The 72089-nt window shown below is 36.0% G+C and overlaps 5 protein-coding genes across 5 annotated transcripts; 4 read left to right on the plus strand and 1 right to left on the minus strand.

The window, feature by feature from the left end:
* Positions 1-466: 466 nt before the first annotated feature.
* LOC125669117 (uncharacterized) lies at positions 467-25078 on the minus strand. The gene is made up of 5 exons (XM_048903564.2): positions 24994-25078; positions 23065-24566; positions 12349-12595; positions 3507-5008; positions 467-777 (listed from the first exon to the last, which is right to left on the minus strand). The coding sequence occupies exons 1-5, from the start codon at positions 25042-25044 to the stop codon at positions 522-524; spliced, it is 3558 nt and encodes a 1185-aa protein (XP_048759521.2). The 5' UTR covers positions 25045-25078; the 3' UTR covers positions 467-521.
* A 6929-nt stretch (positions 25079-32007) lies between these two features.
* Positions 32008-34220, plus strand: LOC125669118 (bile salt-activated lipase-like). The gene is made up of 2 exons (XM_048903566.2): positions 32008-33005; positions 34022-34220. Exons 1-2 carry the CDS (start codon positions 32008-32010, stop codon positions 34218-34220), a joined length of 1197 nt encoding a protein of 398 aa, XP_048759523.2.
* Positions 34221-38146: 3926 nt separating this feature from the next.
* On the plus strand, positions 38147-42605 carry LOC130054288 (carboxylesterase 1D-like). The gene is made up of 2 exons (XM_056163596.1): positions 38147-41930; positions 42299-42605. The coding sequence occupies exons 1-2, from the start codon at positions 40390-40392 to the stop codon at positions 42498-42500; spliced, it is 1743 nt and encodes a 580-aa protein (XP_056019571.1). The 5' UTR covers positions 38147-40389; the 3' UTR covers positions 42501-42605.
* Positions 42606-54386: 11781 nt separating this feature from the next.
* On the plus strand, positions 54387-58455 carry LOC130054287 (uncharacterized). Its single transcript, XM_056163595.1, has 4 exons — positions 54387-55663; positions 55888-56067; positions 56692-56877; positions 58010-58455. Exons 1-4 carry the CDS (start codon positions 54482-54484, stop codon positions 58349-58351), a joined length of 1890 nt encoding a protein of 629 aa, XP_056019570.1. The 5' UTR covers positions 54387-54481; the 3' UTR covers positions 58352-58455.
* A 2769-nt stretch (positions 58456-61224) lies between these two features.
* LOC125670373 (carboxylesterase 1D-like) lies at positions 61225-64384 on the plus strand. Its single transcript, XM_048905490.2, has 2 exons — positions 61225-62756; positions 64158-64384. The coding sequence occupies exons 1-2, from the start codon at positions 61264-61266 to the stop codon at positions 64357-64359; spliced, it is 1695 nt and encodes a 564-aa protein (XP_048761447.2). The 5' UTR covers positions 61225-61263; the 3' UTR covers positions 64360-64384.
* Positions 64385-72089: the final 7705 nt, after the last annotated feature.

Consider the following 72089-nt stretch of genomic DNA (forward strand, 5'->3'; position numbering starts at 1 on the left):
GACACAAGTAAACTTTATTCTATTCAAAACAAAGTAAACAAATCGTGTAACATTGTAATGAAACGCCAAGACGAAGTGATTATTTTACGAATACGCATCGGACATTTAAAATTGACCCATTCGTACCTACTAAACAGAGAACCTCAGCCTGAATGCATATCTTGTGACTTTTATAATACAACTGTTTTTATACACGAATTGTTTTTAGTTTTTTAACCTTTTTATATATTTTTAACTTTTATGTCCGTCGGATGGGACGTCAAAGGGTGTCCCGTGTCAAGGATCACAACCCCCTTGGCACGCAAAAGATCGTTTCCCTTATGTTCGAAAAAGAGTAAGCTCACTGGGGGCCGTCAGGGAAACTCAAACACTCACAACCAAACATCATTCAATTAGTTAACCGCCGTGGAATGGCTGAAATATTGCCAAAACGGCGTAAAACCTCAATCAATCAATTTCTCCCAGGGACAATTGATGGACGCTTTACTTCATAATAAAACTTTTAACAACTACCTCAGTAGCTACACAGGAAATCTTAAGATTAACGAAGACGTTTTCATAGCGACAACAAGCATGATAACAAATATGTGGAGTACAGATTGCTTATTTACAGCTGCTGAGGTTAAGGAATCAAAAGCATTAATAGATTCCCAAAATTTCACATAGTCCTGTCTATAATGGTTTCCATTTGTCATATTCGAAATGCTGAGTTGCTTGTATGATCCTGTATCACTATGGTAGGGCAGCCATTTCGTCAAACCAGGCCCATTGGGATTTCTGCGAAAGAAATGATCAAAATTTACTTCAACAATCTTAGTATACATCACAAAACATTGTTTTTAAAATAGTTTATTTATAATTACAATCATAGAATGCTTTTTAGACAAACCCATATAGATGTAAAACTTATACGGTACCAATTTTGATACACCAGATGCGCATTTCGACAAATAATGTCTCTTCAGTGACGCTCAACCGAAATGTTTGAAATCCGAAAAAACAGCGTGCCAAAAAAGTGGAGCCAAATTCGTCCAAGGATAAGAGCTATGCATGAGGGAGATAATCCTTAATTTTGAAATGAATTTCTAAATTTTATAACAGCAGTTAAATATACATCCGTATTTTCAAGCTATTAACGAAGTACTTAGCTATAGATATATAATTGTTATAGTTACATTCTTATAGTTACCTTCCATAGTTGAGCTATTGTACAATGTACAGTTCAACTTCACAACTTAATTTCATTGATTATTATATATACCCTGAAGAAATAAGTATAGAAATATATATATAAGCAGTAATATTATAATACATGTAAATATATCACAAAGTCGATTGAGTATACTCAACTAGTTTCTGTAATTCTTCAACCGACTTTGTGATGTATCTATCTGTCTATCTATCTGTAATGTACTACACTACTGAACACATTCGGTACTTATTCCTCCTTGTCATCTCATTCCACCTCGGATTTGTCCTGGGAAACATGTTTGCCCTTCTCGTTAATTTGTATTCCTTATAAGAATTACGTAAGTGATTACTGTTTTTCATCTTCGCGCTTTCATTTATGTACATGTAACTGTTATCAAAAAACGGTCACCTGAGTATTACACCATAAAATTTTAATTTCAAAATAGATTTCTAACATATTCATGTCAGGTGCATAAAATTATAACCCAGGCATATACATAAATTTGTAATACAAATATTTTATTAATGACCTTGATCTTGTTAAATCTCTGTTGTTCAGGACGTTTAAGTATTGTTTAGTCTCAATGAAATTTTAATAAAAATATGATCTTCCAATATCATCATTATGAATATGGCATTAGATATCTTTCTTTCAACCAGTGGCCGTGGAACTTTAACATTAGTCCACTGGGAGTTATAACACACCCTCTTATCAAAGGGTAAATATTTGAAAGGTGACATTCTTGCATGATTATTGCGCGAGTGAATTAGATGACCTATTAATTTATGGATATTTATGCCCCCCTTCAAAGAAGAGGGGCATATTGGTTTGCACCTGTCGGTCGGTTGGTAGACCACATGTTGTCCGCTCAATATCTTGAGAACCATTCACTTGATGATAATGATATTTCATATGTGTGTTGGTTATGAGTAGATGACCCCTATTGTTTTTCAGGTCAAAAGGTCAAGGGTCAATCTACTCTGGACATAGGAATATAATGTCCGCTCAATATCTTGAGAACCCTTTGCTTGAAAGATATCAAACTTGGCACACTGGTACATCCTAAGGAGTAGATGACCCCTATTGATTTTGAGGTCATATGGTCAAAGGTCAAACTGGGCATAGGAATATACTGACCATTCAATGTCTAGAGAACCCTTTGCTTGACAGACATCAAACGTGGTACACCAGTAAATCTTCAGAAGAAGATTACCCCTATTGATTTTGAGGTCACATGGTCAAAGGTCAAGGGTCAAACTGGACATAAGAATATACTGTCCGTTCAATATCTTGAGAACCCTTTGCTTGAAAGGCATCAAACTTGGTACACTGGTATCTTTTCAGGAGAAGATTACCCCAATTGATTTTGATTTCACATGGTCAAAGGTCAAACTAGAGATTGGAATATACTGTCCGCTCAATATCTTGAGAACCCTTTGCTTGACAAACATCAAACTTGGTACACTGGTATATCTTCAGGAAAAGATGACTCTTATTGATTTTGAGGTCACATGGTCAAAGATCAAACTAGACATGGGAATATACTGTCCGCTCAATATCTTGAGAACCCTTTGTTTGACAGACATCAAACTTGGTACATTGGTACATCTTCAGAAGAAGATGATCCCTATTGATTTTGAGGTCACATGTTTAAAGATCAAGGGTCAACCTGGACATAGGAATATACTGTCCGCTCAATATCTTGAGAACCCTTTGCTTGACAGACATCAAACTTAATACACTGGTGTATATTCAGGAGAAAATGACTCCTATTGATTTTGAGGTCACATGGTCAAAGGTCAAGCTGGACATAGTAATATACTGTCCACTCAATATCTTGATAAACCTTTTGCTTGATAGACATCAAACTAAGTACACTGGTACATGTATATCTTCAGGAGAAGATGACCCATATTGATTTTGAGTTGAAAAGTCAATAGTTGAACTGGACATAGTAATATATTGTCTCCTACATATGTATATTTTAAGAATTATTTGCTTGATTTACACCAAACTTGGTACACTGGTACAGCATAAGGAGTAGATGACCCCTATTGATTTTTTAGGTCACATGGTCAATTCACTCTTGACATAGGAAGATATTGTCTGCGCAATATTTTGAATTGATGATACTACTATCATTTAAATGATGTGTGTGTATAACCCTACTCAATTTTGCACCCGGGGGGGGGGGGGGGTATGTGCTATACAAACATCTCTTGTTTCGTTTGTCTGTCATGTTAGAAAAACAAATTTATAGAATTTACAACGATGTGGACCCTTTTAACTTGAAAATAAAACAGTGTGTGCTCACCCAGTTTTGGCAAAATTTGTCCAGTATTTGATAAGCTGCAAGGCGAAGGCCGTCTGATTTGTGGATAGAGAAAAATTCGTAGCCATCAAATTTCTAGCATCAAACAAAAATGCTAATTCATTTGCATGTCCTGCACCGTGAAACCAATCCGGAAAATTTGGATAAAAGACTCGTATGTCCTCCGAAAATATAAACTGGTAGGTGCTGGATTTTCTGTTGGAAGCATGGACCTGTAATGAGATTGCAGCTGGAGCAATGAAAACAGAGTCCGTCAGGAAATGAACAACGTTCAAACTTTGAGTTGTTTTGTCTTCACTTGAGTACTGTTGACATATCAAATCGGAAATAGAGGAACTATTCTTAAAGTAAATCCGAACTAAGTTTGGTATTATTCCATTGCAAAGAAATCGTTTTGGAATTCCATCAGTCATGTTGAAATGAAATTGGTTTTGGAACATGCTACCAAGAGGGACAACGTATGCCCCTTCCATGTCACAGTTACCCACTATCATGTCGATCGACTCAAAGAAGTGAAATTCTTCCGAGGACTTATCTTGAATTAATTCTATAGGCGTTCTTTTGAATAAGTCACCATCAAGTACAGGCGTTAAAACGATTTCAGAGAAAACATCAATACCAGTAGTGGCAGAATATTCGACGGTTTTGTTTACGATGACATCGGCATTCAAACTGCGCAAGCATTGCAGGAATTTTGTTTGATCTAGTTGCTTACATCCTGCGTTTTCTCCTATTGTACGTCCTACGGTAGAGAAGTTTTTGAAGGCCGGTAAGGAGTTTGCTGTGCCACTTTCAATAATTGCGCGGTGGAACAGACCTTTGTTACGCGGTATCAGCATGAGTAAATTCACGGAAAATCCGCCTGCTGATTGTCCAAATATTGTGACATCGGAAGAATTTCCACCATAGTCCTCGATATTTTCTTTGATCCAATTCAAAGCTAACATCTGATCCCATATTTCAACATTTTCATCTGCATCGTAGTTTTGCAAAGATGGGAACCCAAACATTCCCAGTCGGTAATTAATTGTGACCACGATAACGTTTCCATTGAAGGCTATTTTTGAACCATCGTAAGAAATACCTGAACCTGTCATGTATCCACCACCGTGAATATACACCATAACTGTCCGCAGTGCTTCCTGTGACACATTATAGGGAACATATATATTCAACTGAAGGCAGTCCTCAGATAAGTCATTATCGTAGATGGGATATGATTGCATGCACGCAGGTCCAAATTTGGTCGCATCAAGGGATTCGTTCCAAACACCGTAAGGTAGCGGTTTTCGGAAACGTTGGCTTCCGACCGGCGCTTTGCCGAAAGGAATTCCCGTAAATCTATAGATTTCTCCATTGGGTGTAGATTTGATAAGACCGGTTACATTGCCAAGTTGTGTATGGATTGTGACATTTTGGTCCGCAGCGCCGAGAGAAATTGCAATAAGTATCATGACAATGATGGAATGCCGTAGAGCCATGATCTTGAATATGAAAGTAAAGCATTGTGTGTAATAGATAAATGAGAAATCATCCAAGCATATCAAGGAAAATTACATACAATGAAATGGAGACCTAAATATCACGAGATCTATACTATACTGATATCTTTTTATGAGGATTTCTATACACGTGCGGATACAGAAAGTGAGTTAGAATGAACGTTTTACATGTCATCGGAAAGTGCATTCGTATATTATTTTTTCTGAATTTTGTTATAGCCCTTGAATTCATATTGTTTATAAACATATATGTCTCATGGAATCCATATTTGATGAATCATGCATCTTGTACGACTCAAATAAAGATCAGTAAAATGTTTGACATATTTCCAATGGAAATAATTCAATTAAGTCAGATGAGGAATAAACTGAATATCGATAATTTTAATTCATACTTACAAAAGTTGATGTAGATTTGTGGGTGCAGATGTGATAGCTGTTTCGTTATTCGTTATCTGCGATGAGGTGTAAATCCAAACTTGACTAATGGTGTTTATCTTGTGAAATGACCTGACAATTACAAACTACCGGTATGTTATCATTCAGCGTGAAGCAGAGTTACCTGTAAAGGAGGGCGGCCTGCCTTACTTAATGCAAGGGGTAGCTAAATGGGAGATTATTGCACGTACATGTGCCCCTTTACAAACTGATTTTCTTCTTCAAATGTTAACATTAGAAAGAACACGTTATAACGAAAAATGATATGTATGCAAAATTTCTTGAAAATTCCAGGGAATTTTTCTCTCCATTCTCTGTGGGCCTCGGGTGTCTAAAATCTTTACAGAACTACATATATTGATGTGAAACTTGCATCAAGTTATAGGAGAGTACAAATTTCCTTAGGTTTCTTACGCGCGTTCTAAGTGCATACATTAGGTGTGCTCCCCGAACGTCTACTCGCAAAAAAAAAAAAAAAACCCATCTGATTTTGTAAGGGAATTAAGGTGCCATCTAAGGAGAATACAGGTAAAATCTACCTGTATTTTAAACCTGGATAATGAAGAATTAATAATAATAAATTAACAAAACAAAAAAGACCATAATTTTTCAGATTCCATATTTTAGAGCGATTTTTAAACATTTGATAAACACCAAGAGAACTTCAGTATGAATTAGATATGTTTCATAAATATTAAAAAAACATGAGACTTAAAGGTCAACAGTAATAAGTCTAAAATTATCATTTTCTGAAAATGTATTCCCATTAACAACACAGTGTTTAGGTATAAGAATGAAATTTTTAAAATTGCTGGTAATAATACATTGTTTAAAACTTTATTTTTGATGAAAAAATACAACAGTCCTTGATTTAAATACATAAAAACAGAATTTTAAGTAGTAATAATTGTTTTAGAACACTAAAACTGATGTCCCCTTTCCATTTTCTATAATTTTTAAAAAGCATTTAAAGATCACCTTTAAAAGTGGAAAATTAAGATTTATGGTAATGTACACGTATGTATGTAAAACTTATACGGTTCCAATATTGATGCACCAGATGCGCATTTCGACAAATAATGTCTCTTCAGTGATGCTCAACCGAAATGTTTGAAATCCGAAAAAAAAAAACCAACAACAATAAACTTGATAGAGCTATTTTAAGAAAAAACAGAGTGTCAAAAAGTGGAGTCAAATTCGACTAAGGATAAGAGCTTTGAATGAGGGAGATAATCTTTAATTTTGAAATGAATTTCTAAATTTAATCACAGCAATTAAATATACATCCGTATTTTCAAGCTAGTAAGGAAGTACTAATCTACTGGGCTGTAGAAACCCTCGGGGACTAACAGTCCACCAGCAGAGTCCTCGACCCAGGTATATGTGCTTCAAATCTCAGTACCCCCTTGCTGGTCGTACGAGGCGACTAAATGGGCGGTCCTTCGGATGAGACCGCAAAAACTGAGGTCCCGTGTCACAGCAAGTGTGGTACGATAAAGACCCCTCCCTTCTCAAAGAGGATAAACGCTGAGCATAGGCCGAAATTTTGCAGCCCTTCACCAGCAGTGGTGACGTCTCCATATGAGTGAAATATTCTCGAGAGGGACGTTAAAGAATATTCAATTAATCAAATAAGGAAAAGTGTTGTGTGTGTGAACTTGATTCCACCTCTGGTATATCCAGAGGTCCGTCTTTGCCCAACTCTTTATTTTGTATTGCTTATAGGAGTTACGAGATTGATCACTGTTTGTTATCTTCGCTTTTCATGGTAGTAAATTACAGTTACCTATATACCAAATGAAAAGCGTTTGTCAAAAGACAACAAAATTATGGTTAAAAAAACAACAGTGCTCCAAAAATATATCTATTGACCTTTACATAAAAGGTCATAAAAATTGCACGTGACACTCTGTCTTATCATGGTATACCAAACATCAAAGACCTAATCCAAATTTCTATTATTTTGACCTTTAAAAATGTAATGAACTACATATTGTGTTTAATGTAACTAACAGAAACACATTAATTAGATTATGTAAATTTATTAGAATTATCATGGAGAGAGTTAGTTCTCCAGTTTAAATTAAGACTATCCTTGATTTTCTTTTGTAATATTTGTATTAATATTCTTATCAATGCTTTACTTCTTTGTATTGCAAGAAAATAAAACATTGATTGCATGATATTTTATCCCAACTAACATTGTCTGCTTTCAATACAAACGATGAAAATTAAAAATAAGTCCAGACTGATTACTGAATGGACGTAATCAAACAATTCACGTGACTGAATTGCATAAATATCATACACTATATAAATATTGCATGTAGTTGAGGGTAACATTAAAAATGTTCATCCGGAGAAAACCATCGTCAACCGAGGTGTAGGCGAGGTTGACAATGGTTTCTCGAGAGGTGAAAATTTTCAATGTTATCCTCAACTACATGCAATGTTTGTTTTATTATACTGAAAGTTAATATAAACAACAATGTCAACAAAGGAAAAAGACATTTGATCAATCACTGTCATGAGATATTTCGTATATCAATGCGGGTAAAACGCTCAAACGACGTCGTCTAACAATCTACGGCGAACCGTATGCGCATAAATTTGACGCATGTGATATTTTATATATAATATCACCCGTTGTCAAGTACTGTTACCCGTTGCCAGATACTATGACCCTGGAGCGCGTGCTTTCTGTTCTCAGAGGGTACCAATATGTTTTTTTCAAATGTCTCTCGACCAATCAGATTCGAGTATTTTACATGAAAGTATAATAATAGCAATTAGTATATTCTAGACATTGAGATGGGAGGTATGTGTTTTTTGTTGTTGAATATAAACCTATGGACAATGTAAACGATGTTGATATTGAGAGAATGATGACCAAATACGACTGCAACTGCAGGGTAAGTTTCTGAAGAAGATCACGAAATTCTATTTTCGTGGTAAACAAATTTTTTTCCCCATTTGGTGGAGGCGTAAATTGGTGGAATTGTTATGCAATGAATATTCAAAGGAAATCTGTAGCAACGGACGAGAATACACGAATATGTTTATTGAAACATAACATGTAAAAATAATTTATTTTGAATTATTCCGTAGTGTTGGCATTAAGGAATAGCTTATATATTTCTTTGGTTCCACGCGTTCTCTTCCTATGCACAAACTGATATTTTATGTAACTCTAATTTGGTATTATAAATCGTGAACACGGACATATATGACAGACACAGTAAAATGGTTCTAGATAAACGTCAGTAATGATATAATGATATGTACATAGGAAGTGTGACAAACAATGACTGCAAACAATGTTTAAATACAATGATTGGTTTTTTATATAGCGCTTTTCCAGCGTATGGTGCTCAAAAGCGCTTTACAATACATTATTACCCCGGTATCCTTATATCAATATAGAACTTTCTCAGCTTCCTGGGAAGCATACAGTGCAAGCTGCCGTTATAGGCGCTAGAGCACTAACATTCTAACAATATCTTTCACTGTCGAATCTGTAGCGAGGTACACATTTTACACTTGGATAAAGTGAGGAAATCTGTGTAAAATGCCTTTCCCAAGGACACAACCTCGGTCCTGCCGCGGACAGGACTCGAACCCACAACCTTTCGGTCGAGAGTCTGACAGCCTAACCACTAGGCCACCGACGCCACTTTGACAGTTCTTGTGTTTTATTGTTTGTATGGCAATTCACAGATTATTGCTAATTTAAAAAGACGATATCAGAATACATATACCTGTGCATATGTGTTCATTGTTTTTATTGTTCAGCAACTATAATTTGAATGCACAACAACCGGACATTAATTGATAAACGTAGTATGTGCTGTGGGTGTGCAAAAACGCACATCAATCGGCATCTTCGCTTCGAGAAGCGGAGCGGATCGTAAACCCTGGCCATCGAAGATGATCAATCGGTAAATTACGTATTCATTGGTGAAAATCAGTGTATCAAAGTTTCCATGGTAAATCAATACTTTTACTGTAGTGAAACAATGTTTTAAAGTTTTTAGCATGATAATTATGATTGATATATGAATATATTTACTATAGTATCAGATATTTACCATGATAGTAAATCAATGTATCAAAGTTTATACCGGAGTAAACCACCGTATCAAGGACGTAATGCAGTAAATATTCCTCGATGTGCTTCTTAAATGCAAAAAAAAAATAACCCTCATAAGAATGTATTTTTAAAAAATCAGTCTTCGGACCACTCATCAAATGAAATAAAACATTACAATGTCTATACCGTTCATATGAAATATTCAAGGATGACAAACTGCAGTATGAAAGGCGAAGATAACGAGCAGTGATCAATATCATAACTCCTATAAGCAATACAAAATAGATAGTTGGGCAAACACGGGCCCCTGGACACATCAGAAGTGGGATCAGGTGTTTAGGAGGAGTAAGCATCCCCTGTCGACCGGTCACACTCGCGTTGAGCTCTATATCATGATCAGGTAAACGGAGTTATCCGTAGTCAAAATCAGTGTGCCAAGAACGGCCTAACAATCTGTATGAAACACGTCAGACAGCATTTGACCCAATGATAGGTTGTATCGACGAACTAGATCGTTATAACGACCATATAATTTGCGAAATCCTGACTTCAATGGAGACTGTTTAAACCTCTGTACCATCAACATTTTGTCAGTAGCTGATATATATATGATAAATAGAATATTATATGCCAAAATCCATATCATATGTCATATCAGCCCTTGGGCCTCATATCAACCCTCGGGCTGATATTGGGCCACTGGGGCTGATATGACATGAATTCTAAGATTTAATGTTCTCTACATAAAGAATTGCTAATTGAATTCATTTTGTATAAAAAAAAAAAAAAAAAAAAAAGCTTTGAGGTTAGGTTGGAGCCAGAATATGGGGACAAAAATGTTCATGAGAATAAATATTGAAAAAAAATATCTTTTAAATATCTGAACAGCTGGACCAATATGACCAGGGGAGTGATGTGACCCAAGGATCTATTAATATTTAATGAAATAAACAAATGCTACACAGAAACCGTTTTTATGAATGTCATATCAGTGATCATAATATATTAACCTTATGATAATGAAAAGAAAGTAGAGGGTAGAAGTAGAAGACCTGTCCTCGAACACCTGTGGTACAGAACAAACGGAGTAAATATAGATATGTTCCATAAAAAACAAAATACCGAATGTGAAAATCAATACCACGGTCACTGACAAGACCTTATAAACACACGTGTATATCCTTACCTTAGAAACATCCGTGTATATCCTTAACTTATAAACACCCCTGTATATCCTTACCTTATAAACACCCGTGTATGTCCTTACCTTATAAACACCCGTGTATATCCTTACCTTATAAACACCCGTGTATGTCCTTACCTTATAAACACCCGTGTATGTTCTTACCTTATAAACATCCTGTATATCCTTACCTTATAAACACCCCTGTATATCCTTACCTTATAAACACCCGTGTATGTCCTTACCTTATAAACACCCGTGTATATCCTTACCTTATAAACACCCGTGTATGTCCTTACCTTATAAACACCCATGTATGTCCTTACCTTATAAACATCCTGTATATCCTTACCTTATAAACACCCGTGTATATCCTTACCTTATAAACACCCGTGTATGTCCTTACCTTAGAAACACCCGTGTATATCCTTAACTTATAAACACCCGTGTATATCCTTACCTTATAAACACCTGTGTATGTCCTTACCTTAGAAACATTCGTGTATATCCTTAACTTATAAACACCCCTGTATATCCTTACCTTATAAACACCCGTGTATGTCCTTACCTTATAAACACTCGTGTATATCTCTACATTATAAACACCCGTGTATATCTCTACATTATAAACACCCGTGTATATCCTTACCTTATAAACACCCGTGTATATCCTTACCTTATAAACACCCGTGTATATCCTTACCTTATAAACACCCGTGTATATCCTTACCTTATAAACACTCGTGTATGTCCTTACGGTATAAACACCCGTGTATGTCCTTACCGTATAAACATCCGTGTATATCCTTACCTTATAAACAGCCCTGTATATCCTTACCTTATAAACACCCGTGTATGTCCTTACCTTAGAAACACCCGTGTATATCCTTAACTTATAATCACCCGTGTATATCTCTACCTTATAAACACCCGTGTATGTCCTTACCTTTTAATCACCCGTGTATGTCCTTACATTATAAACACCCCTGTACGTCCTTACCTTATAAACACCCGTGTATATCCTTACCTTATAAACACTCGTGTAGTCCTTACCTTGTAAACACCCGTGCATGTCCTTACCTTATAAACACCCGTGTATATCTCTACCTTATAAACACCCGTGTATATCTTTACCTTAGAAACACCCGTGCATGTCCTTACCTTATAAACACCCGTGTATATCTCTACCTTATAAACACCCGTGTATATCTTTACCTTAGAAACACCCGTGCATGTCCTTACCTTATAAACACCCGTGTATATCTTTACCTTAGAAACATCCGTGTATATCCTTACCTTATAAACACCTGTGTATATCCTTACCTTATAAACACCCGTGTATGTCCTTACAGTATGTGACCTGATATTGGACACTGAGATTTTTCTTCGTATAAAAGTTTGTCGATCATTTGTGTTTTAGTTGTTAAAGTTTGAAGATATCTTCCAGCATATTCCTAACAAAATGTCAACACTTTACTTTCTCCTGGCGTCGACTGATGGACACACAATGTTTTCTTGTACAACCCTTGTATAACGATCACCCATTATTATGGACACATCATAAATATTCATGTCTTTGTCTTTATTTTATAATAACAGCCTACTTCATTAGCTACATAAGATTGAAGACGACATTTTCATAGCGAAAACAAGCATGATAACAAATATGTGAAGTACAGATTGCTTATTTACAGCTGCTGAGGTTAAGGAATCAAAAGCATTAATAGATTCCCAAAATTTCACATAGTCCTCTCTGTAATGGTATTCATTTGTCATATTCGAAATGCTGAGTTGCTTGTATGCTCCTGTATCAATATCGTAGGGCAGCCATTCCGTCAAACCAGGCCCATTGGGATTTCTGCCAAAGAAATGGTCAAAATGTACTTCAACAATCGTAATATGTATCACAAAACATTCTTTCAAATGAGTTGATTTCTAATTACAATCATAGTTATAGTTATATAGTTGAGCTATTGTAAACTTAATACTTAATTTTTATTGATTATCATATACCCCTAAGAATTAACAAATTTTAAACCATATATATGTTGCCGTCGGCTCGTCCGATGTTAGAACAAAGAAATATGTGTTCCATATTTACATGTCTTTATTTTCTGTAGTAATGAAACGATTCTCTGTAAGAGAGAATTAAAAAAAACCAATACAATACAAAATGATAACAAATCATTAGATAAAACTTTACAATATTACGTAAGGATACGGACAATCATTGATATCTAATATGAACTGCTAAATTACTGAAATAATGGTAAATGCGTTATGTATACGCTTAATGATTAATTAATTGTATTAACTGAATTGTAAATTATCAATTAATAAAAGTATGCTTACCAAACTATAGTGTGTCTAACTTATTAAACTGCCGACTAACAACTGTTACAATAAATCAAAATTGTTGTTTTTCTGATCTGTTATATTACGTCACAATATACATGTATGCACGTTCGACGTCGAGTAAAGACGTGTGACGTCGCATAAACACAAGTAAATATAAAAGAATTTACAAACAAATAATTACAAATATGTATAAATTAGATCTAACACTCCCCACCGTGGAATTTTCTAAAAAACAATAAACCATAAATCATGTAAAATACAATAATCATATATAATTATTTTGTACGTGAGATAAATATAATCTATACTATTCATATTGATACAAAGGGTCGATCTACAACTGTAACGATATCTCATATATTATGAACATTCTAAGGGGCATAGTTTGGTTATTGGTTTAATGAAATTTGAATTTTGATATTTGACCACACAACTGCGTACAAGGCCACCTTTTCCAACAATGACGTCTATAATGCGTCCTAACGGTCATTGTCCTCTAGGTATGTTCTCATCAACTACCAGAACGACATCACCTTTCTGCATGTTCTGATTAGGTCGTTGCCATTTTTATCGTATTTGAAGAGAGGGTAAGTATTCAGGGATCCAACTCCTCCAGAATACGTCTGCTAAGAATTGAACTTGCTTCCACCATCGTTTTGCATATATATCATGCGGATTGAATGCTCCTGGAGGAGGACTTTTGTTGTCTTTCATTAATAACAACATACTAGGAGTGAGTGCTGGATCGTTGCTAACAGTTGTTATTGGTCTATTGTTTATTATCCTCTCAACTTCCGCTATCAGGGTGAGTAATTTTTCGTCCGTAAGAAGCTGTTCTCCGGCAAATGCTTTTAGGATGGTGCGACATGATCTTATCATACTTTCCCAAGCTCCTCCACTACGACTCGCGTGAGGTGGATTAAACTCCCAGATAACATTCCTTTGTGTCATTTGATCTGCGATCTTCTTCTTATTCCATTCTTGAATAGAGCGCCGCAGTTCGTGATCGCCGGGAACAAAATTAGTTCCATTGTCACTAGGTACCTTTACCTTTTCCGACGTTCTTCGTCTACTTACAAAACGTCTGAATGCGGATAAGAAAGAATCCGTAGATAAACTATGAGCAATTTCCAGATGGATAGCACGAGTAGTCAAACACGTAAATAGACATCCATATCTCTTGACACAAGACCGACCTTGTTTCACCAATAGCGGTCCGAATTTAAGTAATCGACTGCAACAAACGTAAATGGTGGTTTATTAGGTGTCGTTTGTTCCTCTAATAAAGGTGTCATTTGCTGACATGCAAGCGATCCATGTTGACGTCTGCACAGAATGCAAGACCTCAGTACTTTCTTCACAGTACTTATCCCTTTTAAAATCCAATATTTTCTTCGTATTGTAGCAAATACTTGCTGAGCACCTACATGTTCCAAAGTTTCGTTATTATTACGAATGATGATTTGCGTCACGTGGTGTTTGCCGGGTAGTATGACAGGGTATTTTGGTAACACATCACTTGGACAAAGGCTGGCAAATTGTGGCGATCTTTCTGCCTCTGGAATGGCGTCCAAGACAACCCGTTTATTGCTCATCCATTTCGTAAGTCTAAATCCTCCTTTTTTTCAACAAAGATTGAAGATCTGTCGCTAATTATATAGTTTCCTTTTCTGAAGACACGGATTTAAGACAGTCGTCTACATAAAAATTCCTTTCCATTGTCTTGCCAACTTCCTGCTGGAACAAATCCGCGCTATCTTGGACAGTTCTTTTCATGGCAAATGCTGCACAGCTTGGTGACGAAGAAGCTCCAAACAGGTGAACTGTCATATAGTATGTGACCGGTTCCTTATCTAAATCATCGTCAGCCCACCACAAAAAACGCAGAACATCACAGTCCTTTTCCTGAACTCGAACTTGATGAAACATAGCTTCAATATCGGCAGTTACAGCTACGTTTTCCTGCCTAAATCGGATAAGTACACCTACAATACCCCCAACGTTATTCTTGACATGATAAACGATAGAACACGATACACGCACGATAGGATAGGATACACGCAAGATATGATATGATATACGATAAACCTGATAAACGCAAAACCTGATAAACGATCTTCACGATAGAACTGATAAACGCAAAACACGATAAACGATCCTCACGATAAACGGAAAACCTTATAGAAATGTAAATTTGGAAGCAATTTCGACAGAACGAAATTTTGATACCTACAACATAATGTAATTATGTTGATAATAATACTGAAGGATATCAATATTCATTATACACCTAAAACGTATAATTTCGTTAATTCACGGTCGTACTTAAAAAAAATAAATTTTAAATTCAATTTTTACGCCATCACAATTAAAATCTGAAAACTAATCTATATACGGTTGTTAATTCATTATTTGATATCTATATGAATATTCCCAGTCAATGATTCTAAAATTATATTGTCACCTAATGTTTAATATATAAATTACACAGGGAATTAACTAAATGTACATGTACTATAATGTAGTGATAGCATGCTTCAGTAGCTCTCTTATTCTACTGTCTATTATCTTGAATGTGAAATAAAACCAAGTAATATTTTGTGTGTAGCGAGGAGGGGGTTATTTTGCATCAAGCTCTAAGTTCAACGGTCATTCAATAATTACAATTATTTTCATCATGACCGCTTTAAAAAAAAAATACACCGCACTACACCAAATCTTCATACATGTAAGTTAGATTTTTCTACACAAAGAGTGTTAATTGATAGTCATAAGTAATTGGAACATATGTATTTGAATTGATATCTTAATAACAAAAAATGAATAAACTATGGGGGAAAAAATAAACAAAACCCGGCTTTTTTTAAATTCACAATTTTGAAACGCTTAAAATGTTTGTGTTTAGTATATTAAAAAATTCAAATAATCATCAAAACCGGCATTAATTTTCAGTATCTACCCGTACTACAATTGGTACATGTACAAGTAAAAAAAACTACGATGACAGGCCAGTTGAGCAGACGTTTGGGATTGCATCCTTTTAAAATTTAATCTACTAAATGTGCGAAATACAATGTCCCTGAGAATGTTTACAGTCAAAACACGGGTGATACACAGACGCACACAAGTTCAGTAGTTGGAAGAAAAAGAGCCTATTTTAAAATATATGTAATAAACAATGTGATTTACTGATTTTTCCTTTCAAATCGGAACTTTCTATTTCTCTGTTAGTGTTAATTAGAAATACTTGTGGAGAAAACTACATAGGACAAACGAACAAACTTAATGCGCGAGTGAGGGTGCATAAACAAGAAATTAAAGATCCTAGTGTGCGGAACACTCCATGTAGTGAACATTTTGCGGAATGCGGGGGTAGTAAATTTAGAGTGTTCCCGTTCTTTAAAGCAATACAAGCTGTAACTGACGGCATTTTTTCAACTATCCAATTATGCATCATCCTTCGGTATAACTAATATAATTCCCAAGATCTGAAGAAAAATTCAGCAACATAAACAAGGGAATATTGTTTGAGAGCATACCTACAATGATCGTTTCGTATCAACCGCCATTGCTTTGTATACCCGGAAATGGGAACGATGATTGCCGAACATAATCGGGTTGCTGAGACCGAGGTCATATACAGAGATGAAAACTGACGTGAGTAGTTAACTACACGTTTCGTTTGTTTGAAATATTAAATCGTTTCATGAATTACAAGAAGTACTATCAGTGTAAGAAAGTAATAATTACGCAAATGTGCCACTGAAATGAAGGTTTGATAGTGAATTTTCTATAAAATTGGCATGTTAAATTGTTTACAATCTGACACGTGCTCAGTGCCTCTCTTTCGCTTTTTTCCGAACTGGTGACCTCCGAGGTCAATGCACATCGGAGATTACGAGCAGGAATTACTGACAGGTTAAGTTATATATTTTCAATCACATGTATGTCAAATATTTGTTGTAATTTTTAAAGTTATATACCGTCAGTTACAGCTTGTATTCCTTTAAAATGTGGACAGAAAATGAAATAAGTCGCAAAGCCAAAGAGGACTATTTTATACAACTTTATAATCCAAATAATTATTTGAACAATTGAACTACAACTGATTTAGCATATTGTTTGATTGATTGATGTTTTCTGCCACACTCAACAATTTGTCAGTTATCTGGTGGCACCCAGGTTTTATTGGTGGAAGAGAGAATCCAGATACAATGTACATGGGAAAAGACCACCGAACTTCCGAAAGTAAACTGGGAAACTTTCTCACTTACCGACGCGAGCGGGATTCGAACCCGCGCCGACAGAGGTGAGAGGCCGTGTGATTCCGCCACGGAGGCCCCCAATTTAGCATAATATTTTTACAAAATATGTGGGAATTATAGACAATTACCAAACGCCACCGGTTAACGTTATTATTAGAGAGGTTTAAGCAACTGACAGTGTACGTGTACGTGTGACTAGGGGAATCCTCTCTTTTATTGCGTATTACGTCATCATTTTCGCGCACCGCGTCATTCTACAAGTGGTACACAACGCATAGAGTTGAGAGTACACGGGGGTAAGAACTTGTAACATTTTAAGCTCATTATACAACGATTTTGTGCAAAATATGAATTTTGTAACAATCTAGAGGATTTATTACGCACGAATGTTAACCTGAACTGATCATTGTCATGATAGAATTATTTAGTAAAACATTATTGTGAAATTACACTTGTAGACCGGTGTCTACATCACAGATCATATTATTTAGGGAAAAAAGAACAGCTTGTTAAGTCTATATTCATGGATGAATTGATATATATGACAGTTAAATCAAAATGCAAATTAATAAGACTGATTTACAGATAGCTATTACAAAAAATCTTTTATTCTTGGTTTTATTGAAAATAATAGTCTGATACAAAACACTATTTTCTCACATTATCACCAGTGTGAGATCGACTTTACCCATGTGAGACAGCCATGTGAGATTTTTCTGTCTCACACTGCTGTGACGTCATATATTTTCTATGATTTACGTTACACGGTGAAGATTTACGTTACACGGTGAAGTAAAATTATTTTGCTTTGTTATCTTTAAATTTTAATGTGTATAGCTTTCTGTTGGACAACCTTGGGTTTTTTTAGTTTACACTAAAGTGTAAACCATTTTCGGGTATGCTCTTTCTGTCTATCTAATTAATTTTTGCATCGAAGTTGAAATGAGGATTTTGATAATTTAGAATTTTCTCAAAGCTCCCAAATTTATGCACTAAACTGTAGGTAAAATGTGAGAAAAATAATCCTTCATTATTTACTCGTGTGGGATAGGGAAATTCCACCTCTGGAACAAGATTCGCTGTCTAGGACTCGGCAAAGCCTCGTCCTAGACTGCGAATCTTGTCCCCTCGGTGGAATTTCCCTATATCATATCAGCCCTGATACACCTATCTTGGCTAGGGTGAGACAGCTGCAAGTAGGTAGGGCTGTCTCGCCCTAAGGGCCGAGATATCTCTGTCTCGGCCCGTTGTCAAGGGGCTGTCTCGCCCTCAAATTTCAAATGGCTATTTCTTCTTTAATCTTTTGAAATCTAACATAACTACATGAAAAAATGATGTTAGACACAATTTTTTTTCAAATATAATACTTTCTTTCACGACAAAATTTAATTTAAGCAGAAAAATTAAATAAAAACGTTTTCAAAAACAGAGCTAAATTGTAGCGAGTATCTAAGCAAAGGGGGGTAACCCAAGTAACAATTGTTTATTTAGAACAAAACACGTTTAACTTCATTTAAAAACAATCAACGTTCTAGGCGACAGAAAACAGTAGGAGGATTATGGAGGGTGATACTAAAGCATTTTTAGAAATTTAGAAATTTCCGGTCCTAATGGAGATCAAAATGTTAATTTATGGTAATTTTGATGTAGAAAACTGCTTTAAAACGATTTCTGAAATCTAAAATCCCGAGGACTTGGCAATAAAACGAGAAAAGCAGAACCAATATCTTCCGACGTTTTTCAACGACTTATAGATGCTAAACAGATGGGAAACGGTAAAAAAAAAAAAAAAAAAAAAAAACTTACTTCAGTATAAGGTAACATTCCCTAAGCAAATAAATAGCAGCATCAGATCTGTAAACATTCCCGTTCATACGATGACGCCACGTAAACAAAGTTCTACAACTCTTACAAATTATATAAAATAATGAAAACGGGCGAGTTTGGTAAATCCGAAAAAAGAAATAAAAATAATTCACTTAATTCACTTAGCATGTTTCACAATGCCAATAGTACTGGAAACATAACCATTAAAGTAAACTCACTGAAGGATAAAATAGTCAAATATCGTTGTATAGTATACCATGTATTTATGTTTGGGTCAATACCTCCCCTCCCCCAATTTTTAAAAAAAAGTTTATCAACTTGTTGTGTTTTAGGTATATGATATAAACAATATCACACTCTAATGTTGATCTCGGACCTGGGATTGCAACTCTCAGGGCCAATCCCAGGTCCGAGATCAACATTAGAGTGTGATATTCTATATATCCCACACTCGTACTAATGAAGGATTCTATTAGTCTTATGGCTTAAATACTATGTGTACACAGCAAGATGCATTGAGAAGTCCTTGAGTGTGCGTGCTGCAATTTCACAAATGAAATTTTTTTATGAAACTCAAAAATTTATTTCGTATAAAAATGGTAAAAAGGAAATGTTTGATGGCCAATGGAATCGATGGAACCTTCTGTTTTCTTAACTTCTCTCTCTTCTTCTTTCTCTCTCAAATCCCACATACCTTCAGCTCACATGCTTTGTTTTGTTTTGTTTTTTTTCCGGTTTTTTTTTTCTCTCTTCTCTGGATATAATATTATTGTATATCTGATATACCGGTATGTGCACAAAAATAAAAAATTATAAAAAATAAATAAATGCAAATTGATATATTTAAATGAAATTTATTCCATGTTGTTTAAAAGTCAAGGGGGGGGGGTGTTGTTGCCCCGCCCCCCGACAAGCTACAATAATTGTATTGTTTATCATTTACTTTAAATATATATAAATATATATTGTACTTTAAACAGAAATGAATACCGACAGGAAAAAACCCCAGATCCGATCTAAACCTGAGGATGATCTACAGCTTTTAAGGGAAATTGTGGGGAGTAATCCCCTGCCAAACAAAAACAATTGGGCTGAAATAGCCGAAACTCTGTGAAAGGCGAAGATAACGAACAGTGATCAATCTCATAACTCCTATAAGCAATACAAAATAGATAGTTGGGCAAACACGGACCCCTGGACACACCAGAGGTGGGATCAGGTGTTTAGGAGGAGTAAGCATCCCCTGTCGACCGGTCACACCCGCCGTGAGCCCTATATACCGATCAGGCAAACGGAGCCATCCGCAGTCAAAATCATTGTGCCAAGAACGGCCCAACAATCGTTATGAAACACGTCTGTCAACATCGGCTTTTATTCTGGACAGTAGACGAGTGAGAGAACGAACAAATCTCCTCATTGAATAACATAAATGAGAAACTAGGGAAAATCTCAAAAGGTTCTCGTGTTCTCTCTCTCTCTCTCTCTCTCTCTCCGATACACCGCGATATCTTTTAATAGTCGTCTTATTATTCCCATGCTTAAAATATTTCATAATACCGTACACTAGTATGTTCCCATACATTTATTTTCTATACACTTAAGTTCCTATATATTTATGTTTTAAAATCTGGTGTTGATGAAGATGTTTTGGAAAAAACAATACTACGGGACGGTACCATAGAATTAAAAAATGAAGAGGAGAGAGAGAAGAAAGAAGAAAAGGAAAAGAACGACAGATCAGAAAATTTAGGGAAAGAAACCAGGAAAAGGGCACTTGAATGCCTTACACCAAAGAAAAGTATGAACATATTATTGTGTCATTGTATTACAAGGTGATTTGTTTGGGGGGGAAATGCGTTGTTTTGTCGTGTAAACAAATTCTTTCATTATACAGCTACATGTATACATATTTTTTGTTTCTTTGATTTTTCAGACGACGAATGCGAGTAATCAAGAAGAAGAATTTGCAGACGTATCTTGTACACTGCTGAAGAGATACGAAACTTATTCCTCCTAGACACCTGATCACACCAAGCATTTGCCTAGGAAAAGGTTTTTGCCTTCCTCTGAGAATTGTAATTCTTAGAGAAGGGCAAAACCTACATACTTTATTACGGTTTGTTGTCTTTACGTTTTCATTACAAAACGCTCACCTGACAGTGGCGGATCTAGAGGGGGGTTACGGGGGTCGCAACCCCCTCTTTGGATTCGCTAAGAGAGAGAGAGAGAGAGAGAGAGAGAGAGAGAGAGACTATATAGTTATTAAAATCGTAGGCGATGGAAATTGTTTATACAATTGTGCGTCAACATTTCTATCAGGTGATGATAATTCAAATTATCCTATATAGTTTGTGTCTGTAATGAATTACTGGGAGTAAATCGGAATGCAGTTTAAAACAGGATTCGTTTTAAAATCAAGAGTGACAGATCTACGTCTGATAATTATCCAATAACATTAATCCAAATTTGAATTTAGAAATACAAATTGATAGCATTCCTGTTAAGTTGTCGTTTAACTATGTTAACGTACGTTATAACAACTCTCTTTTCAGTGGCGGATTTAATGGGACGCATCTTATTGTTTTAAACATATGCAATTCAACAACTTATAAAGAATTATGATGTATTGTATATTATATATTCAACCTAAACTACTGTTTAAGCATGTAAGCTTCACCACGAAGTAGTTTATAATGAAAAACGTTCAACGTGTATTGAATGTCTTTATTTAATCGATCTGACAGAGAAAATTCGGTTACAGCTGAAACTCTCAACGTGCTTTCCTTTCCGCCCAGAGAGTCTTGCAATGTGTTTTCTAAGTTCGTTTCTAAGCGCAGTGAGGTCCTACGAACCGTAATCCGCCATCGTTACTAAATATTCAACAACTTTCTAATCTAAACATGTCCTTCCGACGCTCTCTTAAACTTGAGGTTAGAAACACCTTGGACGTTAACGATCCGTTAACGTGCGCCACCTGTAATCAAGGGCGAGTAATTTGAAGTTTTATTTGCCATTGTACTAAACGATAAAAGAAGCAATAATTTCTTCCACTCCCGGAGAAATGAATGACAAAATCTTTTTCATTTCTTGAATTACTTCATTGGGAGAACTTAATTTTTTTCAAAAACCCTTAAAATTTGCGTCATTTGACTAATTCCACCTTGAATGATATAAAATAATAAAAATGACTTAAATAGGAGACATATTTTAAGCCCTATAAAATCTGTAAAATCCAGGAGCTTCACCCCCTGGGCCCCCACCAGGGCTTCGCCCTGGACCCACTGGGGGCCTCAAGGCGGCCCCCAAACCTCCTGCCTCATAAAGTGGCGCCCCCATAACAGCAATGCCTGGATCCGCCCCTGCATTTCCTCTTCACCACCTTTGAAATTTTTTTAGATCCGCGCCTGCCTGAGCATCACACGATGAAAATGTTGATTCCAAAATATATTTAATACATATTGATGGTGTAGAAAATTACGACTCGGCCATTACATTTACTTGTACTACAAATATTTTACTAAGTAACTTTGATCAGGTGAAATCACTATTGTTAGCTTGTTGACTTATTGTTTAATCTCACTGAAAGTTTGATCAAAATGTGATCTTCCAATGTCATTATGAATTTGGTATTGCATCTTTTGTAAAACCAGTGACCGTAGAAAAATAACATCAGTCCACTGCGAGTTTATGACACACCCTCTGATCAAAAGTAAAGGTTTAAAAGATAACGAGGACAGACTTGCATGAATCACATTGCGTGAGTGACTCATATATCATGGAGATTTTCTTTTTGTTACAAAATCAAATTCATAGAATTTACATCAATGTCCAATCTTTCAACTTAAAAGTAAAACAGATTAAAACAGTATGTGCTCACCCAGTTTTGGCAAAATTTGTCCAGTATTTGATCAGCTGCAACGCGAAGGCCGTCTGATTTGTGGATAGAGAAAAATTCCTGGCCAACATATTTCTAGTATCAAACAAAAATGTTAATTCATTTCCATGCCCGGCACCGTGAAACCAATCCGGAAAATTTCGATAATAGAATCGTATGTCCTCCGAAAATATAAACTGGTAGGTGTTGGATTTTCTGTTGGAAGCATGGGCCTTTGACGAGACTGCAGCTGGGACGAAGAAACTCACATCCGTCTGGAAATGGATAACATTCAAACTTTGAGTTGTTTTGTCTTCACTTGAGTACTGTTGACATATCGAATCGGAAATCGAGGAACTATTTTTAAAGTAAATCCGAACAAAGTTTGGTATCATTCCACTGCAAAGAAATTGTTTTGGAATTCCATCAGACATGTTGAAATGAAATTGCTTTTGGTAAATGCTACCAGCGGTGATAACAAATGCCCCCTCCATATCGCAGGTACCCGTTATCATGTCGATCGACTCAAAGAAGTTAAATTCTTCCGAAGACTTATGTTGAAGTAATTCTACAGGGGTTCTTTTGAATAAGTCACCATCAAGTACAGGCGTCCAGACGAGTTCCGAGAAAACATCAAAACCAGGATTTGCAGAATACTCGACGGTTTTGTTTACGATGACATCAGCATTCAAACTGCGCAAACATTGCAAGAATTTTGTTTGATTTAGTTGGTTACATCCTGCGTTTTCTCCTATTGTACGTCCTACGGTAGAGGAGGTTTTGAAGGCCATGGGGGAGTTTGTTGCGCCACTTTCAATAATTGCGCGGTGGAACAGGCCTTTGTTACGCGGTATCAGCATGAGTAAATTCACGGAAAATCCGCCTGCTGATTGTCCAAATATTGTGACATCGAAAGAATTTCCACCATAGTCCTCGATATTTTCTTTGATCCAATTCAAAGCTAACATTTGATCCCATATTGCGACATTTTCATCTACATCGGAGTTTTTTAAAGATGGGAACCCAAACATACCCAGTCGGTAATTAATTGTGACCACGATAACGTTTCCATTGGAGGCTATTCTTGAACCATCGTATGAAATACCTGAACCTGCCATGTATCCACCACCGTGTATGAACACCATCACAGTCCGCTGTGCGTCCTTTGAAACATTAAAGGGAACATAGATATTCAACTGAAGGCAGTCCTCAGATAAGTCATTATCGTAGATGGGATATGATTGCATGCACGCAGGTCCAAATTTGGTCGCATCAAGGGTTTCGTTCCAAACACCGAAAGGTTGCGGTTTTCGGAAACGTTGGCTTCCGACCGGCGCTTTGCCGAAAGGAATTCCCGTAAATCTATAGATTTCTCCATTGGGTGTAGATTTGATAAGACCGGTTACATTGCCAAGTTGTGTATGGATTGTGACATTTTGGTCCGCAGCGCCGAGAGAAATTGCAATAAGTATCATGACAATGATGGAATGCCGTAGAACCATGGTCTTGAATATGAAAGTAAAGCATTGTTTGTAATAGATAAATGAGAAACCATTCAAGCATATCAAGGAAAATTACATACAATGAAATGGAGACCTAAATATCACGAGATCTATACTATACTGATATCTTTTTTATGATGTTTTCTATATACGTGTGGAAACAGAGAACTAGTTGCAATGCACATTTTTACATGATTCCATCGCAAACTGCATTCGTATATTATTTTTTTCTGAATCCTGTTCTGGTCTTTGGATTCATATTGTTTATAGACATACATGCCTCATATCCTGGAGTCCATATTTGATGAATCATGCATCTTGTACGATTCAAATAAAGGTCAGTAAAATGTTTGATATATTTCCGAAAGAAACAATTAAGTGAGATCATAAATGAACTTTGAATATCAATAATATTATAAATCATACTTACAAATGTTGATGTAGATTTGTGGGTGGAGATATGTGATAGCTGTTTCGTCATGCGTTATCTGCGATGACTGAGGTTTAAATCAAAACTTGACTAATGCATATGGTGTTTATCTTGTGAAATGACCTTACCTTTACAAAATACCGATAGGTTATTATTGAGCGAAAAACAAACAGAGTTAAAGGAGGGCTGCCAGCGCCAGACCTGGTGTAAATGGAAGCAAAATGGGAAGTCGTTTCACGTACATGTACCCCTCTACAAACTGAGGGAGATGGGTGGGACAATTATGTTTGCATTTTTCTTCTTCTTCAAATGTCAACCTTAAAAAGTAAACTTTATAACGAAAAATGATACGTATGGAAGATTTCTGGACAATTATTGGGAATTTGTCTCTACTCTGTGATCTTCTGGTGACCGTAGGTGTCCAAAATTTTTTACTAGAACTTCTTATGTGAAACTTGTAAGAAAGTGCAAGGATTCTTATAAATTTCCGCAAGTTGCTTACACGCGTGCTAACTACATACTATTGCTTAGGATGGCCTAGCAATAAAAGAATGGGCTATATAATGTTATTGAAATCATTGAAGATGTCCGTACGCAACGCCTCCTTATTATGTAGTTAAAAACATTTCACGAACTCGAGGGTTATTCTGCAACAACCCAAGAAAACGGAACTTTATTTCTTATTCATATTGTTTGGTATTTCTAATTTCAATTATTTTTAAAAGTATATTTTCATTATCTAAATTGATGCAAATTCATAGAAAGGAAAATGATTGTTTGATTAAATATTGTTTAAGCTCCCTCTCCAGAAACCATCACTTATATGGACACGTCACCATTGCCGGGGAAAGGCTGCAAAATCTAGTCTTATGCTTAGTGCTTACGGCCTTTACGCAGGGAGGGATCTTTATTGTGCCACACCTGCTGTGACACGGTACCTCAGTTTTTGCGGTCTCATCCGAAGGACCGCCCCCATTTATTCGCCTCTTACGACAGACAAGGGGTATTGAGGACCTATTCTAATCCGGATCCCCACGGGATTCAAACCTATGAAGTTTTAAATAAGAAAATACTGTTCCGTCGTTAAAAGCGAAAGTCACGGGTCTTTTAAATAAAACGGAGGTTCAATGTAACGACAGGCTTTGGAACGATAAAATGAAAACCTGGGGGCCTATTCTAACCCGGATCCCCTGGGGATTGATAGGGAAAATAAAATAAATAGTATTTGCTTTTGAGTTACGGTGAGTTTAACTTGATGTTTGATTTTGCTTAAACAATTTTGCTTAATTTAATTAAATGATATTTCATTTACAAATAAGTGAATGGGACCGGGCAGCAGTCATAATTTATTTTAACCCTCTCCCTACAACAAGGTCATCAATGAATCAAACACATGCACATACGCTTAAACTGCGTGAACTGACCCAATTCGGGTTATACTCGTATAATATAACCCAGAGTTAAAGTCATCCCTTGTAACTTAATGTAAAAGACAAAGGTACTGACTCGTTTATCAAAATGTACATAAATTCTTAAAAGTACAAGTCAACATATGATTCATTTAGCAACCACAACAAAACGTTTACATCTGTGAAGCATGAAGGCAGCCATTTTAGTTTATGAAAATATTGTAAACGTAGTTATTGAAGGTGAAGTTTGACAGAGAATATGTGAAAATACGATAAATGACAGCTGACAAAGCTTGTAAGAACATTCTCGTTGTTTTGTAAGACTCATTATTACAAAATTTACTGTATTCTAAACGAACTTGGAATTAATTCCACTTTTGGTAATCGTACTTATACCCCAACTGCCCTTTCAAAAGTTGAAATTCTTCAAAACCATGCTTCAGTTTAGACACATTTAATTTCCCAGTCAATGGGTCGAATTTGAGTTACCATACCTATACTGGATTCCTAAACTACATAAAACCCCTTACAAAGGAAATTGCATTACCGGGTACAGGAAGTGCTCTATGAAGCCCCTATATTTGTTCCTCACGAAAATATTAACAGCTTTGAAGGAGAAACTTCAAACGTACTGTGCGACTACATATCAAATGTGGATTCTAAAAATTCTAAAGTAGACTTGAAATCGAAAAACTTTTCTCAAATCAACAACATCAAAGCGCACGCCTTTTAAAAACTTTACACGACCATTGTTCACGATAAATTATAGACTAGACTTTTTGACATCATGGACAGCTGCTTCTTCAACAAAAATGGAAAACGTAAATATCTATATCTATTGATCAGTCAACGAAAAAAAAATTACTTTCTTAAACACCACCCTGATTCCATGCACAAGTGCTCGGGAGTTGAAATAAAAAAAGTTGTTAGAGTTCCTCATTGACAATATCTTCGTGGTCTTTGGTTATCAGGTTTTCCAAGAATCTGTTGGAATTCCCATGGGCACGAATTGTGCTCCTTTGTTAGTTGGCTTGTATTTATATTCCTATAAAGCAGAATTTATTTACAAATTTCTTCGTGAGAAGAAAAAATCTCTTGCTGTGGCCTTCAATTCGACATTTAGATATATCGACGACGTATTATCTTTCAACAATAATAACTTTCATTCGTATGTCGATTCGATATATCCCTGTGAACTCGAAATAAAAGACACCACATAGTCGTCCACTTCTGCTTCATACTTAGATATTTTGTTGAAAGTAGATACTAACGGCAAACTAATAAGTCAACTTTATGACAAACGGGAAGATTTCAGCTTCTTTATCGTCAACTTCCCATATCTATGTAGCAATATTCCATTATCACCTGCATATGGTGTTTATATCTCTAAACTGATTCCATAGGCAAGAGCTTGTTCTGTGTATGGTCTGCAGTTTTTAAATCGAATCAGGCTACTGACAAACAAGCTGATGGTGCAGGAGTTTCAACCGTCTCGTTTAAAGTCAGCATTTCGTAAATTCTTTGGTCGTTATAACGATCTAGTTTGTCAATACAACCTATCATTGGGTCAAATGCCGTCTGACATGTTTCATACCGATTGTTAGACCGTTCTTGGCACACTGATTTTAACAACGGATAACTCTGTTTACCTGATCAAGAAGGCTGTGATCGGTCGACATAGAATGCCCCAAAAGTGTTGTGATGTAAATTTAGAGAGAGAGAAAAATAGTTCCGGCAACTGGTTGTCAAGGGGTGTGGGTGTGTGGCGTTTTTCTATATCATACCAGGTTATACAAAAATAACCTGCGTTCCTCGATTGGAATTTGACCAATTACAGACTAGAATACATTTAGAATTTAATTGTCACCTTGTTCACATGTATTATGTGAACAAGAAAAAATCTATAGAAAAAAGAGATATATAATCGGCTTGAGCATCACTGAAGAGACATTATTTATCGAAATGCGCATCTGGTGCATCAAAATTCGTACCGTATAAGTTTTACATATAAATGAAAATAATCAGGAATCAAGCGAGAGAGAAAATAGTACAAGTAGAAACTAAGTGATAAAAGAACAAAACAAAAAGATAATTTGTTTGAACATAAGTGAATTACAGTAGATTAATCCATGATTCAGAAGAGATGAGAAACAATATAACTTGAAAACTTTATTGACAAACTGTAATATTTGGTGGCGAGTGTTTGGCACAATCCATTTAAAATCAAAATCTACCCCTTCGGCCAACCCAGGGAATCACTAAGCACGCAGGGATTATCTCCCTTTGACACGGGCGCAAAGCGTCCACACAGATAACTATGACGGAAACAGACGTCTTGTGATGGAAACAGACGTCTTGGTACCCCCTTCTAAGAGTGAATGTAACATACAATGAGGAATTTCAGTTCTGACTCGAGCTCTAACTCTATCCTGTCTCCCCCGGTGAACACCTTGGTTAAGACTCGCAGGGGTAAACCCCAAAACTTGTCCTGGGTACAGCAAGGATCAAGTACCAATGGGGTGGCCCCAAATCCCCCTTCCAGTGCTGAGGATAAATTTTCCAGAGTTATGAGCCAGACATAAGAGAAATTCTCATTTATGGTAATCCCAAAATTCCGGCCCCTTTCCCGATTTGAACCCACAAAATTTTACCCAAATCCCCATTTCAGCGAGAGAGAAAAAACCTGAAGAAACATACAAGTTTGTAAAAAGGACCCAATATGAAAATCAATAGTTATGGCAATGCATGGTCCGATACAGTATGTATCAGAAACACTGTTACAGTTATTCAAGTGAAATATATACAAAGTTCTCCATCCAATGACTAAATAGGTATAACCATCACAATGGTCCTAGTATCGTACGGACTAGCAATTTTTTTTTATGGTAGACCAAGTCTCAAAAATATCCAATACATTAGATGCACATAACGTATTCAAATCTCTACTGCAACAGTCCTTGTCCTTAAGCCTGTAACACACATACACTATGTAGAGCAACCCCTCCCCATCATTTTGACACAGCTCCACAAAGTAAAGAATTCAGTTACTCAGCTCACAGATTTCACTTGGTCTTTCATATTCAAAACCAATAGCTGGTAGTACAAAAATCAAAACCGCAGTATCTTTCGAAATGAGGGAGGGAGGGTGGGGAAAAATATAAATATGGCCGGACAATGCATGATTAAACATGTGGTAGCCAAAACGTTTAAAGTTGAACAAGGTCACGGGAGTGATGCCCATGGATTAAAGACACTTATCTAAATAATGATGAATGACATTATTTCACAATTTTAAACATGAAAATAATTAAGCAATATGTTTTGTTGCAGCAATAAAGGCTTGTACTACTCCAAACATTTTGATATTAATTCTTAGTCCAATATTAGGACCTCCGTATGACAACAGTTCAAGTGAAGGTTGTTGATTATAGCAATTGGTAATTTTCTGTAGGACTTGTAGCGATGAATTTCTGTAATGCATATAATTTGGACAAACAAAAAGGTAATGGTAGGCATTTTTAACTGTACAATTTGTACACATTGTTAAACTGTGATGATATAGATCTGCTTTCAAGTTACTTAGATGACAATGTTTTGTATGATATTGATGGTTTCCAAAATTAAAAAGATATAGGAATGCAAAAGACTTTTGGTTTATTCGCATACACCAGTAACTGTATTTGCAATAGCAACATGAATTGGTTACATCAAATCAATGCACACTCATGAAAGGTGAAGATAACGAACAGTGATCAATTTCATAACTCCTATAAGCAATACAAAATAGATAGTTGGGGAAACACGGACCCCTGGACACACCAGAGGTGGGATCAGGTGCCTAGGAGGAGTAAGCATCCCCTGTCAACCGGTCACAGCCGCTGTGAGCCCTATATCCTAATCAGTTAAACGGAGGTATCCCTAGTTAAAATCAGTGTGCCAAGAACGGCCAAACAATCGGTATGAAACATCTCAGACAGCATTTGACCCAATGATAGGTTGTATTGACGAACCAGGTCGTTATAACGACCATGGAATTTGCGAAATGTTTTTTTTAACAATCTCGATATGAGAAAGTTTAACAAATCTAGAAGTATTGATTTTTTTTTTTTTTACACTTCAGTAGGGAGAGAATTTAAATTTAAATTAATCTAAAGTATTCATTTTAAAAATATACATATTTTTCAATGTCTTGCCTCAAACCTTAAAAAGATTATAAAACAATTGGCCAGGAAACAAAAGAAAAATCATCCTGGCGTTCTAAACAATGGCGTCCTTATGGACATCGGATAAGCGAATAAGTGAATGAATTTACTAGTTGATTAGTTTCAGTTCTCTAGTATTTGTATCTTAGTTTGAAAAACATATATAGCAGTTTAAATCATTAGTTTTAAACTCTTACTAATTCTGATTGACAAAGATAATAAATTTTCAACTGGATAAGGTTGAGTAATAATTATATTTTTGCTTTTTAGTTGATATTGCCACATACGCCTTTGCTTGTTACTTCATAAAGACAGTAAAACAGGATATAGATGTGAATTGAAAATGTGTCGCTCACTTCAAAAATGACGAAGTTATAAAAACAAAATCAACCTAATGGGGGTCAAAATGACTAGGAAAAACATATAAGAACATATGTACTCATAGGTATGATTATGCAGTTGGAACACCCCTCCCCCTAAAATACATACTGAAATATTTGAGCGTTCTAAGTTTTAAGAATTTGTGCACATAGAGGGATTAGAAGATAGAGTAAGATCATTTTATCAGCTGGTGATTTAACCGTGAGATGATAAGTCACATCTACGCTTGACCGCTGTCCACTGCGAACAACTAAACATCGAATACAGGTGAGAAATTACTTTATTCCAGTTCATTGCTAGGGTAATATTTAATTTTATAATTAACGCAATAATAATATACAAATACTTTCACGGTACCTGTATATATGTAACTGGAACGTTTGATAATTGCTTATATATATATATATATATATATATATATATATATATATATATATATATATATCAATTACAGGCAATATATATATCAATTACAGGCAATGGCATCGCTGACTTGTATATCCCTTATTCTTACTACTGTGGTGGTTACAAACTCTCAAAGTCCCGATGACACGGGCAGTGATTATGTTGCACGAACTCGTCTTGGATCTATCACAGGAAAGCGTTACAACTCGTATAAAGATCAAGGAACGTTATACAAATTTCTTAATATTCCATATGCAAAACCTCCTGTTGGCCAAATGAGATTTGCAAAACCACAACCCTACGGTTCATGGACAAGTCCGCTAAACGCCACCGTAGCAGGACCCGTATGCTATCAAACTGTCACACCACTCTCGAAAAACTTTCAATTCTCAGAGGATTGTCTTCAGCTTAATATTTTTGTTCCAAACGATTTCAGTCCATCACACATGAAAAGTGTAATGGTTTGGGTCCATGGCGGCGGATTCACAATGGGATCAGGCATAACATACGACGGCGGATTTCTGGCTCTAACGGGAGACGTTATTGTTGTAACTATCAACTATCGATTGGGTATTTTCGGATTCCTTGCGTCAAGGGACTATGATACAAAGGGGAATATGGGCTTAAGGGACCAGATTCTTGCACTTAATTGGGTACACTATAACATTCGTGACTATGGTGGGAACCCTAGGGATGTTACGCTATTTGGGGAATCGGCGGGGGCATTGAGTGTGTCTCTCCTTGCTTTAATACCAAACAACAGAGGTTTGTTTCACAGGGTAATTGCTGAGAGTGGTGTGGCTAATGCACCGGGTGCGACGACAAATGCAACTTTGTCTACGATAAGGACTGCACAGAAAGCAGGTTGTGTCCATGATAATTCAGTACCAAATGATGATGCCTTGCTACAATGCCTAAGACGTTTAGACCCCACAGAATTAGTAAAAGCAACCGATGCTTTCACAATTGAATTGGGACTGCAGCTGTTTTCTTATACACCTTTTGCACCGATAGTGGACGGGCAGCTTTTTAGGAGAAAACCTGCAGTTCTTTTACAAGACAAGAGTTCTTCAGAATTTAATTTTTTCCAGTCACTGGATTTTATGACTGGTAACTGTGAGAATGAAGGTTCTGTTGTCGTAGGCGCATTTCCACTGATACAGGATCAACTCGATTTCAATATAAGCATAGGTATACCAACCGTGGATATGTGCAACATATTCCTTTCCAATATGCTAAGTGAGAGGATCAGATCTAATGACCGTGTGTTTAAAGCAGTATGTGACAAGTACACAGTAGATGGGAATTCGAGCGAACAAGGACGACAGTTCTTAAATCTCGTCAGTGATTATTCCTTTATAGCAACGGCCACTTCATCGTTAGCTGACCACTCCAACAAGATTCAGGGAACAAGGACATATCAATACGTATTTTTCGATGAACTTTCCTTTATGCTCCCAAATGCTCCTTCCTGGTATAGAGGTTCCGCCCATGCTACCGAATTAACATACCTGTTTTACTATGAACAGTTAAAGTCTCACGTTAAGTACCCAGAGGGCGCCGAAATCTTGGTAAATCAAATGAGATCCTATTGGACAAATTTTGCTAAAACTGGGTAAGAATATATTTCAATTTTGACAGAATAGTGCGACCACTTATTATCTATGACAAATATATATTACTACATGTATGTTCCACAACTATAACTTGACTTATGATAGATATATTTCCATGAAATACATCCGTATTTGTCACTTTACTCTGTGGATATGTTTAACATTCAATGGTAGACAGTTCCGTCTGATTTTGTTCTTTGTCATAATTAAATATTGATAGTGATGAAATTAGACGTATTGTTTTCTATATCAAAACAAAATATATGTCATGTTGAATTTAAGTTCTTTGTGCAAATAAAAAATGTTGAAGCAACCAACAAGGCTCAGGATAGCTGTAAAAATTCCAAAAGACTATTTCAAGATAGCTATATTTCCTAAAGACTTTATCATGACAGCTGTAAATTTTCTTGTAGACTGTATCAAGATAGACGTATAGATGGAATGTTTCTTGAAGACTATCAGTATTTCTGTAAATTTTCCTACAGATAGTACATGTATCAAGATAAACTTTCTCGAATTTATTGTGTGCATTCTGAGAACGCAATTCTCTTGTATTAACTCTTTATTGACTGTCACGTTTTGCACATAGATTGGCGATGAACTATGATTATGTGATTATTTTACTCAAAGTAAAACAAAATTATTTATACTGGTACTCCCAATGCAGATATGTGCACGGATAGGTATAACCCCCCCCCCCCCCCCCCCCGAAAAATCCCTTTTAAGATATGCAGAGCCGTAGATCATTCCAATAGCATAATACTAAGAAATTAATGAAAACATATCATGCTTGGCACTTTAAGAATTATCTGTATTCTTGTTTCTCACTGTTTAAATTCTTATATGAGAAATTGTGTTTATATCATATATTTTTATTTAGAAATATCATAGGAAGAGGGACAAATGTTTTATTATTGAATTTGCAGTAGAATGCAATACACAGCTATAAATCACATGTTAACCAGATATTTTTTTCATGAAAAGATTACACAACAAATAAATTGCATTTTTTCAGAAACCCAAACGGATCCGGACTCCCACTTTGGCTGCCCTTTGATCGGAATTCCAGTCATCCGTACATGAATCTAAAGTCACAAGGAACAGGAATGGGAATGAACTACAGAAAACCGTACGTGGATTTCTGGATGAAGAGAATCCCGGCCATGTTATCTGAGTGTGATCAGACAAGCTGTGCTTTACCTGTTGTGGGGTAGCATACACGTGTCTCTAGATAGTGTCTCCAGATCTCGTATATACAGCGTGGTACTGTTAATAGGGACGCCTCTCGTGTAGTAATGTAACATCAGTAGACTTTTGTAGTGTTGTTCATTATATTTTGGAAAATGTAAATACAGTGTATATTCATTTTCATCGATTAAAATTAGACATGCAAGTAGTAGATGATGATGACGATTATGACGTCATATTACCCTCGGTATATTTTCAATAAAAAATATTTTCATCAAAATCGTTTATTGGAACAGTCTAGATAATGCAGAGACTGAGCTGTGTATTACATATTCTATGCAAATTTCTATTTTTGTTTTACCACAACAGAGGTCAGCTAATCCGGGTATTTGAAATTAATACGGTAACAGTTTTGACATCTACAGGTGTGAAAATAGGCCGGGGCAATTGAAACATGACAAAAGAGATGTTTATAATTTTTTGTCTCTTAAACATGAATGCGTAATATACAGATAGTTTTGTTTAGGTTTGAAATTAATGCAAATTTAACAGTGGTAGAAAGCAATGAAATGTTCAAAATCACTAGAAATATGTTCTAAATGAATTAATTTGACTGATATTGCTCCAAGAAATGGAAGAATCATTTTGATGTATCTGATATCAAAGTGCAGTTGAAATTTTAGATGAAATATCGGATCGAACCACTAATGCTCTGTTGATAACTACTGTGGTTAGGCATTATTGTTTTATTTATTCTATTCATTCATTTATATATTTGATTCATTTCTCAATCTACTTCATTCTTATTTGATTGTTTCTTTTTCTTTTGAATTGTACCTTTGTATCCAAGGTGACAGGTTCTTGTCCACTGGCTTGTACGATGTCTAGATGTAACCCCCTCCTCGCCCGAGAATATATTTCAGTTTTGCTTGACGAGAAGTTTTTGTTGTTGTTGTTTGTTTTTTTTTATCTGTTGTCATATACGTATATATAAAAATGAATCGGTTTATCTAATATTTGTCTTTGAGAAGAGGCTTGGATATACAAATTGTAAATGTATTTTAACGACACTCGCATTGAATGTGCAAAAATGGCGAATCAGACGCGACCTTTTCCTTTTCAAATTGAGTGAATTTGATAGAAAAATGAATATGTAAGTTGAATAATCAATGATTATATTCCATCACGATGCAATTTTTGCATCGTTTACTTTTATTTCCGAAATTAAAAATATTCATTTGAGTTTATCCCAACGTGTTTATATGTTATTGAGCTACATGTAATTGAGCTACATGTAATAAGTAAAATTGAAGGTTTTGATTTATTCAATGATTGTTTTTATACATTTAAGGAGCAATTTACTGCGTCAGACATGAATAATAATTTTAAAATGGATAATTATCATTTCTTTCTCAACCTTTTTAATAACAAAATCATTACCATTGTATTGAAATCATTTCTTGTTTAATCTAACCCCAGGAAAAACAGCATAATGCCGGGAAAATAATCAAAGCGTGCAGGCCATGCCTACCGTTTCGTGCAGATCATGCACTGTGCAAGCCACGCCTACCGAAAGTTTCGTGCTGACCGTTCCCAGATGCGTTCCTTGCAAACTGTTCACCGTTCCGTACAAGTGGTATAGTAGTAGTGCACTCCATGGTCTAAGGAATTTAATTTTACTCGAACACGCGATTTGATTGGCTGAGTACACTGAAATGTTTTAAGAGTATATTGTATAATTTGACTTGGTATGGGGACACACACCCTTGGCAATCCAAAAACAGTGCTTCTTTATTTATACGGTTAGTATTTTCCTTTCCTCGGTAATCTCTATAACATGTAAATTTTTCATACAACCGAGAGCATGTATCGCTTTACATTGGTATTTTTTCATCCTAGTATAGGCGGTTTTAGCGTAAGTTGTGGAATAATGAGAGTAAATTACTGATTAATATCATATATCTGTGTAGTATTGTGCAACATGACTAGTATTGCTTAAACTACTTGTATCTTTCAAATATCGAGCACTTTTGATTATCTATTTTCATTGCAATCATTCAATACAATTTTTTCAATGAACTGTTGGTTTTATTTGGATTATCCATGCTAAAATTAAAAAAAGGAAGAGGATAACAGTTATTTTGTATTACTATTTGACGATATTAATTAACGAACAATGAACAAATAATTCCAGGATGATTCAATCACCGTATCAATACCTAGTACTCAGTATTTTAAGCAACTTTCTTGAAAATCTTATATTACTTTTATTTAAACTCCCGGGGTCCGTGATTTTTACAAACTTGAATCTGCGCTATGTCAGGAAGCTTTCATGTAAATGTAAACTTTTCAAGCCCAGTGATTTTTCAGAAGATTTTAAATGATTTTCCCTAAATTTTGATCCCCTACTGTGGCCCATCTTGCCCCCGGGGACCATGAGTTTTACACACTTGAATTTGCACTATGTCAGGAAGCTTGAGTGCAAATGTAAACTTCTCTGACCCATTGGTTCTTAAGGAGAACATTTTTAAAGATTTTTTCTATTTATTAGTTATGTAAAACTTTGATCCCCTATTGCGGCCCCACCCTAGCCCCAAGGGTTACGAGTTTAACAAACTTGAATCTGCACTATGTCAGAAAGCTTTCATGTAAATCTCAGCTTTTCTGGCCTAGTGATTCTTGAGAAGATTTAAAAAGATTTTCCCTGTATATTTGTAGGTAATTTTGATCCCCTATTGTCGCACCGCCGCGGTGGCCTAGAGGTTAGAGCATTCTCCCCGCATGTGGAAGTTTGGGGTTCGAATCTCGGCCGCGACAGACTTAAGTCGTCAAAACCGGTAGCGATCGTTCCATCACCAAACGCTCGGCATCAGGTGTGAATGTCACAGGTCCTCGGGGATGACCTTAAAAACCGATTTCCCGTGTCGCAGTAGGTATGGCACGCTAAGAACCCTCACTGCTCAAAGGCCGTAAGCGCCTAGCAAAGGCCTAAATTTGAAGCTCTTCACCGGTCTTGATGACGTCTTCATATGAGTGAAAAATTCTCGAGAGATAGACCTAAGCAAGATACAATCAATCAATCAATCCCTATTGTCACCTCATCTTAACCCCTGGGGCCATGATTTTAACAAACTTTAATTTACACTATGCCGGGAAGATTTCATGTAAATTTCCGCTTTCCTGGCCCTGTAGTTTTTGAGAATATTTTGAAAGATTTTCCCTATATATTTTGATGTAAAACTTTGATCCCCTAATATGGTCCCATCCTACCCCCAGGGGCATGAATTTAACAAACTTGAATCTGCACTAAGTCAGAAAGCTTTTATGTAAATTTGTACTTTCCTGGCCCAGTGGTTATTGAGATTTACAAAGATTTTACCCATATATTTGCATGTAAATTTTAGCTCTTCTGGCCCAGTGTTTCTTGAGAAGATTTTTGATAGACCCCATCCTATTTTTTGTGATTATCTCCCTTTTGAAGGGGGCATGACCCTTCATTTGAACAAACTTGAAAGCCCTTCACCCAAGAATGCTTCTGGCCATGTTTGGTTATAATTGGCCCAGTGATTCTACAGAAGAAATCGAAAATGTAAAACGTTTACAGACGGACAGACGATGGACAACAGGCGATCAGAAAAACTCAATTGAGCTTTTATCTTAGGTGAGCTAAAATTATATAATTAGAAGAGTTGTGGAAACAATGCTAATAAAAAATCGTACTTGGATATTTTATTGAACTTAGATGTTAACAAAGCTAATGTAAACTAATAACCAACAACTCAGCTTTATGATTAGCGATTATTTATTTTCCGTCCCGTCTCGAGTTTTTCGGTAACAGTGAAACGACACCAGCTTTTGGTGAAGTACCACAAATTAAAACCTATGAGTAGCGCTCAGGGTCGTAGCTGTGCGGGTCCTTCAACGTGTCAACGCCTACCGCTTCATAGGAACTCTCTTAATAAGGTCATATCCGAAAGATCTGATTATCACTTTTGATGCCGCGAATTTGGCGAAAGGGCAATCACTACCTATATTTACATCTTAGATTTAGCGTAGCCACGGTATGAGCGGGGCTCGAACTCATTTCCTGACTACGAAGCGAAATCTCTACCACTATGACCAAGTTACCGCGACAGGTATATAAAAAACGGGGTAACTTTAGCTTCCTCACCGTCAACTTCTCAAGCAATATTCCATTATCGCCTGCGTATGGTGTTTATGTCTCAACTGATTCGATATGCAAGAGCGTGTTCCGCGTATGATCAATTTTTAAACTGAGACAGTCTACTGACAAATAAGCTAATGTTACAAAAGTATCGCTTGGTAGTTTTCAAATATCATGATGGTTATAACGTTTTAATCTATAAAATTAATATAACCTGCCTAAGGCTAAATCCTATCTAGCAGTCAAGAGGAGGTGTTTACTACAACAAGGCACCTGATCCCACCTCTGGTGCGTCCAGGGTTCCATGTTTGCACTACTCTTAATTTTGAATTCCTTACAGAAATTTAGAGATTGATCACAGTTCTTTACCATCACTCGTTTTCATTCATTTAATACTATAATTTGTTTTATATCAATTTGTATACTAGTATTTAGCTTTAATAATATTACAAGCATTTCTCCTCATTTTTTTGTGTGTGATATGAATTATGTTAGCATAATTAAATTAAGGTGATGTCATGTTTCTTAAACTTGTTTTTGTTTTTCGTTGGTACTTGAATTCGGGGACATCTGCATGCATTTTTTTTTTTTTTTTTTTTTTACAATGTACTTGTTTTAAACTAAACAATATGAGATATTGATCTCGTGGACTTACTTAACAACAATGGATGTTCATCGTATTACTAGAAAATGCATTGTTTCACGCATGTATTCTCTCTCTCTCTCTCTCTCTCTCATACAGATTAAACTCAGCATTTCGCAAATTCGACGGTTGTTATAACGATCTAGTTTCACAATAAAACGTATCATTGGGTCAAATGTTGTCTAGGGTGTTTCATAGCAATTGTAAGGCCGTTCTTGGCACACAGATTTTGACTACGGATAACTCCGTTTACCTGATCATGATATAGGGCTCACGGCGGGTGTGACCGGTCGACAGGAGATGCTTACTCCTCCTAGGCACCTGATCCCACCTCTGGTGTGTCCAGGGGTCCGTATTTGCCCAACTTAAGCTTTCTATTTTGTATTGCTTAGCTGAGATTGATCACTGTTCGTTATCTTCACCTTTCATTATAGGAGTTATGAGATTGATCACTGTTCGTTATCTTCACCTTTCATAGAGAGTAACACCTCTGAAATGATGACTAGCTTGTAAATGTTAAAATGTACAACGATTTCCCAGAGAGTGCACACACAATGTTATAAAGTCAAATTCAACTGTAACGTTAAAGTCTAACAAAATCGCATTCGTTTACAATTCAGACGAAAATGAATAAATAAATCTAGAGTTAAATATGCAGGATCTGTAATCAGGCTTATTTGGCGCTAAGGAAAGAGCTCGACTTAATGTCATTTTCTACTCCATTACTGTACAACATAATGTGGATACGCCTAATAGTACATTAGGTTTGGTTGCATAGTTAAGAATTACACACAGCCACACAGACCTCCCCGAGATATATGACACTTACAGTAACTTGTATCAAATCAGTGCTTTATAACTGATTACTCGTAATTTGAAAAAAAAAAAAAAAAAAATCGTACATCTGTACAAGTGCATCCTAAGAATAATAGTTCATTCTAAAGTAATATCGAGTCCATACCCCCTTGTTATCTTTGTTCTAGTTTTTACCTTTTGGAAATTGAATCCGATAAGCGCCCTATTTTACCATTCTATTGCTGGCACTGGTCAATAAAAACTCTTGGAAGTTCATATTCATGACTACTGATTAATTCAAATAGGAACAGAAGGTATGTCCCTCGTAAAATTATAATTCACAACCATAAACTGTTACAAAACAAAGGTTCTCACATTGTACCGCTGACCTGCTGCGACCTTGAAGTGAAATTTTAAACAATCATTACATGTACATGCATCAGTGCAAAATCTATTAATTACTGTAAGCACATTGTCTAGGAACTTAGATCACACGCCCTCTTTAAATAAATAAATTCGTGCTTGTGAATCATTGAATTCGTTTGAATTTTAATTTCTTTTTTTATATTTTGTCTTCAACATTACATTTCAGATGTGGAATACTAAATATTTCTTTTTTCTGAACTTGACATTCTTTACAAAATCCATTACAAAAAGCACAGGTGATACAAATGAAGTAGAAATCCATACAAGACTGGGCAATATTATAGGATTGCGAGACAGTTCTTACATACATGAGGAGACAGTTTATAAATTTCTCGATATACCTTACGGTAAAGCACCGATTGGCAACCTACGCTTCCAAAAACCCATCCCCTTTGGAGCATGGTCCAACACACTAAACGCAACGACATTAGGTCCCGCTTGCCATCAATCCAAAAACCAACCATTTCAATATCCAGGATTCACCGAAGACTGTCTCAAGTTGAACATTTATGTCCCACGTGATGTGAATTCCTCGAATAACAAGTCCGTTATGGTTTGGTTTCATGGTGGTGGATTTATGTATGGTGCTGGGAATTTATACGATGGCGGCATGCTTTCTCTAACAGGAAATGTTATAGTAGTGACGATTAACTATCGATTGGGAATTTTAGGATTTTTGGCTTCAAAGAACAACAAGGCGAAAGGGAATGCAGGATTGTGGGATCAAATACTTGCCCTTACTTGGATCAAGTATAATATTAAAGATTATGGTGGAAATCCAAACGATGTAACAATATTTGGCGAGTCTGCGGGGGGTATAAGTGTTTCGTTACAATCTTTAATACCCAGCAACAGAGGTTTGTTCAATAAAGTGATTGCTCAAAGTGGAATTGCCAATTCTTTTCGCGCAGTTTCAAATGACACTTTATCTTCTACTATTGCAGTTGGTAAGAAAGTTGGCTGTGCATATAATGTTCCCTCGGTAAATGATCACAACTTTATCGAATGTTTACAAGCTGTCGACGCAGATGACCTTATTCGAGCTACAAATGTATTTCAGACGGAATTGGGGTTAAATATTCTAACCAATCTCCCCTTTGCACCTATAGTGGATGGGGAACTCTTTCACAAGAGTCCTATTCGTTTACTGAAGGACAGAACATCATCTGAATTCAACTTTTTTCAATCTTTAGACATGATGATAGGAACCTGTGATAATGACGGCTCTCTTGCACTGAGCTTTTTACCTGGATATGAAAGAAAACTGAATTTCAATTTCAGTGAAGGCCTTCCCACACATGAGATGTGTCATACTCTTATACCCGTGTTTTCAAAATCATTATTCAACAGCAATGGTGAAGTATCAAATGCAATTTGCAAGAAGTATACCGTATTATACAACATTGAAGAACAAGGTCTGGAATTTGTACACATGTACGGCGATGCTACATTTATTGCTCCGTGTACTCTTGCTCTAAGTTATCATTCCAATAATATTCAGAGGGCAACAACATATCAGTACGTGTTTTCTGAAGAAATGCCGTCGGTGAATCCTGATTTACCTTGGTATCGGGGTTCTGCACATGGAAGCGATGTCTCGTACATGTTCTTGTTTGAACAATTGAAGACAACATCAAACTTCACGGAAGGTGCTCGGATTTTAGTGGACCAAATGAGAAAATATTGGACCAACTTCGCAAAAACAGGGTATACCGATTTTAGATATCTTGATGATCGAATTAAAATGAGAAAGGACAACAAACTATCAATCTTATGAAATTATGATCCATATCTGTCAATTACTTATAAGATCAAGAAATTAATCAAAGACAGTTTACAATAAAGTGTCTTTAGTATTTGTTAAGTATTTATTTTGAATATTGGTATACATGTATTTCCTTAGCATTTATGCATTTCATGAACTTACGATTGGTTCTACATTATTGCTACGGTGGAGAGTTAAACATCTCTATAAAGGAAGATAGTATATATACATATTTACTTTTCATTAGTTTTGAAAGACATTGAAGTAAATGGATTATTTCATGTATGCACACATTTGTATTGTTTTGTAGAAACCCCAATGGACCAGGTTTGCCGGAATGGAAATCATTTGATTTCGGTTCCTCCCATCCATACATGAATTTGCAGTCTATGAATACCACATTAAGAACGAATTACAGGAAAACATATACGGACTTTTGGAATCAGGATTTGCCCAACATTTTAAAGCATGGATGTAACCAAAAGAGTTGTGTAATGCCAGTTATAGGTTAATGTAAAGAAATACAGATTTACAACGGACATTATGGGCAATCAAAGTTCATATCAAAATTTTTACATTTCACAATATATTTCCTGATTAAATAATATACGTGTTTATGTCGTATCGAATTGATTAGCTACGCTATTAACGGCGTGACTGGTGAGTAATCATTTTTAATCTCGGATATTATTTAGGAACCAGTAGTACCTTTTTATTTACTTAACATAAAGTGTTTAACAAGGTTTCATTTCACAAACTCAAGTATTTGGCAAATGTAATGATGCATTTAAATGATTTAGATCATACATAAAGAGTAAATTGGAAAGACAGTCTATCCAATACAAAATGAACATATAACTATTAGAGTTCCACAGGGCTGTGTGTTAGGTACATAGCTATTTATGTATATGAAGCATTCTAACGTAACTTCATGTGCAGATGGCAATTCACACGGTATAACATATAGGTCGAAACACAGTAAAATAGGCGAAGATCTATAGTGTAGTATCTGTTGGACTGATCAAAGCAATTAACTATTAATCTGTCGAAAACTCAATATATGCTGAGTGAATATGTACAAAGGAAATCAAAGGGTTGATTGATTGATTGAATATTGTTTAACGTCCCTCTCTCAAAGGGTTGAAGTATTTATTTAATTGCAAATAAAGTGTTCATGAATGAAAAGTGCTCGGTGTTATAATTGGGGAAACTACATGTATGTCAAGAAAAGTCGTATAGCAACACTTGCAAACAAGATCCTTTGGAAAAGACTTGATATTCTGTGAAAAATAAGGCATATCAAATGATGCACTGTTGAAGATGTTTGATATCATGATATCGCTTTTTATATTGTTGCTCTGTATGGATTAAAACCTATGTCTTTTCAACACTATACACGACCATTCCTCACGATAAATTAAAGACTGGACTTTTTGACATCATAGACAGTTGCTTCTTCAACAACAACGGAAATATTCATATCTAGTGATCAGTCATTCAAACACTTACTTTGTTAAACACCACTCTGATTCCACGCACAAGTACTCTGAAGTTGAAATAAAAATATCCTAGAGTTCCTCATTGACAATATCTTTGTGGGGTTTGGTGATCAGGTCTTCCAACAGTCTGTTGGAATTCCTATGGGCACGAATTGTGCTCCTTCGTTAGCTGACCTGTTTCTATATTCACATGAAGCAGAATTTATTCAAAAACTTCTACGTGAGAAGAAAAAATCTCTCGCAGCGGCCTTCAATTCGACATTTCGATATATCGATGACGTTTTGTCTATTAGCAATAACAACTTTCATTCATATGTCGATTTGATATATCCCTGTGAGCTCAAAATAAAGGACATCACAAAGTCGACCACTTCTGCTTCATACTTAGATATTTTATTGAAAGTAGACATTAACGGCAAACTGACAACTCAACTGTATGACAAACGGGATGATTTCAGTTTCTCCTTTGTCAACTTCCCATATTTATGTAGCAATATTCCATTATCACCTGCATATGGTGTTTATATTTCTCAACTGATTCGATATGCAAGAGCTTGTTCTGCGTATAGTCAGTTTTTAAATCGAGGTAAGCTACTGACAAACAAGTTGATGGTACAGGGGTTTCAACAGTCTCGATTGAAGTCAGCATTTCACAAATTCACAAGTTCGTCAATACAACCTATCATTGGGTCAAATGCTGTCTGATGTGTTTCATACCGATTGTTAAGCCGTTCTTGGCACACTGATTTTGACTGCGGATAACTCGTTTACCTGATCAGGATATAGGGCTGGGGGCGGGTGTGACCGGTCAACAGGAGATGCTTACTCCTCCTAGGCACCTGATCCCACCTCTGGTGTGTCCAGGGGTCCATGTTTGCCCAACTATCTACTTTGTATTGCTTATAGGAGTTCTGAGCTTGATCACTATTCGTTATCTTCACCTTGCATGGAGTAAGGGGACGGAATGTTGAAATTATAAAAAAAAAATCTAGAAAATTTATAAAATCTTTCAGTATTACAAAACATTCTGAACATCAAAAATGTCATGTACAGAAAATTTAACATGATGCCTTACTGGATTACGTGCGTATAGAAAGGTCATTTTATTTTATAGAATTTTATATGAATAATGCCAGATTACTTGAATTTGTTTGAATATGTATCCCAAGTTAGCCAAATGTATTGTATTACATATACCTAGGATACAATCTAAGCATTATGAAATAAATTTTAGTACATCAGCTTACCATCTATGGAATGGTGTAAGTGAAAATATTAGAAATTCAACAAGTGTACTGTGTTTTAGGAGAATTGATATGGGAGGATCTCCCTTTTTCACTGGCTCCCTCCTCCTGGACATTTGAAAAAGTCCTGCATCAAAATCAGAATTCTAGATTAACACAATTGTTTTGCACCATTTATATAAGTAATTGGTTATCCTTGACTAATAGAAAAACATTAAAGTGGTCATCTTCCGAATTTCAATAAATTTTGTCCACCATGTGAAACAATGTTAAATTATAGCACATTCGTAATTATGAGGCTGTATGACATGTCAAACATTATTTCACCTGTTTTAACCAGAATCATTTGGTTTTAAATCGGTGTTTGCAAACAGCTGTCATTCGGCCTTTTCTAGATCTACTACATATTGAGAAGATGCATCAAATGGCAGTTACGTGTGCTCTTCAGAAGATCATCGGTGGGCTTATGTCTGTTCAGCTATGTATTTTGTTACTACGGTACTGTGCCGTAAGTTTAAGAGAAACACAAATATCAAAATACATCTTATCAATTCGTTGTTCTTTACTCTTTCAAATCTAAATTTAGACAGTTGCGTCTGAGTTATATACACCATGTTGGGGTTCCCCCCAAGCTCATGGGGTTATTTATAGACACTTAACAAACGACAAATGTATTTATGTTGGTTGGTTCTATATTGTTTAACATCCCACTCGAGAATTTTTAACTCATATGGAGACGTCACCATTTTCAGTGAAAGGCTGCAAAATTTAGGCCTATGCTCAGCCTTTACGGCCTTTGAACAGGGAGGGATATTCATCGTGCCATTCCTGCTATGACACGAGGCCTTGGTTTTTGTGGTCTCATCCGAAGGACAACTCCCATTTAGTCGCCTCTTACGACAAGCGAGGGGTAGTGAGACCTTTTGAAAACCGCACAATACAGCTTTAATGTGCATTCTGAAAATATGTCCTAAGTATTTATCCTTAGATGTTTCTATATTCTTATGAGGCAGAATTTATTCAAAAACTTCTACGTGAGAAGAAAAAATCTCTTGCTGTGGCCTTCAATTCGACATTTAGATATATCGACGACGTTTTGTCTATTAACAATAATAACTTTCATTCATATGTCGATTCGATATATCCCTGTGAGCTCGAAATAAAAGACACCACGGAGTCGTCCACTTTATGCTTCATACTTTTATTGAAAGTAGACATTAACGGCAAACTGACAACTCAACTTGATGACAAATGGGATGATTTCAGCTTCTCCATCATCAACTTCCCATATTTGTGTAGCAATATTCCATTATCACATGCATATGGTGTTTATATCTCTCAACTGATTCGATACCCAAGAGCTTGTTCTGCTTATGCTCAGTTTTTAAATCGAAGCAGGCTACTGACAAAGAAGTTGATGGTGCAGGGGCCCCAACAGTCTCGTTTAAAGTCAGCATTTCGCAAATTCTATGGCCGTTATAACGATCTAGTTTGCCAATGCAACATATCATTGGGTCAAATGCTGTTTGACGTGTTTCATAACGGTTAACTTCGTTTACCTGATCAAGATATAAGGCTCACGGCGGGTGTCACCGGTCGATAGGGGATGCTTACTCCTCCTAGTCACCTGGTCCCACCTCTAGTATATCCAGAGATCCCTGTTTGTCCAACTTTCTATTTTGTATTGCTTATAGGAGTTATGAGATTGATCACTGTTCGTTATCTTCACCTTTCATTTACTGATCAGTTAATCTAAAATTACTTTGTTAAACACTACTTGGATTCAACGCACAAGTACTCTGAAGTTAATATTGAAAATATGCTGGAGTTCCTCATTGACAATATCTTAAAAATCTTTGGTGATCAAGTCTTCCAACAGTCTGTTGGAATTCCCATGGGCATGAATTGTGCTGCTTTGTTAGCTGACCTATCTTTATATTCTTATGAAGAAGAATTTATTCAAAAATTAATATGAGATGGAAAAATCTCTTGCTGTGTCCTTCAATTCAACATTTAGATATGTTGACGACGTTTCATCTATTAATAATAGTAATTTTTATGTCCCCCTCTTTAAAAAAAGGACCATATTGCTTTGTACCTGTCGGTTGATCAGAATGTCGGTCGGTCGGTAGACCACATGTTGTCCGCTCAATATCCTGAGAACCCTTTGGTTGACAGACATCAAACTTGGTACACTGGTACAACCGAAGGATTAGATGACCCCTATTGATTTTGAGTTCACAAGGTCAAAGGTTAAGGGACAAACTGAATATATTGACCATTCAATATCTAAAGAACCGTTTGCTTGACAAAAATCAAACTTGGTACACTGGTATATCTTTAGAGAAAGATGACCGCTAATGATTTGAAGTTACATTATCGAAGGTCAAGGGTCAAAGTGGACATTGGAATATACTGTCCGCTCAATATCTTGAGAACCCTTTGCTTGACAGACATCAAACTTGGTACACTGGTACATCGTCAGGAGAAGATGACCTCTATTGATTTCGGGGTCACATGGTCAAATGTCAAGGGTTAAGGTGAACATAGTAATACATTGTCTCCTATATTTTAAGAATTATGTGCTTGATTTACAACAAACTTGGTACACTTGTACAGCATAAAGAGTAGATGACGCCTATTGATTTTAGTTCACATGGTCAATCCACTCTTGACATAGGAAGATATTGTCTGCTCAATATTTTGAATTGATGATACTACTATCAATTAAATGATGTGTGTGGATAACCCTTTTCAATTTTGCACCATGGGGGCATATGTGGTTTAGAAACATATCTTGTCATTCATGTGTCGATTTGAAATATCCCTGTGAACTCGAAATAAAAGACACCACGGAGTCGTGCACTTCTGCTTCATACTTAAGATACTTTATTGAAAATAGATGTTAACAGAAAACTAACAACTCAACTTTATGAGAAACGGGATGATTTCAGCTTCTCCACCGTCAACGTCCCATAATCATATAGTAATATCCCATTATCACCTGCATATGGTGTTTATGTCTCTCAACTGATTCGATACGCAAGAGCTTGTTCTGCAGATGATCAGTTTTGAAATCGAGGCAGGCTACTGACAAACAAGTTGACGGTGCAGGGGTTTCAACAATCTCGTTTAAAGTAAGCATTACACAAATTTTATGGTCGTTATAACAATACACCCTATCATCGGGTGAAATGCTCTGAGACCTGTTGCATACGGATTGTTAGACCGTTCTTGGCACGCTGATTTTGACTACAGATAACTCGGTTTATCTGATCAAGATATAGCGCCCACGGCGGGTGTGACCGGTCGAAAGGGGATGGTTAGTCCTCCTAGGCTCTTGATCCCACCTCTTGTATATCCAGGGGTCCGTGTATGCCACAACTCTCTATTTTGTATTGCTTATAGGAGTTATGAGATTGATCACTGTTCGTTATCTTCACCTTTGATCTATCAACAATAATCATTTTCTCCTCCACATCTGCTTCGTACTTCGATATTTTATTGACCCTAATTGCCAACGGAAAACAAACAACTTATCTTTAAAAACGGGATGTATTGAGCATCCCCATCGTTAACTTCTCATCATTATGTAGCAATGTCCCTTAAGCATTTGCATATGGTGTTTATGTCTTCCAACTGATTCGATATGGAAGCACATGTTCTGCGCATAATCAGTTTCTAAATCGAGGCTGACTACTGACAAACAAGTTGATGTTGCTAGGGTTTCAACAGTCTCGTTTATAGGCAGCACTTAACAATCCAACTGATTCGATATGGAAGCACATGTTCTGCGCATAATCAGTTTCTAAATCGAGGCTGACTACTGACAAACAAGTTGATGTTGCTGGGGTTTCAACAGTCTCGTTTATAGGCAGCACTTAACAAATTCTAAGGTCGTTATAACGATCTAGTTTGCCAATACAACCGTTCATTGGGTCAAATTCTGGTGTTTCATACCGATCTTTAGACCGTTCTTGGCATACTGATTTTCACTACGGATTACTCCGTTTAGCTGATCAAGATAGATGGCTCACGGTGGGTGTGACCGGTTGACAGGGGATGCTTACTCCTCCTAGACACCTTTAGTATGCCCAGGGGTCCGTGTTTGTCCAATTCGTATTTCTGTATTTCTTATAGTAGTTATGAGATTAACCATAGTTCGCTATCTTCACGTTTTCGTACACACGAACCATTTTGTTATCTTTGTTCTAGTTTCTATGTTGTGCCCATTGAATCGGATACTACTAACCTTTCACTCTATTACTAGCTGTAGTTAATGAAACTGCTGGGGAGAAGTCGTTTCTATTCATTGAGGTAGGAATGATAAAAGGTATGCTCTTAATTATAACTACGACATAGAAAACATGTGATATCCGAAAAACAAAATTTCATACTTGTTGGTACTAATACCAGTAAATATCTTCCGTTTCTAGCGGATGGTTTTGAAAGTTTACTCTCAGACAAGACTTTCGCACTTATTTTTGATATTTAAAAGAAAGTTTTGTTCACGAATGTTCTTTAAAACAATAACATATAAAGCATAGGAATTTTCAAGGATGAAAGATCAATTAGAAGAAATATATAATATATATTTCATTCTTCGGGATATTTTGTTCGCTTTAGCTCAATAGAAGGTATTCTCGAGGTCCAAAATGTGTTTAAAAATTCAATTCCTTCTTTTAAAGCTAAGATTTCCCCCCCCCCCCCCCCCCTTAAACAGGAATGACCTATGGACTCTGAAAAGTTAATTATAATGTCTCAAAAACCTATTCCACCGGCGATTGCTAAACCACAGTATAATACAACACAACCTGTATTACATGCATAGGGATTGCTAGAATCTTCAATACTTTGTATATCACTGACGAGGAATATTTTTTAAAGCATTATTAAGGTCTTCCGTAACAACGGAAGACCTTCTACTGATTGTGCTGGGTAAGATTATTCTTATTATTCTTTTTTTCTTCTTTTCCTAGACGCTAACTTTGAAGCTTCATATGTCGCTCATTTTTGCATGGATTTTGCCCAAATTTTCAGGGTTTATAAACTTTACAGAACGATTTTAAAATCATGTACTACATTTCAGAAATTCCCTTCTGTTCACGAGTTATTCCCCTTTGAATGAAATTTTAGGGGCTTTGGTTTCCAGACAAAGGCTCCGAGACTGTATAAGCTTGAGCAGAAAATGCACTGAAAATGAAAAGTAGGAGCATTGTAGTTGTGCACATTGTTTTTTGTTTTTTTATTACAGTGTTCGAAATGGTGGTTGACAGGGTTAAAAAATTAGGACGCCTAAAGGAGGTGATGTTACGTATAACATATCAAGAGGGAATGAAGGCGATAGTTAGATCCCACACACACATACTCATGTACGGTTCCTGTATTTTCATGTTAACTAGGCTGCATTAGGACCTGACCCAAGGACATATAGTCAAGTTTAAGGTTTTTATGTCATACAGCTCCGACGGAAGACCTCTCGTTGCTTTGCAACGAGCTTGGCTCTAGTTTTATATAAAATGTTTGCAGTTGAATGATTAACAGATGGAAGTTCTACTCATTGCTTTGCAACAACTATTGCTCTCGTGTTTATTTCTTCTGCTAAATGCAGAAAACTTAGTAAATAAAATGAAGTAAAACTTTATTTCTTGAATTTCCGCAGAGCTTTAGAATTCCATTCCATCACTGTAAGTTTGTTCGTCTGAAAATCAAATTAAACGCTCATTTTAATGAAACTAGATTAAACCCCGTGCAAGCGCGGGAAATTACAATTAAATAATATTGCATAGAGAAAAGACTTTTTGTTGCGCACATGAATTGAATGAACAATATATTTAATTCAAATGGATTTAAGAACAGTTTTTCAATAATTGCGTACATTAGTCATGTTACATTTATTTTTATTATACCCCAGGATGTCTTTGCTCTATATATGTTAGGTGAATAAATTTGCTATTTCTTCTGGTTAACGCTAGCCGTGAAATAGTTTCTGAACTATCTGCCCTAGGGAAATATTCTCAAAACTATTTACTGGATGCTATATTTTCCCCCGTTTTCTTTTCTGTGACGTCAAAGTCCGCTAACTCTAATTAGTTTCACTTTGGTATGTCTGACAAAAGTAAAGTATACTTAAGAAATGAACATCACTTTTGAGCTGTTCATGGTCAGTATGAACGGATTTGGATTTGAGGCAAATTCTGTGAATCGCGCTAGCGATTCACAGAGAATTTGCCTCAAATCCAAATCCTTTCATATTGACCATGAACAGCTCAAAAGTGATGTTCTTTTCTTATATTTATATTCATTTACTAAAGCACCGTTTATTTACATTGCTTCTATTTTGTTGCATAAAACGAACTCCTAGCCTCTTTCACAGTAGTTATTGTGACGTACGTCAACACATAGACATCACGTCACATTTCCTCTCACCATGCCTTTTATCAATATTACAAAGTGCACTGTATTTTGGAGGTAGGAGACCGCAAGATTGGGATGATAATCCACGTAAGTTTACAATCTTAATCCAAAGGTGTGACTTGCGAGATCTTGTTCTATTTTTTTCCAAATCATTACGCTCTTTCAGTCGCGTGCTTTAAGCTAGTTCATAATCCGTTCATAGTCAATGTGAACGGATTGTGTCGCGCGCTGAGATTGGTTGGTTCATAGAGGAAAATGCGATTTGTAATATAAATATTTTGGTATAATAAAACATCCTATTTACTGACTATTCGGACAATAGCAAGTTTACTGTCCCCCTCGACAGCAACTTGGGGGACAATAAACATGCTATTGTCCCCATAGCCAGTAAATAGGTGTATAATATCATACAGCCCTACAGTAAATAAAATTTGATTATTGTGAAGTCACTTGGAGTTCCAAATTGATTGTACCTTATGTAACATAAATGACCTCTCTCCGTATTGAAAATTAGATAATGATTTTTACAAATGCATTCCGTCATGCCGAAAGGTGTAAGGGGGGGGTTACATTCCCGAGGGAGCCAGAAACTCAAGATGTAAAAGGTATCTCTTCAATAACAAACTTCAATAACATGATTTGTTTGTTTTTGTTATATAGAAAACTTCAGTTTCAGGTCCGATAATACATTATTTACAAATGTCTTAAGTTGAGTTCGTCTGCTACATTGAGCTCACTGTTGTACACTAAAGGGCTCAAAACAAGTCAATTTTCTGGGACCGTTTATGCATTTCTGAGCTTGCCATTCGCCTCAGTCAACAAAATTACATTTGAAAATCGATGAATTTAATAATAATTTTAAAAAAATCAAAATCAAAACGAGTAGTGCATTGCATGTTTAAATTTGTTTATTCAGAATCGCTGACTCCGAGAACTCTCAAGAGCTTCGGAACCTTTTTGGTGATGAATTCATTGTACGCCTCTTGGTTTGACCGAAGCAAATCCATTATCGGTCTCTTCTTGCCTTTGGGTTTTCCTTTATTTACGCTGCTGCAGTAGGTCCGTATCAGAAGATTACGGTGCTTTCCGCTGCGTTGATGTGCTAGGTTCGGTCTCGTTGTCCTCACTAGTGTCAGAAAGACCTCTAAATAGCTCTGAATAGTTCTTCCCTTTTGTCTTTTTTATCACGCTTGCACGGTCCATGATCTGTGATCAGACTTTGCTCTTTTTCTTTGATTTTCCTGATTTGGTTTTCTAAAGGAAAATTAAGCTTAATTTAAAAAAGGGTTGATAATTATCCTTCCAATTCTGACCCCCTCCCTTCTCAGATTCTCCGTCCCGTTTATCAGTGGCATTCCATTTATTTTGTCTCGGTGTTAAAATGTGTGGGATTTTCCCACAGTTCTGTGTACATGTACCATCCGACTCTGTCATATACTAATATGTAGGATACAACTTTAATGAGATTGACTGGAAGTCTAAAGAATTAGCTGTACCTTGTAGTGTTGTTTAACGATTGGAAGGGGAGTGTAAACGACTCTATAGTGCTTTCCAGTTATGAGTTGGATATAAAAGGAAATGTACCTTAGGCCACACCAAATTAAAAACTTGGTCGCCGGACCCGCGCGCACGTAATTTACAGCTTTTCAAATAATAATATTAAAAAAAATATCCCGCATCCGGAAATAAATTGTCCGTTTTCCGCACATTTTCGACTCTTACTTTTGGTTTTATTTTTTAAGTCACGTTTGCGCTTGAAATTAAGGGCTTTAAAACCGTACGTGTCCACATCTAAACTACATTGAATGTATCATAAATTTACCGCGTGGTTGTCAAATTGACTGCATTGCGAGAATATTACAGATTCTTACAAGAATGCCTGTGCTCGTGGTAAGAATAAGTGACCAGGATGGGGCGGATATACTTTCAAACACCGCCACGAATTTTACAGGGGGTACATTCTCCGAATTGTTCGAGAAATGTGTTCATTCCAAAAACATCACTTTATCTACGGATTCGATCGTGGAGATACGACTACGAGAAGACAGACAAGCCCAGTTCATGCTCGCAGACAATGCTGATATGGATGTTTCAGAAATAGCTGCTACACTCGGGTGTAAGTTTGTGCAATTTATTATTACTCGGACACTTGCTTTAACTAGTTCCAATTCATGTCATGAACATAACCCTGCACCTGCATCATGTAGCGGCACTAAAAACGCTTTTGCTTTACTAATGCACAGTAGCTCAAGTATCATATTACCTCCTAAACCGAAACCTGAAGGTGAAAAGAAATTATCTGGTCCTCAAAGACTTCAGTGTGATCTAATTGATTGGATGGAATCCAAGGGATATGGGTGGACACAAAATTCTATTGATACTGCTGAATATGTTATCAAGACTTTGAGAAATTCGTTATGGTATGTAGATCATGCTCATGCCAAACTTAAGGAAAGTGGATGCCCAATACCCAAATGCTTTAGTTCATTTCATGGCTACAATGAATTTAAGAAGCTGCATCATAGAATACCACTTATTAAATCTGAAAGACTGAATGAGCTCTCAATGGATCTGACCAAAGCCTTGTCATTTCCATCAATGTCCTCTTCTAGAAACAAACAACTCTCATCTGATTTGGAATTGCTTCTTGCCACTCTGACCAAATATAAAGCCAGACTAGACAAAGATAATGCTCGTCATAAGACTTATTCTAACAAATCTAGTTCTCCTTCACGCTCACTAGAGTCGGACACGACCTTAAAATACATTCCACCAAAACCTGAAAATGAGAGCTGCAATCTGAACATTTACATGCATCTGCAAAAAGATATAAGTAGTGTTGAATGTTTTCGGTTTATTGATCTCGATACTTACACCCCTGAGAATAGACTTAAACGAAGAAAGTATATTTCAAATTTGGAATTAGATGTTCCAGTGATGCTTTATAGAATGGCATATGGTGGTTCGATAGGTACCTTGAACTTTATTTGGAAAGTACCAGGAGATGGAGCAGACAATGTGGAGGTTTCTGAGAAAAATATGAAAATTGTTAACAAAATAAACAAATCTCTACCAAAGTTTTCCACTAGGTCCATGAGAAAGGATTTCATAAATCGTTATTATAAAAATGTGAAAGCTCCAAAATCCTTGCTTCGAAACATTTTCTTCGAACTTACTGGATGTGAGTCTACTTGGGAATCAAGTGAACAAGGAGAAATTGATGATCGTGTATCATCGATATTACTTGATGGTGATGACCCTTCCATTCTTCTTGATTACAGATCTTTAAATGGGAAGGATGTCGATTCCAAATTTGGTGTTTTCTTTGAAGAAATGGGTAAATACTTTGATGAACAGCTCTTACATGTTAACGAAAGACGGCACGGGGAAGAACTTTACTTGCCAATGGCAATATCCATTGAGGAATTAAGAGATCAAATTTCAAAGAGAGTACCTGATGGCACACCAATTCCGTGCAGTGAAACAGTACGCTTACAATTTCAACCAAACAGTACATTTCAAAAAACTGCTTTAAAGTATTCTGGCAGGTTTAATGTGAAATTTCGAGTGCAAACACGTCTTGCAAGAGTTAACCATGTTGACGCAAGGTATGTCGCTACATCATTTAGATATTTGAAGGAGTTTTGCGTTTCAAATCGTGAAAATGTGACATTTGTATGCTTAGATGATAAGGCTATCATACCAGTTGGAGAACCTGGAATACCTATCAGTACAGGAGTAAGGGGACATAACAAAGTTTTGACTCCCTCCGATGGTCCAAAACTTGTATGCACTGACCATGATTTCCATGTTGCAGGTATTGTGCCATCTGTTACTTTTGTCTCTAGGATACCACGGCACAGTAATGACAGCTTTTTTAATGGGAAAATTTATGTTACTACCAAAGACAAGGTTTTCCAACCATCCACACCATATCGACATGCAACAGAGCTCACCAGGATTTTACGCGAACATAATTCTGATGACAATATTAATCTAAACACCCCAGTATTGTGTTTGATGACGGATGGTGGGCCAGATCACAGAGTGACTTTTGAAACGGTCAAACTATCCCTTGTTCAGTTGTTCATTCAACTTGATCTTGACATGTTGATTGCTTTAAGAACTGCACCTAACCACAGCTGGATGAATCCCGCAGAACGTTGTATGTCAGTTTTGAATTTAGCATTGCAACATGTTGCTTTGGCACGAAAAGACATGGATCCTGTGTTTGAAAATTCCGTCAAACACAAATCTACCCTAAGTGCTGTGCGTAACTTGGCCAACATCAAGACTGGTTTCAGAGAGGCTTTTGCTGAATCTGTTGGAAGTGTTGTTGAACTTGTTAACGCTCGATTCAAAAGAATGAAACTCAAAAATGAATATTTAGAAGCATACACAGGCATTCCAGATGAAGAAATTCAAGCATCTCTTGATGTTGTCTGTCGGGTCCTCAATTCTGATCTCACTGTTGATATGTCAACTGCAGAGTTGCGCAAAATGAAAAACTTACAGGTAATAAAACAGTATTTCCATAGCTAAATCTTTTTATGTAATCCCTTGCATTGTCTATTTCATTTTATTTCTACCATATTAGTGGCTCAAACATCTATTATTATATCAATAACATGGTACTAACTCAGTTCATTTCATTATGAACAATGTATATACATGTATAGAGATCATAAAATTTTAATGACTGTTTTAGATATTATATTACTTTAACGTTGTAATTTCAGACCTTCCTGTCAGATCATGGGAGCAGTTCTCATTACATGTTCCAGTTAAAAAAGTGCAGCAGTTGTGCATACTGCACGGTCATCAACCCCCCAAGGCTTCCAGATGATGAGTTCCAGAGTTTACACTTTCTGCCCAACCCCGTCGCTGGAGAAGATGGTCAATATCTTTCTTTTCAAGAGGTAAATATAACTTTGCGGTCAAAATAAAGTTTAAAATGTAATTAGTCACAAAACACATCCAAACACATCCTATGCATATTAACAATCAATTAATGTACACAATTACAAAATCATTTATTGATTTAATGGAATTATGCTATTTCAAGTGCAGTTCAACTTTAGGGGCATGTACTTGAATAACCATGTGCCTTGGCTCTTTCTATCTCCATGTAGATATAATTTCTGTGAGTTTAATCTTAAAAACTAGAATTTAATCTGGAAAACGTAAGCATAATGTATACAAATATTTCACAAGATCCTCCATCTTTAAAGCTTATTGTTATAATGTTACTGTATTCCCCCACTTGTGGGAGCGGGAATGTGTGTGTGTGCTGTTTTTCGTTCTCTCTTCCCATCCACTACTCCTCTACAAGAACTCAACAAAATTATGTGAAACTTTAAGGGATTCTTTGTTACATGATGTCATTGTGCATTTCTTATTTGAAATTTTGATCTGAATGACCCAGTTGCTCCCCAGTCCCAGTTGATTAACTTCAACTGACAGTTGATTTATTAAATCTTAGTTTGCAAGTAATACAAGTCTTATGATAATAGCAGCTCTGATATCTCAACTTTATTTGATAGATGTATGGACAGGAAACAGGGGATGAACATAGACCAAGTGCCCAAGTACGCGATGATCCTGCCAGTGTAAATGATCGAATCAACCGGGAGATATTCAAGACCCAGAAGGTCCGGGACGTAATTGTCTGTGGAGAGTGTTCCAAGCCAAGATGTGTTTACAGTGATAAAAAGCTAACCCGTGAACAAGTAAGGTGTTTGAAGTATTTATTCTATGTTGCTATTAGTGTTTTAGCTCACCTGAACCGAAGGTTCAAGTGAGCTTTTCTGATCGCCTGTTGTCCGTCGTCTGTCTGTCTGTCCGTTAACTTTTCACATTTTCGACTTCTTCTCAAGAACCGCTGGGCCATATTCAACCAAACTTGGTACACATCATCCTTGGGTGAAGGGGCTTCAAGTTTGTTCAAATGAAGAACCAGGCCCCCTTCAAAGGGGAGATAATCACGAAAATACAAAAATAGGGTGGTGTCATTTAAAAATCTTCTTCTCAAGAACCACTGGGCCAGGAAAGCTGAAATTTATATGGAAGCTTCCTGATATAGAGGAGATTCAAGTTTGTTCAAATCACGACCCCCGTGGGTACAATGGGGCCACAATAGGGGATCAAAGTTTTACATGTGATTATATAGCAGAAATCTTTAAAAATCTTCTTCTCCAGAACCACTGGGCCAGGAAAGCTGAGATTTATATGGAAGCTTCCTGATATAGCAGAAATTCAAGTTTGTACAAATCATGACCCAAGGGGTATGGTGGGGCCACAATAGGGGATCAAAGTTTTACATTTGAATATATATTAAAAATCTTCTCAAAACCAAAAGACAACATTTACCTTAGAGCTTCCTGATATAGAGTGTGAGGCCCAAGGTCACTCAGGTGAGCGATGTGGCCCATGGGCCTCTTGTTTTATGTTGAGATGGCAAACTGTAGTACATGCAGTCTTAAACTTGTTATACCCCCCCCCCAAGCAGTTTTTTAAATGATCCTGTTGTCTGTCCATCCATCCCCACCTCCTATCTGCTACCCCTCTCCACTCAACAGAATTCTATGAAACTTTCAGGGATCTACTGTTACATATACAATTATGAACCTCCTAATTTAATTTATTTTATACCTACAGGGGAGGGAGGGTATCATAGTCACTAAGTGAGCTTTGCTCACAGTATTTCTAGTTTTATACAGGAGAAAGTGGCCTAAGTTTTAAGAACTTATGCCCAATTGTTTTTGTCTTTGACATATTGACCAAAAATATGTTCAATACAGTCTTTGAATTGATAAGAGTGTATTGTGAGTTTATTGATTTTTATATGGATGATTATTGTAGGAGGAGCTGCTGCTGCGTTTGAAAGAGGAACATCTGTACACATGTGGCGACTCATTAGTTCCAGAAGATGTAGAAGATCCAGGCATGGTTGTTCGAGAGGCAGTGAACTGTTTGACTGAAGTGGAGACAAGTTACTTCTCTACATCGTTGAAACATTACTTACCACCAGTGTGTGTTCACTGTGGAAAAGTTGACAATCTGTTGGATGACACAGACCCTTATATATCTGCTCTTTATGAGAAATATTCTGTTGTGCGACCTTTGTGTGAATATTGTAAAAACACTGGTAAAGATGCCAGAACTTGGGGGAAAAAGTTTCTCCCCAAGAAGTGTAAAAGATAGACAATAAACTTGTGTTTCAGGATGATGCATTTAAACTTTGGGGCAAAAGTGACTTTTTTGCCAAAAATGACTTTTTTGCAATAAAATGTTATCGCTCGCCTCTATTTATTTTACATCGCTCGTAACTTTTCATATTCCAACTTTTTAATTTTAAAATTATCAAATCGCTCGCTCGCCCCAATTTTTTTTCCTTCTAAAATCCGAAGACCAAGAAATTAAATTGGTGTGGCCTTATTAATGCATTTTTGATGTCTCTTTCTGATGCACACATCAATTTCGCATATTTATTTGAGAGTCTGTTTTTCAGCTGCCTATGTCCACATTCCAGATACATTTTCTTTGCATCATCCGGAAGCTGATGATCATTGTCCTTTATGCTTTGAATTATTTTAACCCAGAAACACGGGTGAAATTGATATGATCGCAGCATCATAAGTACCTCCTCATCAGACAATCTGATGGGTTTTTTCTTTCACTGGACAATTGTCCTCATATTCTCATTTATAATAAATGGAAAAGAAAAGAATTTGATAATAATTTTAGCTGTTTTCTTGATGATCATATTCAAGTTCTCGTTTACGTTGAAAATGGTTTTCTGGGTCATCTTAATGACGCTCAACAGTATCCCTGTCTGATAGAAATAAAGCGAACCAGTGCTCCCTTTTCCGGATGAATGTATTTTACTTGGAGATAAAATATATCCTAACCGTCACCCGTTGTTACACCATTCACGGAACAACAAATAATCAAGGAAAAAGTTAAAAACATCGAAAATATCAGATGAATATCGTATTTAAAAATTCATAAATGTGTCAGATCGTTAGTCTCGGGAGGGGGTGTCTTTCGTCGAAGTAATATAATTACAAATCTTCATAGAATGATAAATATGGGCGCAGTCAAAACTATTATAAGTATAACTAACACTGAACACTTACATGATGTTTATGCTTATCATGTTGTTAACCAATTGCAACTCCTCGAGTCCCGTGGGGATCCGGGTTAGAATAGGGCCACTGTACCCTTTGCTTGTCGTAAGAGGCGACATAATGGGGTGGTCCTTCGAATGAGACCGCAAAAACCAAGATCCCGTGTCACAGCAGGTGTGGCACGATAAAGGTCCCTCCCTGCTCAAAGGCCGTAAGCACCGAGCATAGGCCTAAATTTTGCAGCCCTTCACCGGTAAGGATGACGTCTCCATATGAGTGAAATATTCTCGAGAGGAACGTTAAACAATATACATATGTACAATTAATCAATCAATCTTCCCGGAAAGGCCCGATAATGTACGATTGTTGTAGACCTAAACGTCTTTAGTGTTTCGTTCTGGAAATTTCTATAATGTTGATTTAAGACTAAAGTCACGAATTGTAGAAATGAACAGGTATTTATTATTTATTAAAAAATTATCGAAACTTAATTCTCCAGTAAGATCAAAATCAAGCATCGGTAAATAACAGATTTACTTCAAATCATATCATCTGAAGTTGTTATAAAGAAAAATAATTAAAAAAAAAAGAAATAAAACTGGCTGAGATCCGCCAACGCGTATCCACCGCTGTACTCTCATTTTTGCTATTTCACAGTAGTATATTGAAAACGAAAGTAGGTTTAAGATTTCATTTTTAAGACATTTACTAATTAAGTAATATTCTATTATAGCTTATGGACTTCACCTCACATATGGAAAAATGTTAAAGATGCAAGCAAGAACTCTGGAGCAAGCGTTTCGGAGATTATTGGCAAAATCTGTTGTTTTATAAGCACACATGTATAGATGTGAAGATAGCGATTAATGATCAATCTCATAACTCATATAAGCAATAGAAAATAAAGTTGGGCAAACACGGACCCCTAGTTACACCAGAGGTGTGATCAGGTACCTAGGAGGAATACGTATTTCCTGTCGACCGGTCACACCCGCTGTGCGCCCTATAATTTGAACAGGAAAAAATTAATTATTCGTAGTGAAAATCAGTGTGCTGAGAACGGCCTAACAATCGGTATGAAACACGTCAGACAGAATTTGACCTAGTGATAGGTTGTATTGCGAAACTAAATTGTTATAACGACCATAGAATTTGCGAAAAGCTTACTTTAAACGAGACTGTTGAAACCACTGCACCATTAACTTGTTTGTCAGTTTTTAGCCTGCTATGATTTAAAAACTGGTTATATGCAGAACAAGGTCTTGCGTATCGAATCAATTGAGATATATACGCACTATATGTAGGTGATATGGAATCCTGCTACATAAATATTGGACGTTGACAATGTTGAAGGTGAAATCACCCCGTTTGTCATAAAGTTGAGTTGTTAGTTTGCCGCTAATATCTACTTTAAGTATGAAACAGAAGTGAACGATTTTGTGTCTTTCATTTCGTGTTCACAGGGACATATCGAATCGACCTGTGAATGAAAATTATCATTGGTAATAAATTAAACGTCGTCGATATATCTAGATTTCGAATAGAAGGACACAGCAAGATATTTTTTCTTCTCACGCAGAAGTTTTTGAATAAACTCTGCTTCAAAGGAATATAAAAACATATCAGTTAACAAAGGGGCATAATTCGTGCCCATGAAAATTCCAACAGACTGTTGGAAGACCTGATCACCAAAGATTTTGAAGATATTGTCAATGAGGTACTCCAGGATATTTTTAATTTAAACTGCAGTACTTGTGCATTGAATCCGAGTGGTGTTTAAGAAAGCATATTTTTGAATGATTAGTTTTTAATTTATCGTGAGGAGTGATACATGCAGTCGTATTCATTGTTCGGTAAAGTACTTTGGGTATGCTTACTTTTGACATTTTATTTTATTAATGGGTTTTTACGAATCTATTACACATTGCATTTCAGATGTGGGATGTAAAATATTTCTCCTGTCTTCTAACCTTGATATCATTTCCAATGTTCATTACAAAAAGCACTGGGAATACAAATGAAGTTGAAATACAAACAAGACTTGGCAACGTTATAGGGCGACAAGAGTATTCCAACATGATAACACAGACAGTTTATAAATTTCTCGATATACCTTACGGTAAAGCACCGATTGGCAACCTACGCTTTCAAAAACCCATCCCCTTTGGAGCATGGTCCAACACACTAAACGCAACGACATTAGGTCCTGCTTGCCATCAATCCAAAAACCAACCATTTCAATATCCAGGATTCACAGAAGACTGTCTCAAGTTGAATATTTATGTCCCACGTGATGTGAATTCCTCGAATAACAAGTCCGTTATGGTTTGGTTTCATGGTGGTGGATTTATAAATGGTGCTGGGAATTTATACGATGGCGGCATGCTTTCTCTAACAGGAAATGTTATAGTAGTGACGATTAACTATCGATTGGGAATTTTAGGATTTTTGGCTTCAAAGAACAACAAGGCGAAAGGGAATGCAGGATTGTGGGATCAAAAACTTGCCCTCACTTGGATCAAGTATAATATTAAAGATTATGGCGGCAATCCAAACGATGTAACAATATTTGGCGAGTCTGCGGGGGGTATGAGTGTTTCGTTACAATCTTTAATACCCAGCAACAGAGGTTTGTTCAATAAAGTGATTGCTCAAAGTGGAATTGCCAATTCTTTTCTCACGATTTCGAATGATACATTATTTTCTACAATTGCTGTTGGTAAGAAAGTTGGCTGTGCATACAATTTTCACTCGGTAAATGATCATAACTTTATCGAATGTTTACAAGCTGCCGACGCAAATGACCTTATTCGAGCTACAGATATATTTCAGACGGAATTGGGATTAAATATTCTAACCAATCTCCCATTTACACCTATAGTGGATGGTGAACTCTTTCACAAGAGTCCTATTCGTTTACTGAAGGACAGAACATCATCAGAATTCAACTTTTTTCAATCGTTAGACATGATGATAGGAACCTGTGATAATGACGGCTCTCTTGCACTGAGCTTTTTACCTGGATATGAAAGAAAACTGAATTTCAATTTCAGTGAAGGCCTTCCCACACATGAGATGTGTCATACTCTTATACCCGTGTTTTCAAAATCATTATTCAACAGCAATGGTGAAGTATCAAATGCAATTTGCAAGAAGTATACCGTATTACACAACATTGAAGAACAAGGTCTGGAATTTGTACACATGTACGGCGATGCTACATTTATTGCTCCGTGTATTCTTGCTCTAAGTTATCATTCCAATAATATTCAGAGGGCAACAACATATCAGTACGTGTTTTCTGAAGAAATGGCGTCGATGAATCCTGATTTACCTTGGTATCGGGGTTCTGCACATGGAAGCGATATCTCGTACATGTTCTTGTTTGAACAATTGAAGACAACATCAAACTTCACGGAAGGTGCTCGGATTTTAGTGGACCAAATGAGAAAATATTGGACCAACTTTGCTAAAACAGGGTATACAATTATCACTTACTAGTATTTTAAAAGTCAAATTATTTTTTTCATTAATGAAAGGCGAAGATAACGAACAGTGATCAATCTCATAACTCCTATAAGTAATACAAAATAGAGATCTAGATTTGGGCAAACACGGACCCCTGGATATATCAGAGGTGGGATCATTTAACTAGGAGTAGGAAGTATCCCCTGTCGACCGGTCACACCCGCCGTGAGCCCCATAACAATCGGCATGAAACACGTCAGACATAATTTAAGCCAATGATAGATTGTATTGACAAACTAAATCGTTATAACGACAATAAAATTTGCCAAATGCTGATTTTAAACGGAACTGTTGGAATCCCTGCACAATCAACTTGTTTGTTACTAGCCTGTGTTGATTTGAAAACAGACCAAAACGCAGAACAAGTTTATTTATTAATTGGACTTGAATCGCTCGGCAGTTAGAAACAAGAATCTCTTTAAAGCTGTATGACCCGATGTTCATGTATTATTTTTGTACATAATTACTTTAAAGCAGATTAATTACTTTATAAGGTTATTAACTTTCCCTTAATTACATGCTTGAAAACATCTGCATGTAAAAGAAAACAGTGCGAATATTATTTAGAAAGTAAATATAGTGGCTACATATTTAAGTCATCCCATAATAGACGTCTATAAATAGACCCACGCGCGTCAGGGGAATCCCAACATGATACATTAACTCATATGCAACTGTCTAGTTTTAAGGCTGAAAGAGCGTAAAACAACGAATTACTAAGAGGTATTTGATATTTTTATTTCTATTAAACTTATGGTATGGTACTGTTGTAACAAAATACACAGTTTTATACAGATAAGACCACCGATGATCTGAAAGTTTGAACTGGCCACGTGACTGTCACTTGAAATGGCAGAGTGACGCGGTTATTTGTAAACATCGATTTAAAATTAAATTCTTTGGGTTAAAACAGGAGAAATAATTTATGATATGTCGTACAGTCTCATAACTACATACGTGCGATGATTTAATAGCGTTTTTACAAGATGGGGAAAAATATTGTAATTCGGACCATACAGCTTTAAATTTTGGATAGGACTTTAAGAACGGAGGTTCTGTGTTGCGGCAGACATTGAGAAGTTAAATAACTCTCATTGCTATGGCGTAATCGCTAAGCAAAGGTCAAGATTTGTGGTATGTTACAATGTATCTACAACTGGTGACGTCTTAATATGAATGAAAATTTCTTGACGGGACATAAAACAACTTTTCTTGCGCATTTTCTTACTTTAAAGCAATATTCTCTTTTTTGGAATATCTTTGATATATATGTTTTATAATTTTCGATTTTGAAAGACGTTTTAGTATGAGTTGTACGGTGCATACACGGATATATAATGACATTTTTGTAGGAACCCCAATGGACCAGGTTTGCCGGAATGGAAATCATTTGATTTCGGTTCGTCACATCCATACATGAATTTGCAATCTATGAATACCACATTAAGAACGAATTACAGGAAGACATATACGGACTTCTGGAATCAGGATTTGCCCAACATTTTGAGACATGGATGTAACCAACAGACCTGTGCCATACCAGTTGTAGGTTAATGGATGAGAATTAAAGAAAATAATATATTTTGCGGTTTCACCTTCCTTATACAATGATAAACAACTTCATGAAAGGTGAATGTAACGAATAGTGGTCAATTTCATAACTCCTTTAAGGTAGTGATTGCATGGGTCATTGAAAATTAATGAATCTATGATTTTTTTTTTAATTGTTTTTACATTTTTTGTAGTTGACAGTATCTGTAACTCATTATGAAAGTATCATGTATGGTTTTCATGGAAATTGTGATGCTACGGTTGTCATAGTAACCCCTCTTGTCGACTTTCTGTAATAAATGGTACAGGTGTTTCAGACGGTGTTTAAAATTGATACAAAAAGAGTAAGTGATACAAATTTTATATCAAATTGAAGTTAAAACCTTAATTAATATAAAATTTGTATCAAGGTGTCCATTTATTTTCATATGAAGTAGTAGCACGGCTCATTATGAACAATTGTGCAATTTTTAGAAGGCAATTATTCACCAAAACAGACATATTTTCACCCTCTGAAAAATAAATGACCAATGAATTCTTTTTATTTTCACATATGTTTTGACATATGTTAGTAGGAATTTTTCCTGAAAGTATCAATATTGGTTTTCAGGTTTACTATGGTGCTATGACCACTATAGTTATCCCCCCTCCTTACATAAATGCTGCAGGTGATAATTACAATAAATGTGCATCTTACATGTATTTATCTTAACTCATGTTAAAACTATAAATATGTTTTTATGTTTATTGAATTAATTTCACATAGAATGATAGTACTGTTGCTTTGGAGATGTTTTTATTACTTTCTGTTTGAAATTACTTGTATAATCACGCTCTGTAAGTGTATGTTAAAAACGCGGGAAATATAACACAGCCGATGTAAACTGTGCATTGTGACGTTGTATTACCTGCGATGTTTTTGTTTCTCATTTCAAACCAAGCGATTATAAAAAAAAATTCTTTATTTTTTAAATTATAAGGAATAACTGAACTAATTGAACAAAATCATATTAACAGCAAGTGCTGTTTTCAAAATTCACACTTTTTGATTTCTCTTAACATCCACGTTACATAGTAGATTCCCTCGATTCCCTCTTAGCTGACGATCTCAAAGTGGACGATGAGAATATTTGTAGCAAAATAAAGTGTTTTAGATCTATGTATAGTGTACTTGGGAAAGATTGATTAAAATAATCAATATTGTTTGCTTAAAATGACGCGTTTGCATAACCCGTGTTTCCTCGGCCTAAGGATTTCCCTTGGATATTATACATGTAGATCCAGCACTTTAGATTGATGTGCACTAACACCATATACATTTTATGAAATTCATAGTATTATATAAGTTAATAGGCCTAGTGGTTTGTGAAATAAATTTACGTTTTCTAAGAGAAAAATTAACCGGGGAGCGGAAGGGGGGGGGGGGTACATGAATCATGGAGACATAAACTATGACTATTATTTTAAAAAATGATTAAAACGTAAGGGAGTTTTCATTTGTATTTTATTTTACTTGTATATTTCTAAACATATATTCACTCTATCCTGTGTCTGGTTATAGCTGACAAGTCTTTGTTTCCATCGTCTGTCACTATTACTGATGCTTAGCGCTTGACGGATTCCGGAATTGGAAACGAAAATAGTCTCTTTTTTAGATACTACATTGATAAACCACGTGATACCTTGCAATCACTACCTCAGTCTGATTAAAATCAAACCTCTCCGTATATCGAGCGAAGTGAGAGGTTTGATTTTAATCAGATTGTCACTACCTTAGGGAATACAAAATAGAGTTTGGCAGACACGGACCCCTGGATATACTAGAGGTGGGATCTCGTGTCTAGGATGGAGTAAACATCCCTTGTCGACCGGTCACACCCATCGTGAGTCCTAATCTTGATCAAGGGAGTAATTCGTAGTAAAAATCAGTGTGTCATGAAATAGGATGTAATCATAATGATCAGAAAATGGACTGGTCTGTTTAGACAAACTATAATTCTCACAACTCTGACATGAATATTCTTCCTTCATCAGAAGAAAAAAAAAACACTTCGCAGATTGTTATGAGAAATTGCGTGTATATTGCTTATGACACAAATACTTATATTCAGGTGCAAGGAAGAAAACCCACATTTCCATTATTATTCTTATAACTGTGAAAAATTGATGAATACCATCAACTCGTAACTATAGTTTCACTTCTTTGATTAAATGAAAATTTTGAAGACTCTGCTTTACGTGTTGACTAATGAAGAAAGACGATAACGAACAGTGAGCAATCTCATAACTCCTATATAGAATACAAGATTAAGAGTAGGATAAACACTACCGGTGAAATCAGGTGTCTAGAAGGAGACTTCTAAAATGTATGACAAAAGCATTCAACATTACGACACAAGTTAATGATGAATCAGTTTAGGATGCATACACCAAGAAAGGGAACTGAAACCTCTCTAACATCAACTTATTTGTCAGAAGCCTTTAAAAACTTACCATACCCAGAAAATGCTCTTGCATATCGAATCAGTTGAGAGACATAAGCACCACATGCAGGTGATAATGGAACATACATGTAAGTTGAAGATGTAGAAGTTGAAATCATCCCATTTCATAAAGTTGAATTGTTACTTTGCCGTTAACATGTATATTCAATAAAATATCTAAGTATGAACAGGTGTGTAGGACTCTGTGGTGTCTGTTATTTTGAGTTCACTGGAATATATCGAATCGACTTGTGAATGAAAATGAATTTTAGGTAAATCGTTGGTAGATCTACATATCAAGTTGAAGGCCACAGCAAGAGATTTTTGTGTCAGAAGAACTAATACATGTAGATCAGGTAAGACAGGCGGTAAATTGTTGGTTTACATTTCTAAATCCTTCAGTAATAAGCGAAGATGGTTTTAAGTTATTAGTTATAAGTAACATTGGTACCGTATAAGTTTTACATATATACATGTTTAAAGGAAAATATAAAAAACTAATGCAACCTTAAACTACACTTACTGAACTTGAAAATTTTGGTCCCAATGGCGTCGATTCGAATAGCGCGTGGGCATGTATTTCTCCATTTTGAATCTTGTGTACCCAAGTTCACGTCGTTCTGAGATGTTACATAAAATCCGTAAAAGCATGTAAATCTTATTTTCTTAATCATATATATAATCCCTCCTCGATTAACGCGATTGTATCATGTCTCCTTTGTGTATTTGCTAAACACCGACGCTGAATATGACGTCATAATGCACTGTTTACATCTGTTGCATAGAGTTACCTGCGTTCAATGAAGAGGCGGATCCAAAACGTCTAAAGTTAGAATATTTTGATTGAGGTCTGTCCTCACACGTTAGGTGCTAATATTTTGGGATATTTTTTTTCCTTTTGTTATGGATCTAGATACTAATGCCAATATATAAATATTGCATGTAGTTGAGGGTAACATTGAAAATTTTCACCCCGAGAAAACCATTGTCAACCGAGGCGCAGCCGAGGTTGACAATGGTTTCTCGAGGGTTGAAAATTTCAATGTTACCTCAACTACATGCAATATTTGTTTTATTATACTGAATGTTATGTAAACTGGAAAGCAGAAAAACTTAAGTCTGTTGACATTTGATCAATCACTGTCATGCGATATTTCGTATTTCGATGCGGGTACTCGCGTTTATTACAAACGCTCAAACGACGTCGTCTAGCAATCTACGGCGAACCGTACGCGCATAAAGAGCAAGGTACATTAAGGCCCAAATTTCGCCACAAAATAAGGATAAATTTAAAATGTGGTTTCACTTGGTTTAATCATTATGATTATGCACTAGGGCATTGGCCCTGATGATACATGTGGAAATTAGTGACGTAATATGTTCTGTGACGTCATTTTCCTTATCTCCGATTGACATGATTTACCGAAATCGCCGAAATTCGCCGTTTTTTATGCCTTTGAAACCATTTTTAAGATAGAGCACATGCAACAACCACAAAGATGTTTTGTGTACAAATTAATCATGTTGAAAGTTAGCAATGAGCAAAATTTCGACTTGGTTGGTAAATGAGCAGACTATTAACTTTAACGTTTAACCATTTCCCGCGTTCATCTGTAATACAAATTTCAACGTTGATGGTGTTCATATATACAAGTTTAATGATTAAATAATATGTATATGTACAGCATATTAAATTTTATAAAACTCTACGTAGTTTGCATTGAAGAAGATAGTGTGTAATCAGAGAATTGGAATCTTCGACACAGATATTTCCGATTCCATTTTTACTCGTTTTATGTTTGATATAGATACGCAATGATATCAACGCAATTAATGGAACACATGGTAAAGTTCAATCACATATTTGTTTTTATCATAGATGGTTTATGATATGAATTATCCCTCTAAATTGGTGTGCATATACTGTGGCGGCTACAATGCGTATCTAAATACATGTCTAAATATGCCTTGCCAGTCATAATATTCTAACGTACATGTAGACTAATTATAACTTATTGGGTATGTTGCATGTGTAATTTCAAATGCTATTCTAATATTGTATTAAGCATTATGTCAGACACATCTAATGATTGTCCATCTGAATTGAAAACCCACTCATGATACATAATATGTATGTTATTAAGTATGACTTTTATTATGTCTTTGGCCTGGCTTTTTTTTAAATGCACGTCTGCAACCGAATGCAATCTTTGTTTATAAAATAAAAAGTTTAATAATATCGAAAATGAAAGCGTGATAGCTTAATCAGTACCTTTATAGCAGAGCATAATAGTGCGAGAGTTCGAATGCAAAATTCGGTTATATTTTCCCCGTAAAAAGTGAAATAGTAGCAAGCCAAACATACAGGCTTTAGATATAGACACTTGAAAATCAATTCATTACAATATATTGTTCATTATTTACATGCTGCAGTACCTGTATTTTTATGACATGCATATTTCCTATCAGAACAATTCCAACTTCATCGATCTGTCGTTTATATTACAAAGTTGTCGAACTCATTTAGGAGAGGTTACTCCATGATAGATATGGTAATGAAATATTCGCATCTACCCTGCTATAAGAGTGAATGTTGGTAGTTGATAGATGAACAATGTAGTATCTAGATATTTAAATTATTACTCATTTGTAAGCTAAAAGATAAAGTATACGCTTGTATTGTGTGTTCCAAGAGGACAAAACCCGGTGAACCCCGATCATTACATGTAAAAAAATAAATAGATAAAAAACATTTCTTAAGAAAAACATTTTTAGTAGAAACGAACGACTCTGACTGCATTTGCAATCAATGTCAACAGATCTACAACTCTAATCGTTTCATGCTTTTTTCGCAAGCATTCAGTACTACCATAAAGGAGGGGGGGGGGGTGTGATAAATCAAAATTTGCATGTAAAATTTATGGAAAAACTACATTCTCAAAACAAAAGAATGTGTGGGCCAAATTCCCCTGTTGCTACGTCGCTGTAATAATTATTTGTTTACAGAATCGCCTTACATTTGTCGATAACTGACGCACGTGTTCTGTGACATAGTGTTATTTAAAAATACATGATAGCTAGTCATTGGTTACTATTTTCATCATTAAATCGTGGAACTGGTATTGAAGTATTAGACCGCGATTTTCATACATAAGGAGAACTTTTTTTCCTGCATTTACACTTTAACCATCCCACTCACCGTCGGTCACTTAGCATTTAGTGACATGTGCACAAAACACCGCTTAATGACTACATTGTATATCCGAATCATGCGCGGATCTAGAGTGGAGGTCCGGACACCCCCTCCCCTCTAGATTTAAAGATGCATGTAATTTGTGCGCAAAGTAATGAGGACTAAACCAGAGCACAATATTATCATTTGTATAAAACTGGAACGATTGTTTGATATCCTTTTCCCAATATACATAATTACCGGTGATTAATGTAAACATTCTAACCAAGCAGTATTCTTGGCTTTTTTCAATTTCAATTTCATTAGAAATCTTTGTGGAAATAATGTAAGTTCTCAACAAAGCACAGGAATTTGGATACAGCGCGGTAATAATATATTAATTTTAACAATAGATGAAGTACGTCAGTCGCGTGTCATTTACTACAAAAGAAAATCGCATATTCCCAGATCCACGGAAATCGTGCAGCATGCAGAAAGTACCCTGAATAGGTGTCTGACAAAATCAAGTGACGAAGTCCTTGTACACAACTATGGCTTCGAAAAACATGTGCCGGTCATGGTCACGGTCTAATGATATCGTGGCACTTTTGCACGATGATGAATATCCAATATGAATGTAAGATCGAATGAAACTTAATTGGCTGTTTTATAATAATTTAATTATTTACATATTGTTAAGTATAATATTTTCTACAATTTTACGTTCTGTAGTAATTTTCTTGAGATCGATTAGGTGAACAACGTGATCAAGCATACAAAATGTCTCCGAGTAAAACATTACTTAAGGAGGTACGCTAAACCAGAGAAATTTGATGTAGATGACAAGTGGAGAATATGTACAAAAGTATTTTGAAGTTGAAAATTTTCAAATTTACTTTATTTTGTCAAAAAATACAGTTTTTGTACAAGGTAATCTGAAAATTTTTTAAAACCCCTGCTGGACTCGAACCTGCGACCTACAGTTCAGCAGTCGGTATTTTAACCTACTGAGCTACTCGGCTATGTATTTAACTGGAAAAGGAAAAGTCCAATACTGCTGATATCGATTTTTTCATCCATGTTTTTAAAGGAAGTCAGCCATTATGACGATGTAGAGTACTACCTTAACCGCCGAGTTTCACCTTTCAAAAGGTAGAAGGGGGGGGGGGTAAAAAATATAAGATCCTCTCCCATGCGGACCTCGGACGTGGTTTGAGACAATGAATATGATTTATGATTCAAACTGTTATCCTTTGCGTAAATACTAATGCATTGAAAGATTTGTTATATAAAGATAATGGTCAGGAGCCTGTATATTTTTTTTTAAATAAAGAGTGTAATTAATAGATGCAAGTGTATATGCTAAAACATTGAATATAATACCGACAAGATTATTTTTTGTTAGGTTTTGTCAGTGTCAACTCTTGTGTAGAACTTACCACATTGTTTGTAAATCTTATCACATCCTATAAGGATCACATTCAGTCCCATTGTCATGTGTTGATTTTTTTTTAAAAAACAAACAACTTTTCAAGTTCGTTTTATAATATTTCTTTTCACATATATTCTGAATGAATTTCATGTTCTTTTTACTACATGTACAATCCAATGTAGCATTGGTTAGTGCGTGTTCCTTCGGTGAAAACATTTAGTGCGCTCAAAAAAAAAAAGAACAACGTGTACATATATACACAAGAATAACTTAAGGTAACCACGCGCTACGTACATATATGATATTCATTTAATTTAGATTAAAACAATGCAAATTGGAGCAAATGTAAATACAATGTTAAAATTGAATGAATATATATGGGTTGCGCTGCAATTCTTAGATACAATTACACCAATCGTCCTTCCAATCACAGCATCCGCCGCATCGAATCATCTACAATTGATTAAAACTTTCGGAAAAAATCATTTAAAATTTTCAAATAAAAATCATAGTGCACATTTCTTTAATAAAACTTTGAGCATATGGCGACATAAATTGGATTATTTTCATATTGAGTTCATGCCATAGCTTTCTTGTTCATGACGTCGCACAAAGTAACGTCAAAATGGCACAACGTTATCGTAAA

This window comes from Ostrea edulis, chromosome 4 (genome assembly GCF_947568905.1).
Source record: "Ostrea edulis chromosome 4, xbOstEdul1.1, whole genome shotgun sequence".
Classification (NCBI taxonomy): Eukaryota; Metazoa; Mollusca; class Bivalvia; order Ostreida; family Ostreidae; genus Ostrea; species Ostrea edulis.

Bases quoted from the DNA above. Each gene is read 5' to 3' on its own strand.
- LOC130054288 (XM_056163596.1), top strand. From the start codon at position 40,390: ATGTGGAATACTAAATATTTCTTTTTTCTGAACTTGACATTCTTTACA. The intron at 41,931-42,298 runs GTATACCGATTT...ATTGTTTTGTAG, and splicing joins ACCAACTTCGCAAAAACAGG to AAACCCCAATGGACCAGGTT.
- LOC130054287 (XM_056163595.1), top strand. From the start codon at position 54,482: ATGGGTAAATACTTTGATGAACAGCTCTTACATGTTAACGAAAGACGG. The intron at 56,068-56,691 runs GTAAATATAACT...TTTATTTGATAG, and splicing joins AATATCTTTCTTTTCAAGAG to ATGTATGGACAGGAAACAGG. The intron at 56,878-58,009 runs GTAAGGTGTTTG...TGATTATTGTAG, and splicing joins AAAAGCTAACCCGTGAACAA to GAGGAGCTGCTGCTGCGTTT.
- LOC125669118 (XM_048903566.2), top strand. From the start codon at position 32,008: ATGGGCTTAAGGGACCAGATTCTTGCACTTAATTGGGTACACTATAAC. The intron at 33,006-34,021 runs GTAAGAATATAT...GCATTTTTTCAG, and splicing joins ACAAATTTTGCTAAAACTGG to AAACCCAAACGGATCCGGAC.
- LOC125670373 (XM_048905490.2), top strand. From the start codon at position 61,264: ATGTTCATTACAAAAAGCACTGGGAATACAAATGAAGTTGAAATACAA. The intron at 62,757-64,157 runs GTATACAATTAT...ACATTTTTGTAG, and splicing joins ACCAACTTTGCTAAAACAGG to GAACCCCAATGGACCAGGTT.
- LOC125669117 (XM_048903564.2), bottom strand. From the start codon at position 25,044: ATGACGAAACAGCTATCACATATCTCCACCCACAAATCTACATCAACA. The intron at 5,009-12,348 runs TAATGAAGTAGG...TTCATATTCAAG, and splicing joins CGTCTTCAATCTTATGTAGC to ATCATGGCTCTACGGCATTC. The intron at 778-3,506 runs GTGAGCACACAC...TTTCTTTCGCAG, and splicing joins ACAAATTTTGCCAAAACTGG to AAATCCCAATGGGCCTGGTT.